Raw genomic sequence first — 72,089 nt, 5'->3', positions numbered from 1 at the left:
TACAATCCTTTAATCACTGTGAGTCATTATATACAGGTAAGTATTGGACAGGGAAGAAAGCCTACTTTGTAAAGGTCATGAAAACTGCTTATGCTTAGTTCGTGATGCTGAGTCTATCTAGAGTATCTGGAATAAATGAATAATAAGTGTAAATACAGTGAGCAGATGCTCATCTAAAGTCAATTAATCAAACTTTCATTGACTAGAAGCCCTTAAGATTAAACGGACAAAATAATATGGATGCCTGATAATGTGGAAGCACAGATTTGGTGGCCAAAGAGCATGTTTCTGTGCTGTATAGCTCCACCATTTTATGCATTAGCAACAAATTAGGAGGTTATCATGTGATGAGGAAGGAAAATAAAAATCAGCCAGAGTTGACACTTGTTATCATCGTCCAGTGATCTATGCGTGAGAATATCTGACGACACTCACTGTTTGACATATGAAAAGTGACATTTGCACAGGTTTACAAGGGAAATCCCTGAACCTCCAGCTAAAGTTTTATGTCGTTTCAAGTCAGTACACACTAAAAGTAGAGGTAATAAATTACAAAAATGACAAACTGGAGAATACCTGTCAGCTGAATCGCGACAAACCCCCAAGTTAATTCTTCACAAATGAAATATACCCATACATGATTCATTGTTAGCATATAAAATTGTGAAGAATGCCCACTTCATGTTTGTGTTGCAGCCTTCAATGCTGCCATTCAAAAATAATGAAATATAATGTAATACTATTTTGTATCTTTTCCTATAATATGTGCTTTTTTCTACTTTTAACTTGTCAAGCTTACTAAATTTAAACTTTTAGAGCAAACATTCACATCACCCCCGATAGTGAACTGCACTAGGTACTGTAGGTAAAAAAGTAAACTCATGTTGAACCTGTTCTACTTGAAAATGAAATCATGTACAGACTGGAATGATTTAATATTGTATGACATTAGGGGAGAAAGCAGGAGAATGAGGTTAGGAGAAAGAGATGGATCAGCCATGATTGAATGGCAGAGTAGACTTGATGGGCCGAATGGCCCAATTCTACTCCTATCATTTATGATCTACCCACCCACCTCTTCCAATATCTCGAAAGTAGACACAAAATGCTGGAGCAATTCAGGCAGCATCTCTGGAGAGAAAGAATGGGTGACATTTTGGGTTCATGCCTTCTTCAGACCTCTCCCCCCTCCTCTCAAGAGTCAAGAGTGTTTTATTGTCATGTGTCCCAGATAGAACAATTAAATTCTTACTTGCTGCAGCACAACAGAATATGTAAACATAGTACACTGTAAACAATATGATAAACGAGAGAGAAAAGTTCAGAGTGTGTATTTAAGCATACTCACAAGTTCACACATACATATAGACATATATATCCACACACATATACACACACACACACACACACACACACACACATACTGTGTATATATATACACCGATTAGCCAAAACATTATGACCACTGACAGGCAAAATGAATTACATTGATCATCTTGTTACAATGGCACCTGTCAAGGGGTGGGATATATTAGGCAGCAAATGAACAGTCAGTTCTTAAAGTTGGTGAGTTGGATGCAGGAGAAATGGGCAGGAGTAAAGACCTGAACGACTTTGACAAGGGCCAAATTGTTTTGGCCAAACGACTGGGTCAGAGAATCTCTGAAATGGCAAGGCTTGTGGGGTGCTCCCGGTCAGCAGTGGTGAGTACCTGCTGACAGTGGTCCGAGGAGGGACAAACCACAAACTGGTGGCAGGGTGTTGGGCGCCCAAGGCTCATCAATGCGCAAGGGCAACGAAGGCTCTCCCGTCTGGTCCGAACCGACAGGTCTACTGTGGCACAAGGCACAGAAAATTTTAATGGTGGTCACGGGAGGAATATGTCACAATACACAGTGCATCGCACCCTGCTGCGTATGGATCCGCACACCGAGGACCAACAGCATATTAGGCAGGTGGTCATAATGTTTATATATATATATAATTTACTTACACAAACATACTCAAAAATTGAACAATAGTAGAATAAGAATAAGAATAATAATAATAGTCTATTGAAGTTCAGAGCTTATTTGAGGTTGTATTGTTTAATAGCCTGATGGCTGTAGGGAAGAAGCTATTCCTGAACCTGGACATTAGAGTTTTCAAGGTCTTGTACCTTCTTCCCGATGGCAGGGGTGAAATGAGTGTGTGGCCAGGATCGTGTGGGTCTCTGATGATGCTGGCTGCCTTTTTGAGGCAGCGACTCTGATAAATCCCTGCGATGGTGGGGAGGTCAGAGCCGATGGTGGACGGGGCAGTGTTCACAACTTTTTGCAGTCTTTTCCGCTCCTGGACGTTCAAGTTACCGAACCAGGCCACGATGCAACCAGTCAATGTGCTCTCTACTGTACACCTGAAGAAGTTCAAGAGAATCCTCTCTGACATACCTAATCTCCATAATCTTCTCAGGAAGTAGAGGTGTTGATGTTCTTCATTTATAATTGCATCAGTGTGCTGGGTCCAGAAAAGATCTTTGGAAATATGCACACCCAGGAATTGAAGTCTTTGATTCTCTCCACCATTACCATTGAAATAAACAGGATTGTGGGTTCTTATCTTTCCTCTTCCAAAGTCCACAATCAGTTCATTGGTTTTATTGATATTGAGAGCCAGGTTGTTGTGCTGGCACCATCTGGTCAATTGGTCGATCTCACTTCTACACTCTGACTCATCACCATCTGTAATTCGTCCAACAACGGTGGTATCGTCGGCGAACATGAAGAAGTTGTTCGCACTGTGTCCGGCTAAACAATCATGAATATAGAGTGAGTAGAACAGGGGGCTGACCACGCAGCCTTGAGGTGCTCCAGTACTGATTATTATTGAGGAAGAAGTATTTCTGCCAATTCAAACACACTGTGGTCTGTGGATGAGGAAGTCAAGGATCCATTTGCAGAGGGATGCGCAGAGTCCCAGTTCCGTGAGCTTGGTAACCAGCTCGGAGGGGATGATGGCATAGAACACCGAGCTGTAGTCTATAAACAACAGTCTGACGTAAGTGTTTTTATTGTCCAAGTGGTCCAGTGCGGAGTGGAGAGCCAGTGAGATCCTCTCCTCTCCTCTTCAAATATCTCCTTCAATATCCACAGGGGGCTTTAAAGTTCCTATATCAGCCTCATCAGTCATCTGGTAACACAAAACTGGAGTGGAAGCAATTCATTCAATTCAAAATACCAAAGACAAGAACATTAAATTGAAAAAGTCAATTCTGACCTGCCCAAACATTTAGCAAAGAGTCAGAAAACCCAATTTGGAATAATCTTGCAAAGGTTCTGAATAAAACAAACTTGATACAAGTGGTCTTTTCCTGTTCTGGATATTTTTTTATTCTCCTTGACCTCCAGCACCAAATGGATTTTCTAGTAAGGATAGTTCATCACCACATTACATCCTCCCCCTTATTCATTCATAGTAAATTGCTGCCTGCCACTGGCTCTATCCCAACCCAAATAAACTCTATCCCAATTTCATCACTCAACAAAGCTCGCAGTTATTTCTGCTCACTAATCAATTCCCCAAATACTTAAGGGTCATTCACTTACGATCTGAACTCCCATTGCTCAGATATATTTGTCACAAGGGAATGAAGATACATTGGTGGACACAAAATGCTGGAGTAACTCAGCGGGACAGGCAGCTTCTCTGGAGAGGAGTGGGTGACGTTTCGGGTCGAGAACCTTCTTCAGACTCGAAACATCACCCATTCCTTCTCTCCAGAGTTGCTGCCTGTCCCCGCTGAGTTACTCCAGCATTTTGTGTCCACCTTCGATTTAAACCAGCATCTGCAGTTCTTTCCTACAGAATGAAGATACATTGTTTGCCATTCTAAAACCCTGCAATTTTATGCCATTGCCAAAGTTTCAACAATACACATGTACTCTTCTCGTTTTTCACTGATTTCACTCCCCACTCCACCTTGGCTTCTTTGTCTGGTAGAGCCACATTGATGGCAAACCAACGCCTCAAAATTAGATTACATAACACTGCATTTTTCAATGCTATGCACTTGAAAATTTATTTAGCCTGAAGCTAACCATGCTTACAGCCATTTCTGCCTTGAATCATGCCAATCTTGAAATTCGGTAGGACATTTGCTACCATGTCACCCTTACGACCCAATGCTAATGTCACTGATGACAATGTCATTTCCCCATGCAACACCACACTTGGTCTTCAAAACATAGCTTCGAACAGGAAAGCCTCAAATACAATACTCAGCAACATCATCCAGCCGGTCCCACCTCCCCAAAGTCCTTCCCCACATTGAAACAAAGCACTCAACACCTCATTCCACTGCAGCCTGTCCCATTCCTCCCTTCTGTGCCATCCCCAGCCCTGCAAATACCACCTACTCTCCATGCTGCAGCACCACCACAACCCTTCCAATGCCCACATTCTAACCCTACGCTCAGTCCTGTTGCTGTGTTCATCACCAACCACATCAACCCAAACCATCCCTTTTTTTTTCTCCTAAATTCCTTGCTCAACTTTTTAATCTCAAAAATTCCCCTTTAAAATCTGAATACAGTAAACCCTCACTATAACGGACAATGGCAAGGGGGGGGGGGTGTCTGTTATTGCCGATTGTCTGCTATAACAGGTAAGGGGTTTTCCCCCCATTGACATCTCCGCCAGGGCATCGGGTCAGAATCCTGGAGCCCTGTCACAGAGCCCAGTAGGACCTCCCTCACCGCACAGAGCACAGCGGCCCACGACAGACAGCCGGCACCACCTTGTCCAGTGCAGCTGGAGAACGGCAATAACCGCTGCCCCTGATGATTCCAGCATTCGGAGATTGAGAGCAAAATGGGAAGTCTGGGGCATTTTGGTGGCATTGTGGGGTGGGGGTGAGGAAACCTTATCCCGCTCCAAGTGAGATTTCCATGACCAACTGACAGAGTACAATTTCAATAACTTGTCAATTTCAATGACCTCTGCAGCGTAACCAGCAGCCCGTGCTCTTAAAGACACAGTGGCATCTGATTACTGTGGGGCCACTCCTGCCGCTACAACCAAAAACTCTTATAAAGAGGTCCGTAATAACATGATTTACTGCACACATGACTTTTAAACCAATCATTCTGATCAATACCTAATCTCATTTCAAACTTATAGTGATCTGTCATATATTGTGGAACCATATTATTCCAAGTTAAAAAGAACTGCATAATTTAGTTTGTGGACCAAACATTGCTAAAAAATGTACCCAGATAAGAAATCCAAATCTGGGGTCATGTGGTCTGTGCAACAAAAGTGCACACTTCAAAGAACTGTTGTGGCTTTGTTGTACATCAAATTAAATTAAAAAGAATTGAAAGCAACTGAAAAAATGTTGTGTGAACTATATGATGGCAGAGATTGTGGAATAACTCCAGTGACATCATTTGAACAACTTTCTTCGCACTGTTCCATCTGTTCTCAATTATGACAACATTTCATGCAATATGAAACATGGTTTCATCTCCATGAAATCACGTAGTATAAAACAAAAATAACCTTGTTTATTTTTACTCATTTTTATGTTATTAAATTCGAAAAGTGCATAACAGAGTCGCACATAAAACGATATCCGACACTCAATGTGGAAAAAAGTTTTGCATGCAACTTGTTGGAACATGAAACACAAGACTTTTGCCCACAGAAGAACATTTGCTTCGTATTCACAAGCTAATATATATAAACTCATTTTCAAATGACAAGAATATTTGGAACTCAATTTAAATGCTTCTCATTGGATTTGCAATTCACAAAGCTATGAAAAAACAAATCCCAATTCACATGCCAGTACACTTAACAATGCTTTGACATTTCAGGCAAAACAACTCTTTTTAAGTTTATATTGGCAAATCACAAATAAATTATGCCTGTCCTTTCCCCATATTTATCCTTCAAAGTAGTAAAAGTCCAAGAACATTGATAAAAAATCAGAATTTTTTCATTGGTTAAGTCGCATCTAAACCCTTGTGGAATTGAGATAACTGGTCAATGTATTAAGATTTCAACCAAGATTGTCAACATTGGACCATCAGAGCTGAATAACAAAAACACAAACTGTTGGACCATTTCTTGATAAGTTTTATTACTGCAGCAGCCCTTTAAACATTCGGTCCCCATGATTTCATACAAAAACAAAATATGGCACGGTGGCGCAGCGGTAGAGTTACTGCCGTACAGGGCTTGCAGCGCGAGAGACCCGGGTTTGATCTCGAATACGGGTGCTGTCTATACGGAGTTTCTACGTTCTCCCTGTGACCTGCATGGGTTTTCTTTTTTTCAATCTCCTACCTTGCCAGAGATGTAATTGTTTTTCGAATCTTATCTCCAGTCACTCTGCGGCCCAACATCATGAAGCTGGCGGCCTTGCTTGGGACTGACTTTGAGCCCCACCGCGGGGATGTGGACATCAGAGCCTGTGACCCCTTGCCTGGATCGACACTCCAACCGCGGCCTGCGGACTTTAACATTGAGGAGCTCGCAGTCTCGGATAAAGACTGATGGCGGGAAGCTCCAATGACACAGAAGGTTCAACCAGCCCCGACCCGGGTCAGATCGCTTGGCGCTGGGAAGTTGAGATTCCCCCCCCCCCCCCCCCCCCCGATACAGGAGCTTGATCGCCACGACAAGAGGGCCCGATCGCCAGCTATGGGAGTCAAGATGGTCCCGTCAACGGAAGGCTCAAGGCCCCTGACCACGGTAGAATAAAGAAGGGAAGAGATTGAACTTTTTTTCGCCTTCCATCACAGTGAGGAATGTGGAGGAGTCACTGTGGTGGATGTTCATGTTAAAATGTATTTTGTGTGTTCTGTTGCTTTTTATTGGTATGATTGTATGGCAAATGAAATTCCTCATATACTGCAAAACATACTTGGCTAATAAAGTATGATTGTGATTATGATGATTATGATTATGATGATGTGCAGGGATCACTGTTCAGTACGGACTCAGTGGACCAAAGGGCCTGTTTCTCTACTGTACCTCTAAACTAAACTAAACTAAACTAAAAAAGATAAAATTAAAATATACAAGACCAAAAGGTAACACCTTGAAATAGGTTGCAAGGAACTCACTGTTAAGTCAATTCATCATACCAATTTACAAATTATCTTATGGAGCTCCCTCTAATTCAACTATTGCCTTGAGAAGGTTGTATGAATTACTGCAGGCGAAACCTTGTAGAACCATTTGCTCTATAAATTTGCATGTGCCCTAGACAAGTGTTGCAGCAGGTCATGGTTGTACCATGGTTGCACCATTACAAACATCAGTGGCTCATTTTAATTAACAAAACTCTGCAAGGCTACTGGACACCCACAACCAAAGTGAAACTTGTGAAGCTGGAAGTATCACAGATACACTGATATAATTTTTTTCACATGAATATTGTCTTTAATTTATTGAACTTTTTTAAACAATATATTCTCTATAAATACTGTGTCTATAAATTTATAATGCTGCTGCAAGTAAGGATTTAATTGTTCCATTTTCCGTAGATATGACAATTAAACACACTAAGCTTCCAACTCTGTAGAGGTAAAGAGGTGGGGGAGAAGGAGAGAGATGGAACGATGCAAAAGAAAACATCTTAGTTAATTATCTGCCTGCCCAAGGATTTGGATGTGAGGGTTGAAGTTCAAAGTCTTCATCTGGAGCCTTGATATTTCACAAATGACAAGCAATGTTGGAAGATGTAGTAGTTTGGTGCACTGGGTTACTTGGAAATGATGGGTGACGTGGAGTCTTCCAAAAAAGATAAAGGTAAGAATGTATCTGACAGGGACCCTGGTCCAGCATTGCGTCAAAACTAAAAGATGCCGGTAGAAGAACACAGTTTCAGTCAAACAGCACCTGTGGATGGAAATGGACAGACAACGTTCCTATCAAAACATTGTCTCTCCATTTCCCTCCACAGATACTTCCTGACTCATTGAGTCTCTCTAGAAGTTTGTTGCTTGCTCAGGATTCCAGCCCTCTGTATCTTCTCCTTTGCTCTACCTATTGTACTTGAGTTTGACTTGACTGTAGTTACGTATAGCATTATCTGGTCTGACTGGATAGCATGCAAAACAAAGCTTGTCACTGTGCCTCTGTAAGTGGGACAATAATAAATCTAAACCCATCACCTGCAGTAGCTTGTGTCGCTTGTCTTCCATCAAAAAGACCAATTTGTCCCAAAGGGCAATTTAGTCCATGTTCACTGATAATGTTGCAAAGGCGGAGCTCCATGGGGAATGAAGGGGAGCCACATCATAGAACAGAAACCATGACGGTAGCACAAGAGTAACTTGTGGCCTGAACTACCTGGACCAAAACAAGGCACAAAATGCTGGAGTAACTCAGCTGGCGAGGCTGGATCTCTGGAGAATTTAGGTAGGTGACCTTTCAGTTTGGAACCCTACATCAGCCTGATTGTGATTGGGGGGGGGGAGGGAGGGGAGGGGAGGAGAGGGGAGGAACAGCGCCTCAAATTCCCCTTTGGTAGGCAGAAGGCAGTGGAGGCCAGTTCGTTGGATGCTTTCAAGAGAGAGCTGGATAGAGCTCTTAAGGATAGCGGCGTGAGGGGGTACGGGGAGAAGGCAGGAACGGGGTACTGATTGAGAGTGATCAGCCATGATCGCATTGAATGGCGGTGCTGGCTCGAAGGGCTGAATGGCCTACTCCTGCACCTATTGTCTATTGTCTATTGTCTATTGTTATAACCTACCAGTATGAACATTAAATTCTCTAATTTTAGGCAACTACCTCTCCCCCCCCCCCCCCACCATCTCTCACATTTGGTCTATCACCCCCTCCCCCCATCGCTCTACAGTTCCGCAGCTGGAATCAAACCTATTTCTCCCCTCCCCTACCACCTACATTCCTTCCTCTAGCTTCACAATCTTCAATCCTTTTGTCTCGCACCCTTCCGTCTTTTCATCTCCGGCTTATTTGTGTCTTATTTGTAAACGAGCGTCTGCATTTCCTTGCTGCTACTATCTGTTCCAAGTTCTGGATTGACACAAAGGAGCTCACAAAATGATCACCAACATTACACTCTCAAAATAAAATCAATTTACAACTGCAATACTATGGATAAATTGTTATGAGATTGAACGTTTAATTGATTATATCTGTGCACCATCTCTGACTTTAAAAGTTAAATGAGCAAAAGGTACATCAATTCATCGCTTCAATCTACATCATTCAATACATTCTAAATGCTGACGTGTTCACTGCATTGTTCTCTGTTTAAAATGCAACGAAAGTTGTAAAATAGCAGACAACAGGAGCATTGAACTTGGCCAAGACTGTGACCAATAAAAAATAATGGGATTTTTTTTTATTGGTGATCCACACATAGGACTGTATCTTGATTCCCCCCAAAAAACTGGTGGGTTGGCGTCATATCAGACGTTACATCGCTTAACAGTCAATATTTAGCAAAAGTACTGTCCCAGAGACTCCCCACCGAATGATTTGACTACCTGTGGACATGAGCACAATTTAGAGCTTTACAGGAAAATTCTGCGTGAATATTTATGAAAATCTGAATGAAACAGAAATTACTCAGCAGGGCAGGCAGCATCTGCGGACAGGGAAAAGAAAGGCTCAAGGCCAACAATCTTTCATCAGAAATTGGGAAAGTTAGAAATCACACATCAGTGAGGTTGCAGAAAAGGGCAAGGGACAGAGAGAAGAACAAGGAATGTTTGTAATATGTTGGACACATGGAGAGGCTGAATGACAGAGACAATGTTGTAAAACTTGTTGATTTCATTAAATTTACCATTAACTTCCACCCTGCCCTTAAATTCACCTGGACTATCTCCAACACCTCTCTCCCCTTTCTTGATATCATAAGACCATAAGAACTTAAGCGATGGGAGAAGAATTAGGCCATTCAGCCCATCAAGTCCACTCTGCAATTCAATCATGGCTGATCTATCGCTCCCTCCCCATTCTCCTGCCTTCTCCCCTTAACCTCTGACACCCGTACTAATCAAGAATCCATCTCGCTTGACCTTAAATATATCCACTGACTTTGCCTCCACAGTCTAGTGCAGCAAAGAATTCCACAGATTCACCACCCTCTGACTAAAGAAATTCCTCCTCATCTCCTTCCTAAAAGAACGTCCTTTAATTCTGTGGTTATGACCTCTAGTCCTAGACTTTCCCACATGGAAACATCCTCTCCGCATCCACTCTAGCCAAGCCTTTCACTATTCTGTACGTTTAAATGAGGTCCTCCCTCATTCTTCTAATCTCCAGGTAGTACAGTGTCGTCAAATGCTTTGTCTCCATCACAGGGGACAGACTATTGACTGACGCCTACTACAAACCTACCGACTCCCACAGTTATCCAGGCTGAACTAGATTTTGTTACCAAAAATCAAAGAGGCAGGAATGGCAAAGTCACTTCAAGCCTTAGAAGCTGATTACATTCCGATACTAAAAGGTAGAAATTGTCAGAATTTTATCTCATCAACTTTATAAAAACAGCCTTTCAGTTTTCTTCCTGCACCAATGACATGCAGTTAATGTTATTCAACTACAATATTTGTGTCTGAATACACCTTAGAAAGTACAGTTTTGTCATTTTTGTTCAGTTTTGGAACCTGGTTCCAAGGTTGGCTGTGGGGTTATGGGGAGAAGGCAGAAGAATGGGGTTAGGAGGGAGAGACAGATCAGCCATGATTGAATGGCGAAGTACACTTGATGGGCCGAATGGCCAAATTCTAATCCTTTATGACCTTATGATATACTTGGTCAAGCCCTAGGGATTTATCCCCCTTAATGTACTTTAAATCCACCAATACTTCCTCTTTGGGAAATTGGCAAAAGTCAAAAGAACGATAGTGCTGGAAATTAGGAAGGGAAACAAAACAGATCAGGGATCATCTATGGAGGCAGACATTAGATTGAAGGCCCAGATCCTCCTGCATCTGCTACTCACAAACAGAAGAGAAAAACTAAATCATGCCTTCCATCTGTGTATGTCGCTAGCCATCCTTTTCCAAATTGAGACCATCAACTTCAGAAGCAAGTCATAGAGTCACACAACTTGGAAACAGGCCCTTCGGCCCTACTTGCCCATGTCAACCAACATGCACCAAGTATACTCATCACACCTGCCTATATTTGGGCCATCTCCCTCTAAACCTATCCTACCATTGTACCTATTCAAATCATTTTTAAATGTTGTGATAGTACCTGCCTCAACGACCTCGTCCAGAAGCTCGTTCCATATATCTACCACCCTTTGTGCAAAACGTTTGCCCCTCAGGTTCCTATTAAACCTTTCCAGCCCCCTCACCTTTAACCTTGTCCTCTGGTTCTTTATTCCCCTACTCTTGGTCAAAGACTCCGTGCATTTACCCTATCTATTCCCTTCATGATCGTTTACACCTCTTGAAGATCACTCTCATTCTCCTGCCCTCCAAAGAATAAAGTCCTAGCCCACTCAACATCTCCCCACAGCACAGGCACTCGAATATCAACACTTCATTCAATTAGTAGCAACTAGCCTTTCAACCTCACTGAAATCAATCGAGGAGATTTTACTGCATCTATGCCAGCAAGATCAGAATTCCCATGTTTATATTTTGCACACCTGCAAATCACAATCCTGCTGACATGTAGGTTGAGAAGTGTACAGAGGCTGTGGGAGGTGAGGTCATGGGTTGATGTGTTCGTGGAGTGGACCACTGGAGGCCCTGCAGCAGCCAGGGGTCGATTGGATCAGGTGCTGAAGGTGGCTCCATAGAGGAGCGGGTCAGACGCGGTCTACAGCAACACAGAGCGATGGTCTGAGTGAGTATTCCTTTAACCAGTCAGATTGATGGATGGCGAAGGAAATACAATTTAAAACGGATGAATTTAATGGGCTGGATCTTTAGTTCGCTTTTTCGCAATAAATGCTGGTATTTACCAGCTTTACGTACTTTTTAAAAAATGCAAACAGATCAGAGAGCCTGAAACAAAAACAGAAAACGTAAAAGAATTCAACAAAGCAGGAAGCATTAAGTGGGGAGAAAAACAGAATAGGAATGTCAAGATTTCTTCATCAGAACTGGAACAGTGACAAAACAAGCATGTTTAAAGTTTAAGTTGCGGGGGTAGGGTGGGGTGTGAGGGGGTTTGTGGTTGGGAGAGGAGTGGAAAGACCAGAGGAAATGTCTGTGATCGAGTGCAGACTGAAATTATCAGGGTAGCATTACTTTTAAAAAAGTAGGGGGTAGCAGATAAGTTTGAAGGTTTAAATCATAATATTAAAGATAATGTTTTATTCAAATTTACTGAAATCTGCTTCAAACTGGCTTTCTTTATTCACATTAATGTTGGCTACTGCAAATGAATATCATTATGGATTGTTATTAATCACAAAATTAACAGTGATAGTATTAATGATCTGACTAAAAATATTAAAACCACAAGATATATTTTCGGAAAACAGTGATTTGAGTGAATTGAATCTACCTGTAACATCTGCATCTGCCCATGACAGTAGTGATTGGAGAAATTACTGATCAATCATTATGGACTCAATTACAGGCTTCATAATGAGGATCCTCTCTGCTGCATGTTGTACAACCACTACACATTTAACATGGCTAACGCTTTCAAGGTGAAAATCAGCTTTTCCACTTCCAAAATATCCAATTTACTTGGATAGTTTGAAGATTCAAGCATCTTTCCAACAAACTATTAACTCCTCTCCATCAGCAGAGAAATGCTAAAATACCATTTAAAAGTCAATAGGCCTCTGCAAAATGGAGCTCAAAATGCGGCAGCAATATTTCTGACTTTTCAAACGTTTTTTTCCTTTGGGGGAATTTTGTACAGTCTCTGGAAAATCACAATTGTCGATTGTAACATTGCAGATTTGTATTTTTATCATATATTACTTCTGCTGTGTTCATTTATTTCAAGGACTTTATCCCATACAAAATGTAACATCATGCCTTGTCAACATATCATACTGCTCCTTACTGAATACAGGTAACATTTTTCTTACTTTAATTAACCTAAACCAATGTTATTGCCTCTCATTACACTTATTTCCTTTCTTCTGCTTCCTTCCCCGGCCCCATAGCAGAAGTGTCTACGTCGCGGGGCTGGAAACTGGAAATGTCCTGAGCTAATTCTGCTACAACCATCGTCTACTGTACAAGTGAGGCTCCCACTGATTGCGCCCTTTTCAGGACGGACGATGACAGTGGTGTAACATTTGAATGATGGACACGAAAGAAGAAGAAGAAGCTTCCTTCCCCACCTCAAAAAGATATTATTGCAATTCGGCAAGGTGCAAAGCTTTGAGGAAAGTTAGAAAGATTTAAATATTGTGAAAGCAACCAAAGAATGTAACACTACCAAAAGCAAAAGTAAGAAAGATGAAAAAAGGAAAAAGTAGGACAAAGAGTTGGAGTGGAGAAATATGCAGCACAAATCAGAAAGTACATGGAATGGTTAATATATAAGAAACAGAGCAGCAGATGGACAGACACTAAATGAATCAAAGACAAATGAAAATCAGAGATAAATAGGGCAAAATAAGAATGCAAGGGAAAGCAAGAACTGGAAGGGACACATGCATGAGATGGAATTTTAATATTAAAAGATTCTGAAGCTGCTCAGCAATGAGATGGTCTCACAGGACCGCACATGTTTTTATGATACGATACGATACGATACGATATGATAGAACTTTAGAACTCCCGGAGGGAAATTGGTCTGCCAACAGTAAGGTACATGAAAACTTGAAATTAAAATTAAATTAAAAGTGAAAAAAAGAAAAAGACAAGCGACTGTTGGCTGGCTGGCTGCTGCACCGCGACAACCGCAACGAACGATCAAACAAGTGCAGGCTTCTGCAGGTTTATCAGTAATGCTGCATAATGACTAAAGCAGAGGCTCTTTGTGCTCCCATCAAAAATACAAATATCTGACAAACATTTTAATCCCTTAAATACAGGAAAGAGACGAGAAATTAATTCTTAAAATACCAAAAATCAGTTGCTTTCTATTACATTATTGCTTTCAATGACGTATACAAGCTAAATCTTCCATTCCCATAAGATCGAATAACTCCAAGGGTGAAGTAATAACACCACAACATAAATGACAATTCAACATTAAAATACTGTGCTGCAAATCTAGCATTAACTTCCCTTTTAAATGCATGCTGATTTCAACTCTGCGCTTCAATTTCTAATTTTACATCCCTAGTTTAAAGAAACACCATCTCAATAATTGTGTGTAACAGTTTAAGGATGAATGGTGAATGATTCTTATCAGGGAATAAAATATACTTACTATTTGCCCTCATGTAAATATTGCAGTGAATCTGATATGTTTATCAATCTCACAGAACGTAAATACAATGCAAGAGTTGCGTTATGAAATTGAATGTTAGGAAATTATTGGTAATTTCATACAAATTAGCAAATATTCAGTTTTCCCTTCTTTATCACAATTGAAAGTGTTGCATTGTTATTTGCAAATCTTTAAGTTGCATCTAATTTGAAAAAAATGGGGCAACTATACTGTTAGCTTGATCGAAGAAAAAACCCATTTAATGCAATATTTATACTTCAACGCCTCATTAACAAAGAAAACACTCTGCTGCACTGATGATTGGTATATCCACATGCAATTTGTAAGATTTGCCATGTACACCTCGGAATATCTTCCCAAATGTTATACAACTATCACTTCCCTTTTTTTTTCTGTGAAAATCATAGTTTAGTTTATTATTGTCATTTGTCCCGAGGTACAGTGAAAAGTTTATTGTTGCATGATATCCAGTCAGCGAAAAGACTTTACATACATATAATTAAGCCGTCCTGAGTGCACAGATACAGGATGAAGGGTATAACGTTTAATGCAAGATAAAGTCCAGTAAAGTTCAATTGAAGATAGTCCGAAGGTCTCCAGTTTGGTAGTGGGAGGACAGGACTGCACTTTAGCTGGTGAGACGATTGTCCAGTTGCCTGATAACAGCTGGGAGAAAACTGTCCCTGAATCTGAAAGTATGCGCTTCACACTTCTGCACCTCATGCCTGATGGGAGAGGGGAGAAGCAGGAGTGACCGGGATGGGATTTATCCTTGATTATGCTGTTGGCCTTAATGAGGCAGCATGAAATGTAGATGGAGTCAATGGAAGGGAAGTTGGTTTGTGTGATGGTCTGAGCTGTGTCCACAATTCTCTGCAATTTCTTGTGATCTTGGATGGAGTTTGTTCCCAAACCATGCTGTGATGCATCCTGATAAAATGTGTTCTACGGAGCATCTGTGAAAGTTTGTGAGGTAGTTAGGGACATGCCTAACTTCCAAAGACTAAGGAAGTAGAGACATTGGTGTGCTTTCTTGGCCTTTGGTTTGATAAGGCTAGTCCAGGATAAATTGCTGGTGATATTTATTCCTAAGAACTTAAAGCTTTCAACCATCTCTACTTTGGCTCCATCAATGTATACCATGGTGTGTGTACAACTTAACTTCCTGAAGTCGACCATTATCTCCTTTGTCTTGCTGACATTGAGGGAGAAGTTGTTGTCTTGTTACCAGGTCGCAAGGTCCTCCATCTCCTTCCTGTACTAAGTGTCATCATTATTTGATATCCGGCCCATGGTGGTGTCATCTGCAAACTTGTACATTGAGTTGGATTGGTATTTTGCTGAACAGTCATGAGTGTACAAGGAGTATAGTAGGGGGCTGCAAACGTATCCTTGCGGGGCACCAGTGTTGAGGATATCATAGAGCATGATTTATCATCTATCCTCACTGATTGTGGTCTGTTGGTCAAGTTGCAGAGATGAGTGCTGACTCCAAGGTCCACGAGTTTGGAGATGAGCTTAGATGGGATAACAGTATTGAAGGCAGAGCTTTAGTCTATGTAGTCTAGGAATGTGGTATAGGTGTTTGTCTTATCCAGGTGATCCAGGGATGAGTGGATATAGGGGGTATGGGGAGAAGGCAGAAACGGGGTACTGATTGAGAATGATCAGCCATGATCACATTGAATGGCGGCGCTGGCTCGAAGGGCCGAATGGCCTTCTCCTGCACCTATTTTCTATTGTCTATTGTCTATTGAGTGTGATCCAGGCATCAGCCATGGACCTGTTGTGGCGGTAGACAAAGTGCAGTGCATCGAGGCTGTTTGGTAGGATTTTGGTGGGATTTTATGTGTGTCATAACCAGCCGCTGGAAGCACTTCATAATGGTGGATGTCAAGGCCACTGGAGAGTAGTGGTGAAGCATGAGATCTAGCTTTTATTTGGCACCAGGATGATAGTGATTTTCTTGAAGCAGGTGGGTACCTCAGAACCGAGTAGAGATGGAATAAAGATGTCCCTGAACATTCCCTCCAGTTCATCCACGCAGTTCCTAGGGATGCAGCCAGGGACTCTGTTCAGGCCAGTTACTTCCCATGGGTTCACCCTCAGAAAGACCAATCAAAATTCTGCAATAGTGTCCCTGGGATAAGCCACACTCGAGTCTGAGGGGACAGAAGTCATCGCCCTTCTGATCAAAGCAACCATAGACTCTTAAGGAAACCACTGTGTATCATTTTCACTTTCACTAAGGGAGAATGCTATCTGCACATTGGCTCCACCAATGTCTCCCATGTGTTGCTTCTTCAAAGTTTGCCAAACAGTGATTTATCACATTTACTTTTTTTTTCAATCCTTACTGCAGTAAGTTGAGAAGATGGTCAAACATGCGATGGGGGAAAGGGGGGGTGGGGGGTGGCAAGCATTTAAGGTAGAAGCCAAAGGGAAATTGTTGAGACAGAAATATTGTGGTGCCTGAAAACAATGGTTAAATGCCCTCTGACAAGGTGGACCGTGGAAGGTGGTGGTGGGTGTGCTTTGAAGAAGAGACCACATAGAACAAAGTTATACAATGACTTGAAGTCAATTACAAAGAGAAATACATTTATTTGTCATTGATTTAGAAAGGGGAAGGTGCCTGCCAGCTTTGATCGAGATGGCCCACGCAGTTTACAACCTATAATTCTGATTATAAAGTACACGCTGTCGAATCACTGCCCGTCGAAAGGGCATAATTTTCCCTTTCACTTGGAGTCATGGAGTCGTGGGGTGGGTGATACAGCGTGGGAACAGGCCCTTCGGCCCAACTTGCCCACACCGGCCAACACGTCCCAGATACACTAGTCCCACACCTGCCTGCGCTTGGTCCATATCCCTCCAAACTTGTCCTATCGATCTACAACCTCCCCAAAACAAAACAAAAAATAGGTAGTGGTTTAAAACAGAAGTAAAACACGGTAGTGGTTTCAATCGGCCGTGCCCACGATAATACTCAGGCGAGAAGTGTAGCTGCCGCAAAGCCCAACTTTCCCGGGGCAAAGGTAGTCGCCCCACCGCGCAACACTTGACAGCCCAGGCGTGCGGCTACCTTTCAATGCCAAGCGGAGGAGGTGGCACCAGGGAATGGATCTACTGCCCGGCGATCCACTCGATCTCCGCCACTGCCTCGCCAATCACCGGCCAGCTCCGCTGCTGAAGAGCTTTAGAGACCTAAAGTTACATCGCCGAGAGAACCTTCCATGGTCGCGTGTTCCTACTTTGACGATGTTCCGCAAACTTGCATCCTGTTTTTCCATGAACAGGATTTATTTTAAATCCCCCCCCCCCGGGGTAACCTTGCTCCGTTCCTATATTTCTTATCTCTTGGCGTGATTATTCCAATGATTAGGTCTCAGGAACTGATCCTGAGGTCAACTGCGGCTCTGATGCTCAACACGTTGATTTTAACATTCCCAGATCACTCCCAGAACGTTCCCATCTTTCCTCCCTACCTCTCCAATCTCCACCTATCAACTTGTCAGCTCCCTGCACTCATTGTGATTATGCTCACAATCAGCAGCGGAAGCTCGAAACTGAAATTCCTTCCCAAGCTTCTGCTTCCTTCCCTCTTATTCTGCTCCTTCATAACGTTTAATAAAGCCTATCCCAAGCAGAGCTCCTGTACATCTGCCCTCTGGACCCTTTGTGCGTATCAGCATTACATCGTTTGATAATGTTCCTGTGAAACACTTTTAGAAGACTTTGCGTGTAAAAGATGCTATATAATCTGGAGGTTTGTTGGCAGAATTTTGAATATCAGTAACTTTGTTCAATGTAAAAACAAAGAACAGCAGATACTGGTTTATACCAAAGATATACACAAAGTGCTGGAGTACCATTTTACTCCAGTAAAGCTGGTTACTCCTGCACTTGGTGTATAACACTGTTATACATGCTCTATTTACTTTCTAGGCCTTCAAGAATTGGGCCTACCTAATGAGGAAAGATAGTGTCATATTGGATTGCATATCATGTTGCGTAATAGCAGTGTCTACAGCAGGGTCCCAACCCGAAACTTCACCTATCCATGTTGTCCTTAAATGTGCCTGCTTAACTACTCCAACACTCTGTGTCTTCTTTTGTAAACCAGCATCTGCAGTTCCTTGTTTCTAAATAACAACTTCAAGTTCTTTTAATGAGATAACTATAGCTTCTTCCATTTTCCCCAAATCATAAATTGCTTTACCGATTCATATATTAAGATAGTTCTCTTGACGTGCACAAACAGGCCGACAGAGTCATTTACTTCCAGATAATCCAGGGACCAATCAATGCTCCCTTCGTAACATAGTTATTATAAAGACCATTCATAGGTCAGCAGTAAGAACAGAAAGATTTATTATTGTTGAACAATCTCATTGCTCCTTTTCTGGTGACAGTTAAACATTCTTGAATCTTCATATTGTTTGCATGCATACAAAGTGGGAAATGCAGAAGAATTCTAGAAATGTTGCCACTATAAATGAAGAGGCTAATGCATCTTTACGTTGTTAAAACTCCCTTTGTGAATAAGAACCAAAACTGGCCTTTTTATGTAGCTGATTTGTGCATTTACAAGAGAATCAAGGTTAGAATAGTGTCTGATACAAGTGGAGCAATTATCATTATTTGAAAAGTTCCATATATAACCTTCTCACTGAAGTGAAATGAGATGAAATGGTTCCGATTCCTTGCATGCAAACAGTAAAATATGTTAATCAATACTGTCATGTACTATCAGTATCCAAGCAAATTTGACTGCATCTAATATTAAACATTGCTGAATATTTTCACTGAATCATGGAATACTTACATCGCACAAGGATGTTATTCCACCTACTCAGTCAGCACTGAATCAGCGATGTAATGCAGTAAGTGCCAAATAGCTCTACAAATGCTTTACTTTCAGATATTTAACCAGCTCCATTTAGATATCACCCTGCGTCTCCTGACAGTGGATTTTAAAACCTTATAATGAGAAAAATATAATGATTTTATCATGTCCCTTTTGATTCTTTTCCCAATCCACTTAATTCTGCGCCACCAATAGGAACAGTTTCTCGGTACCTATGCTGTCTATATCCTACTCAATTCCAATAAAAACAACACTACCTTCTCCAGACTATCCACAACTGAAGTTCTTCATCCCTAGAATCATTTTGATACATTTCATTTGAACCATGCGCATACATCCATGTTTTTCTACATTTTACAGAATTGTGCCTTCTAGTTTATAATGGCTCTCCTGTCCTTCCCAAATGTACCATTTTGCTTCCAACAGTTTTACATTTCAACTGTCCATTCAACCCATTCAATCTATCCATTCAACCCATTTATACCTCCATGAACTTTCCTCTTGGTTCAAGTTTAGTTTCATCTGCAGATTTGGAAAGTGTGCTTAGTGTATCCAAGTCCAAGTTATTAATGTGTATTAAGAAAGTGAATGGTCCTAGTGCTGACACACACCAGGAAGCATCCATTTACACTTTTCTCCAGTTGGAAAAACAACCTTCACTGCTACAATTTGTTTCCTGCTATTTTCAGCAGATTTTCTGTTATTTAACCAGTATACTGTCACAATCCATTTTATTGAATGTCCTTAATTGTTATTGACAAGTCTATTACACAGCACCTTCACAAATGCCTTCTAGAAGTCCACATTCACCACATCAACTGCAATTCCCTTATAATCCAATAAATCCACATCACCTTTTCTATTCAGTAAACATTAGGATGGCACAAAGGCATAGCTGGCACAAACACATGGTTGCTGTCTGTGTGAAGTTTTGCACATTCCCCGTGTGATGAGTTCGGTTTCCTCTGAGTGTTCCAGTTCCCTCCCACATCCCAAAGTGTGTCGGTTTGAAGGTTAATTGCCCTCTGTAAATAGATCTATCAAGTATGAATGGGGGATCGACGGTCAGCGTAGATTTGACAGGCCGAACGGCCTGTTTCCAGGCTGTATCTTTCAATCAATCAATTTGTCCAATTGATTGGTAACTTTGAGTTATTAGACATTTTCCCACCACTGTGGTTGGCCTGACTTCTTGAGCAGGAAACATAGTGCTGGAGGAATTCAAATGTCAGACACCATTTGTGGAGGGAAATGGACAGACGATGTTTCAGGTTGAAACCATTCTTCAGGCTAATGGAGTCGTTTAGTTTTAGTTCAGTGTAGAGATGCAGTGCAGAAACAGACCCTTCGGCTCACCATGCCCACGCCGACTGGCAATCACCCCATTACGTAACACAGTCCTAGACACTAGGGACACTTTACAATTTATTTTAACTAAAGCCAATTAACCTACGAACATGTACATCTTTGGAGTGTGGGAGGAAACCAGAGCACCCGGGGAAAACCCATGCAGTCGCAGGGAGAATGTACAAACTCTGTACAGACATCACCCATTGTCGGTATCGAGCCCAGGTCTCTGACGCTATAAGGCAGCAACTCAATCCCTGCACCACCCATGCTGCCCCAGGGTAGTGTAGCGAAAAGAGGGTCAGGGATGGGGTAAAGCCTGGCAAGTGATAGGTGGATACACGTGAGGAAAGGTGATTGGCAAATGGTAGATACTGAGAAAGGTGAGAGATGAAATGAGGCCAAAAGGATGTTAGACATGGAAGGAAGAGGAGGACTGAAAGGTAAAGCCAGAGGGAGGGATATGGATGGAAGATAATGGGTGATGGGGAAAAAGGTGGATCAAAGGAAAATGCGTCTCAGAGTACGTAGGTGAGTGGAAGGAGGTGGAAAGAAAGTAAATGACATGGTGTTGGGGTTGGTGGGGGAAAGCTGTGCACATGAGGAGAGGGGAATTGAGAAATGAGGGTCTGGAGGTTTACTGAAAAGTGAAGAATACAATGTGGGTGCCAATGGGTTGTAGGCTACCCAAGAGGGATATGAGGTGCTGCTCTTCCATGTTGTGTGTGACCTCAATCCAGCAGCGGAGGAGGCTCTGTTACTTTCCCCTCCTCCTTCTGCTCATCTCTTACCATCCCTACACTGTCCCCATTTCCCTTTTTATCCCCATCCTTCCAATCCCCCATGCTCTTCCACCCATATCCCACCCTGCAGCTTTACATTCCACCCCTCCCCTGCCATCCTTATCTGGTGCCCTTGTGTCTACATTTCACCTCTCGCCTTTGTCACTACAGCCATCCATCTGCCTATCATCCATCCTCACTTATATCCACCTATGAATGGCCTGGCTTTGGCCCACCTCTACCTCTCTTTTCTAGCTCCCTCCACTCCGTCATGTCTGAAGAAGGATGTCCATTCCCTCCGAAGATGCTGCCTGACCCGTTGAGTTCATCCAGCACTCTCTCTCTCTCTCTCTCTCTCTCTCTCTCTCTCTCTCTCTCTCTCTCTCTCTCTCTCTCTCTCTCTCTCTCTCTCTCTCGCTCTCTCTGTGTCTCTCTATCTTACCTTTCCCCCACCCCCACCCCACACCTCATCCCTATTTTGTTTTATGCACAACTGAACTCACTTGAACCATACTGGGAGTTACTCTTTGAAGGCCTACCATTGTTCAAATGTAATCTTGCATGTCCAACTTTGATTCCTAATTAGCCAGGCTAGATCTATTCTCCTATTGCAAATGGCCCATCTCCACTTGACTATTTTTGCCTTGGTGTTGCTCAGATCGGTTCTCATAACTATGTCAAATCTTACGATATTATCATTGCTGTTGCCTAGAGGTTGCCATCTGATACTTGCATTACTTGGCTTAGAGACACAAGCAACTGCAGATACTGGGATCTTAAGCATAACACAAACGCTGGAGTAACTCAGCAGGTCAGGCAGCACCTGTGGAGGAAATAGATAAGTGTCAGGACCTGACGTTTCGGGTCAGGACCCTTCTTCAGAATAATGGAGTAGTGGAGGGAGAGGGGGGGGGGGCGGGGAGACATGCTTTTCGAGAGGTTGGGGTGCAGCCATCAGTTTGAAGAAGGGTCCTGCCCCTGAAATGTTGGTCAAGAAACTTTTCCATAACATCATATTTAGATGATGGTCCCCATTATTGCTGTTTACACATCTCGCCAGTTTTCCTGGAATTCTGTACTTCTTGATTGCCAGCAGCGTTTTGAGTAGCCCCAGCCATGTACTTGCAACTATCTAGTTTCTTAATCCGAACAGATAGATTATATCATCGATCATTCCAGTATATTCTCTTCCTCTGATGCTGCAACACTGGCCTTAATTGTTGCGCAAGAAATAATGCAGAGATGCCACCTTTGATTTCCATCTCCCGAAAACCGCTATATCCACAAAACACAGCCAGTGGACAGACTACGATGACATGAGTTGTGGCTCAAGTTCCAAAACTGACTGTTAGAGCTCCTGCACTTCTTACGTCTTTGGTTGTCCAGGACTCAGAAAGCGACCTCGAGTTTCCATATGGCACAGAGTAGACATTCTACTGGTACACACACCAGTATATATACCAGTATATAAGTGAGGACATAAGGTCGTCAGTGATATGTGCAGAATTAGGCCATTCGGCCCATCAAGTCTACTCCGCCATTCATTCATGGCTGATCTATCTCTCCTAATCCCATTATCCTGCCTTCTTCCCATAACCCCTGACAGTCCCACGTATCAAGTATATAAACCAGTATTAATGCCTATTCTGCGCCACATGGAAACTCTAGATCGTATATGTGTGTACGATTCTATTCATATTAAATTGGTTACTGCTTTACTTACCTAGAAGGAACTTTTAAAAAGACGCTGGGCTCTGTGCTTCTGCCAAATGTTTCCTTACACTCACCAGGATGGTCTTTTTCCGCGCTCCCTTTTAACTCTGCGCCTCTCCTTCCCGCGCTACTTTTTAATTCAATTGAGCTGTTTCCCGCGCCCCCCTTCCGACATTTCAACATTTGACAAATTTACGTTTCTACTGACTGCTTCAATTATATATCTCGCCTCATTGCAAAGGGATTGCATTTAATTCCCTACTTTTTTTTCCATTTCTGGCAAAAATATTATTGGTCATTACTTAAGATGCGTTGTGGTTAAAAAAAAACAAAATAGAGACTAGCTGAGGTCATAATACGAGAATGTCCAGGAAATTAAGTTTCCTCGGTGCTCGGTGATATTTTCAGACACTGAATTCCTCCCCTCTTCAATACAAAGTGAAACGTTAACGTCAGTGGAAACGCCTGCATACCTTTGAGCAAAGCCACGCGGCCCCGTAGAATGATAGTGGACAACTGGAGCAGTTAAAAGTGCTACTCACCTATTTCCCTTACTGAAGGTGAAAATAGAGGACTCGAGGATGGGAACATAGGCACGAATTTCGCAGCCGAGAAAATAAACAAAGCAAGTGCATGTGTAGAAAGGAACTGCATATGCTGGTATATATCGAAGGTAGACACAAAGTACTGGAGTAACTCCGTGGGTCAGGCAGCATTTCTGCAGAAAAAGGATAGGTGACGTTGCAGGTCGGGACCCTTCTTCACACTCAATTATCGGACTCGATTTCTAAATTTCTAATTGATCAATAATATTATGGAGCAGACTTTGTACCATGCGGTCTCACCCTGCTCATTTAGCTGTTCATATAATTACAGTGGCCACACAGTATTCGATGTAAGTCTCATCTAATGAGACATAAAGATACTAACAAAACATGACTGACAAAATGTGTAATATCCGATATTGCAAAGTCTGGGAAAACTGTTCCTCGAGTGTTTTCTTCATCTGAAATACCTGGCGACTCGCTATGTTGTGAATCTACTAAGTACGAACTCATAAAAGAGGCAGATAGCAACTTTACCCTGCCCCATTTTGAATTAAAGATTTGAAATTAAAGTTATTTTTATTGACTCCGACGATTAAAAAATGCGTTACTTTAAACACGTGTCTGTGCAGTCAACTCTTAATTCCAGCAATTAATTGGCATTCGGGTTGCTCCCAGGCATGTCTAGAAAACTGTACAATAGATGGTAGCAAATATGAAGGATCGTGTTAGTGTTTAAAGTAATGTATATTACTCGATATATGAACTGTAGACATCAACAGTCAATCCTAATTAATACGGTCGGTATCACAGATATTTTCGAGCGATAAATTAAACAATGCCCATATGTTATTAATTTCTGATGTAAGCACAAACTATTTACCCAATAATCACTGACGCGTTTTCAGAAGTTTTGTTTTAATTTTGCTTTCAATTAAATTAAAATCACGCTGAAAGTGGCTTACCCAGTCTCCTGATCTATACAAATGCAAACGGAGGAGCATCCGAAGAGTTAGATGATAAATGTTTAATTCCACGCTTCAGAGATTGTTGCCTTCTAAGTGTTGTTGGAAAGGTCCCCTACAGTGCAAAGATCGTTTGGGATGAATGACTTGCAAACTGAAGACTGAGGATTGAAATTACCGTCCTCGTAGCAGTCTCAGTTTTATTGAATTGCTTCTCCTAACATCATTCAATGTATTGAAATACCTTTGCGAGACCAAGACCATCAAAATGCTCTCCACAGTTTATGTGACCATGAAATAAGGTGAGTAGCTCGTCTCATTAGCGTCAATTACTGTTATTGCCTTTCCATGCTTAAACCATCAAATAGAAACCATGCACATGTATTTGAGCATATTTCGTGTTGTTAGTTGGAAGTATTTCGCGTTTGTTTAAAAGAAAACGATCGAATAATTGCGTGTTGGGAAAGGCCAAAAAAAATCAATCAAAGATGACAGCGATACTGGTGGAATGGGAGCAATATTCCGACTAGTCCATAAAAGTTACTCTGTAGAATTTAAACCGGTGCAACTCGCTGAACTTGCGGTTGTAAACGTTCAGCTGAAACCTATTTCACTTTAACAAGAAATAGAGCACAACGCACGTAAACAATCATTTGTTCTGGTGCAAAGGAATTACCGTTACCTAATATTCCAAAACGGAGCAGCTGCAAGATATAATCTTCCTGTGATCGTTATTGTATTGCTCCCTTAGTTGTAAATTGAACCTTTTAATCAATTAAAGCTTCGAATCTTCTAAATTCAGATACCAACAGTGCCAACAGACTGTTACTTTAAATGTGATAACCTACAATGCGTTATAAAATTATCCCTTTCTTTGCCTGTACATCATGCTACACTTATTTTGCATGTACGATAGCGTAGCGAGCATTGAACTGAGGTATATTTTTATATTCCAATATCATAATCCTATTCTTCGCCAACAAGACTGTAACTCGCGAAGAGCCCGATGTATGTCTTTCGTGTTATTAAGTATGAAGTGCAAATTAGATTTCCTTGATTATTCTGCATGCACCAGAAATAATGTCCTCGGCTTCTATATTCACAGACGTTTCTTATTTTGTTGGCATGTCCGGGCAAGGGTTCATTCATAAATAGGGTATATAGCTACTAATGACAGGCTTCTCTGAAAATGTACACGAGCCTCAATTAAACATTTAAGTTAATAACCTATCCCCCATTCCATCAGTCATGAGAAAATCAGCAATAGTGCGATTACAGACGCTGGCGCACACGGGGAGTTAGATTGCCTACGTGTGTTGACACATACACATCTGCTAAAATCTGTCAGATGCCATGTAATATAAAGTTTCAGTTCTCCGAGAGTATTGCTGGCATCCAGCGCCGTCCCTGTTAAAAGATGCACGTTTAGAGTAGTCGGTGTGGTGATTAAGATTTTCGCGAGATGGTCGGGTCAACGCATTTCTCCGAGAGTCCTATCAGAAATTCTTTTCAAGTATCGTCTGCGTCGCCAAAGATGACAACACAGCAAATCGATAACTCCTTCAAATGAAAGAGTCTGGTCGCTACCCCCGAGGCTACATATCTCACTTCGCAGCCAGTTGTGAACTTAGTGGATTCCACTGCATCTTCTCCCTGAGAAAGAAGAGCTCTGATGAAGGTAATTCCTCATTTCGCAGAAAAAAACGAGTATTATGTGCGGTTCTCGGGAGATTTTTAAATATATAAATTAGAATTTAGATCCGATCCCATGATGTTGAGCACCCTTGAAAGGTGTAAAAGGTGATAGGTACTAAACAGACTAATCTATACGTATACCAGTTTAAAAGATAAATGTATTAGGCTGTATACGGATGTACTTCAGAGGCTCGGGTTTCCGTTATGTAAACAGTGGGCGTTCCGGAAGAATAATTTTGAACCTGAGCTTTATTATCCCGTTTGAAATGATTTACTATAATTCAGCAGCAACTGTGTATGTAAGCGAACTTCTTTTTTTGTTTCCTCGATTTAAACACGGAGCATTCGGAGATAAATCAAAAGCACCATTTAGGTAGCCTGCTGCAGAAGTCAGGTTTTTTTTTTTGCTCGGTGATTTATACCAACGCAAAGAGCAGGTTTGGCGGGGTTATGGAAGTGCACTTGGGCAGACTGCAAGAATTATTATTTGGATTTTAATGGAATTTAGAGTTCACCAACGTAAAAAACCATGAGATCCGTGAACATGCGGGCAGAATTGACTTAATCCCCCAAAAGTTACTATTTTCCGCAGTTTGTATTGAACAAGACATAGGGCTGTTGCAGGTGCACTTAATACTAGCTAAACTCTACGTGGCGAAACCCTATGAGGCTAAAATGTAAAACACCTTGGGTTACTGCTATTTCTAGACACATGTCCAAAGGTCTTTTGTATCAGCTTTTGTTTTAAACATCTAACAAAGATGCAGTAACGCACATCTGAAAAGGGTGCATAAAGCACCACTCCTTTCCTTCGTCTAATTATGTTAGGATGTCCAGGTTTACCAGAAATCCCCTTTTCTCCAGCGGCCTGTCTAATGTTTTATCCCTTGGTGATTAACGGCATTAATTTGTTGTTTAATGGGGGTATGACTAAAAATGTGAAAGAAGGATTAAGGGGGTGAAACGTATGTACGGCTCCTTCGACATACTCGAGATCCGATTGAGAAGCATTCTGTATCTTATGTTTCTCTGTGGAATATTTGCATTTTACACCAGATGCTCATTTAAGCTTCCTGCACAGGCGAATCGAATTAAACACGTATGACAGAATGGCGGGATAGCTGGTCAGTGAGAAAATAAGAAAGGAAGATTACCAAAATTGTTCGTTTTTGTTGCCGGTGTCCGTCTTGATTTACTGACTATTGGTAAATAAACTAATTCATTGAATGGACGACGCGGCTCCTTCTGTTTTTTATACCAAAATGTTTCAAACTTGTCCATCATCGGCATTTTACATTTTTAAACCATTGCAAACATACCCAATATAATTGCTTCTGTACTATTCCCGGAAAGATGGTATAACCTTCACCTTACCTGGGTTCTCCCTACCCCACATCCCGATAACTGTGCCCAAGAATAGAGGATAAATAAATTCATCCAAACTTTTCCCTGAATTCATTAATTAGACGCACGCTGAAAATAAATTGTAATAACCCCTCTTTAAATTTATTTAACAAGATATTGCACTGACAATGTCCAACGCACGGCAATGAATCGTCTCATCCATCACCACGCGGATACAACGTCAAACCTGGGCAATGGTATACTTTACTGGAATTCTGATCTTGGAATTGTCAGTCATTGTACCTGCTACTAGACTAAATCAATATGCATAACGCTGTGGTTGAAAAATCTTCGTGGCAGTTGAGTTACGCCGGAAGTTCGCTCGATTCTTAAATAGTAGCTTTCCCGAAAGAAAACGTTTTCTGGTTTCAGGCTAGTACTTTTTAAAATAACCTACTATTTCACAATAAACACAACCACATACTTTTTTGATCTAGTCTAATAATCACAAAAATGCATAACATAGTGTATATATTAAGTATTTTTCCCATCTGTCACAGTAATAGGGGAAGTATAGGGAAATGGGCAAAAGCAAACTCATTTACAGGTAAATTTTGTTATCGACTTAAATGTATTACTCGAAGAAACGCGAGTCTTTTTATCATTAAATTACGACCACGATTGAAATATTTAGAAGCTTTCCCTGCAATTTTGCAATAAAGCTCGTGTCTACAAACGAGTTTGCAGATTTGACTTAAACCTGTACTGTACGCCAACATTTAGAGGACGTGTTTTGTTTTGTGCATCGCTCCTGTAGTTGAAAATTTGAATCTTATGACAACATTTGGGGAATCTGTATCCTAAATCCCAAAGGCCCGGTTCCTCTAGAAAAAAAAACTGTTTTATTCCTCTCTCCGACTTATTGCTATATGTTGGAATCTACCCTGACGTCACGGCTTTCCAAAATAGACCGGGAAAACAGATCGTAAAGAATTGAGTGGTGGGGGTTGTGGTGAGGGGTTGGGGTGGCGGGCGAGGGGTAGAGCGAAATAAGGGGGGGGGGGAGGGAGGGGGAGGGCGAAAGAAACGCAAGGCGCCCAAGCGGAAGCTTTAGTTGATTTCAGTTTGTATAACCTTTCAAACTTGCATCTGCTGTCGGTAGAAACCCAACGAAAACCACACAACCCCCTCCCCAAAAAAAAACCTCCGAGCTTCTGTCTGGTAAGTGTAGGCGCCCTTCTTCAGCTGTGAGATAATGCAAGTCTGAGAATTCGTTCCACTTCCCCAATTCCCCGCGTGTGTGATTTGTAACTCGGATCACCATTTTTTTTTTTTTTTACTGCTCTTTACATTTCCCCGCACAATCAAATATGTGATTAGTTCTACGGTTTCACTTTGCTGCAGACCCTGTGTCTGTACAGTTACAGTAAAGGGGAGGGAGGAAGAGGAGAGAGAGTGTAGAGTCTGAAAAAAATGCTATTTGCTTCTAACTACCACTCCGTCCCCCAGTGGCAGTTCTCGGTAAGTTCCATTGGCTCTTTATGCGTATTTTATTTATATCTGTATGTCTATATATCAGTTTAAAAGGTCTGAAAGTTTTTGAGAAACTAGTTTAGTGCTGTTGAAATCTCATCAAACAGGAACAGCTACACCATAGTTTTGTGAGGGTCAAGGTGCTTAAATCCGCGACGATTATTGCGCATAGTGTAAGGTGGGCCTTGTTATTTCGGCAGAGACGGAACTAAGAACTTTGGCTGTGCTCCGTTGTGGAGCATGTTCGTTTTGGTGAGGAAGAATTACCAGCTTACAAGGTATGCGCGATGTAGGCGAAAGACGTTGGAATAAGAAACTATTTGTCCATTGCTACGTCGGTGAGGTTGATTAGTTGGTAGCTATGCGTGATCATTCTTAACCATCAGTGTGTCTAGTCCGTCTGCTTCTAAATGATGTTACGAGCCGAAGTTTCTTTTTTCAAGTCTGGTAGTATTTGGTCTTCACTCTCACCTGATTTCAGTTTTGCGTTTTGATTCGGATAAATCCATATGGGACCGATTGTTCGATCTGTTATTTGCAACCGCGCAAAACAAGAACTTCGTTACTTGGAATTCGGTCAAATTTCAGATATAAGGCCCGGACATAATGTGAATTTCTCTGCATTCGGAAATATAGAAACACGATACGATGTAAACAGAAATGCACCACGCCAACTTCGCCCCGTTTACTGAAGCTTGTTCGGATTAATACGGTATTGAGAAAGACAGATTTTAGTTAACGTACAGGAAGAATGTTGGTGACTATTTGATGATGAAGCGTTGCGACAATTTCACATAAATTGTTTAATTAACGAAGTGTATGGCCTGTACGGTGTGATTTTGACAATGATTAACAAGCATAAGGGTTGTTGTTCTATTCTTTACCTTATTTGCGAAAAACTTAGGAAAAATTAACGCAAATGAAAGCAGCGAGGAAGTAAACAGGACAAGATCAAGTTGTTTTGATGAGCAGAACAATTAGATTTGAAGCTACTCGGGTTCCTAAGATAATTTAGAAGTAAATATACATTGTCATATAGAATTCCGCGAGTTAAAATGTGGCTATCGTTAACTGCGAATCGTGGCGTTATCATCTTAATGATATTTTATTACCTCAGCGATTTATCTTTAGTGTGGAATGTAGCTTGTGCGGACAATACGAATTTTTGAAGATACTTGGGCGCAAAATGTGGGTGGATTTTATTAAGGTTGTAAACAACTTGTTGAACCCAAACACGAATTGCAGAGAATTGCGCAAAATCGCATTGGAAATATCGGTGGTCTGATTTTAGCTTTCTTTTTCTTGCACTTGTCATTTTATTTGGCTAATTATTCTTGCTGCCGAGCGCAGCAACCCCGGCACTGTTGCAAGGCGACAGTTTAGTTCCAGATAGATTTGAAAAGCTGCGAAAAAAAACGATTACCATGATGATGACATGCAAATTTTTTTAGAATTATCATAAGCAAACATTTGAAGCCTGGACTAATAAAATCCCATCTGTGTTACTTCATATCGAGTTAGTTCACCGCTCTGATAATGAATTTTGTAATATCCCACCGACAGACATCTCAATCAGACGCTAATCCTGTGATTTTACTGCGGAATCACTAAATATCCAACAGGCAAACTGCCGTACTTTGGCACTTGTGGTCGTGTCTGTGCCTATAGTCTAGAAAACAAGAAACAGATTAAATCGTGTGAAATCGCTCGGATTTGGGATGAGATTGATTGCAAAAAAATGACAGCCGAGAAACCTCTATTCTTGTTGGAAGTACGGTAAAATACTGCTTGCCGGTCGAGTTTGAGCCCAGCTTGTAAGGAAGCATGGAACAGCAAGATTAATTCACAGTGCAAAATTGGCTCTTTAATTTATATTTTCAATATATCGATAAAGAAGTACAATCTATTAAGCATTTTTCAAAAAAAATCTAAACAAAACAGAAAAATGCTCAAAATCAGCACTTGATTTTGATTGCTTTCTATTTTGTTTCTCGTTGTAATCAAATAGACAATTAACAAAGTTTGATGAACCGAGACACCGTATAATTAGCATCTGATTTTGTTTACGTAAATAATTGCCTTTATTAAGAGCCAGCCGCTGATAAAACGGGAAATTTATTTTTTTGTAGGGCAGAATATCAACTATAAATTTCTGTTCGTAGTTTCCAACATTGTTTGTTAGTGTACACTTTTCCACCAGGTTGAATCATTCCTTATTCTGACTGCGTTTTTATGTTCTGCGATTTATAAATAGCACACATTTTTTTACCCCAATGTCTATAGGTGCTATTTAGATTCTGACAATAAATCTTATGCAATTTTCTCCCTAGACAAGTAACTGACTGGGTTTTAGTATGGATTCCAACTGCCGCAAGCATTGCGTCGAATTATGTGAGTAATTATGTTATTTTTTAAAAGATACACCAATATAAATCGGTTCCTGCTAATGTAGAATGTTGAATCTATAGAGGTCTTACACGTTTCAAGGCTTAATTGGGGCATAGTTAATAAAGTGTTGAGCCACGAAAGCTTATTTCTCCTTGAGGAACGATTTAATGGCAACGCCCTGAGCGGATATTTCACTTTGTTTCTGACCGTCTAAGTAATATTTGAAGAGCTAAATAACGACTTTATCTTCGCTAAGCACACAAAACAAAACGATCGACTGCTTAACGGGAGAAACATTATATAAACATTGGTACAAACACACATTAATAAAGTTAACTTAAAAAATTGAAATCTATCTTTTTGAAACGAACAGAACAAAATATTTCGAAGTACATTGCAACTTCAATATTTTTTAAAATGCAAAGAAATCGGTGTGCCAAATGGTGGTCTGATATCCAGTGAAGGATGAGGATAATTTTCCTTCAACTAAATATTGGCAAGACTGGAGCTTTCACCTTTGTACTTTTCTTTTGACTACCTCATGACATCATCCTTCTCCAGAAGGACTGGCTGAAACAGAACGGGCAAAGCTTGCAGACTTGGTGTCATAAATGACCGAGAGATGGGCTTTTGAACAGATATCTGACCCATTACTAACGCCGACCATTCCCACTTCTGTACCAGTTCCTGTTCCAGCGCCTGCAACCGAAGCCCTGCGCCGGTGCCTTTGCCATCTCGAAACTTGACTAATCCAGCGATTGCCTTCAAGAATCTTATTTTTCCATTAACAGAGTCATCCACAATTCTGCTGCTTACATGATAACTTCCATCTTTTCCATTTCAGCCAACATACCCTACTTAGAAACAAAATTCTGGAGCAACTCAGCGGGACAGGCAGTATCTCTGGAGAGAAGGAATGAGCGACGTTCCGGGTCGAGACCCTTCTGAACGTCACCCATTCATTCTCTCCAAAGATGTTGCCTATCCCGCTGAGTTACTCCAGCATTTTGTGTCTATTTTCGGTTTAAACTAGTATCTGCAGTTCCTTCCTAGACATTACATATTTGCCGACCTACATTGCCGCCCGTATGAGAAACGCCATTATTTTAAAATGCTTTCCCTTATCTCCAAACCCTTCCATGGTCTCATTCTGTCCAATCCTTCTCATCTTCTCCAGCCACCCTAACTCTCCAAGGCTATTCAATTTTGACTTATTGGTCAGTTTTGAATACAATTGCTCCACCATCGGCTACCAAAAAAGTAGGCTTGTAAATTATTCCCGACGACTATTTTCCTACTGAAGCCAGGGATCGTCTAAAGTGTAAACCGAAAGGCAGAATGCACTGTGAGGTGCTTGCAAAGTTGTCTTCACCTTTGGAGCGTTCAGGGCAGAAGCTCCAATTGCCTATGTGAACCAATTGGAGCTTCTGCCCTGGACGCTCCAAAGGTGAAGACACGTTTGCAAGCCCAACAATAGGTTTTCATGGAAGATAGACACAAAATGCTGGAGTAACTCAGCTGGTCTGGCATCTTCTCTGGAGAAAAGAAACAGGTGACGTTTCGGGTCGAGACCCTTGCGATTCAGGGATGTACCTAGAGTTCACTCAAAATCAGCTGGATCATCGGTGATTTTCATGTCAAGATTATGCAACAAAGTGTTCCGGCAAACATGGAACCCTCTCCCCAAATCGCATTGTCTCTTTCCCTCTTCCTTTACGATGTTCTTTAAAACCAAGACCTTGGGCATGGCCTTTGGTCACCTATGCACGCGCCCACGCTGAGGCCGCAAGGGTGCTATGTAAATGGAAGTTGACGTTGCTGTAGTATCGCATGTGATGATGTTCTAGCTGACATTAATTATGCAGACGGGAAAGGAGAGAGCTCCATGTGCCATAAGGAGCGTTTAATTAACTATGATACTGGGACGTGGCTATCCAGCCTTTTCTATTTTTTTCCTTGCAAATACATTGTCCACGTTGTACTCCAGCACATTGAAAACATTTCAAGAAAAGGACTGGAAGCTGGTAGTGAAAACACCCACTCCAGAATGTACATGAGACTATTAGAGAAAGTAAGGAGATAAATACTCCAGATGAATCAAACGTTTGCGTGAAGGGTCTTGCGAAAGTAATTGGACGAAAGGTTTTTTAAAAAATATGTAATTTCTAAAGCCTATGCAGAATATTTATCGAAAATAAAGTTTAAACACGGCGGGCAATATAATTTGGTACTCTGGGATCTTTGTCTCCTCGCTAAAAGGTTAGTCAGAATCGTTCTTTTGGAATAACCTTACGCTAATTGCACACGTTGGGGTTTTGTTTTTGTTTTTTGCTAAACCGCCTTCAGGCGATTTCTGCAAACAGTAAATATAAATTTATTAAAGGAGGTTGTTGGGAATACGCAACAAGTCTGAAGAAGGGTCTCGACCCGAAACGTCACCCATTCCTTCTCTCCTGAGATGCTGCCTGACCTGCTGAGTTACTCCAGCATTTTGTGAATAAATACCTTCGATTTGTACCAGCATCTGCAGTTATTTTCTTATAAATAAAGAGAAACTATTTCAACCAAAACAAAAATGCAACTGTCAAAAATTTAGTGGTCTGGATTTCCGATTACGTTAAATTTTCATTCCTACTAATTCTGAGGTCGGTGTGAATTTTATTTCTGTTTCCGTCTCTCAGCGTCGCAGTCCGCTGCAGTGGAATGTTTATTTACGAAAGAAACAGAAGTACGAAAAACAGAAATAAGCCCGGCAGTGGAAGCTGGAAACAGCAGAAAAGACAGTAAATTCATCAGGCACCCCTTCGACTCGAATGGTAAGCAACACAAAATAGTTCCCTGTATAAATATAATCTCTGAGCATAAAACCGTGGGTTTATTTTACATTATCAAGGTTAATACACAATACTGCGCGTAACGCCATTCATCAAATGAAAGCAAAAAACTGAATTCCTTTACATCCTTCGACTTAAACTGAAAGGGATTTTACACGTACAATCATCACTTTAAAATTTGTGTTAGAGCGACCTCTGCTGCAAAGGCGACAAATGAATTATTTACTTAGGCGTTCTATGATCATTATTCCTCGTAAGCGTGAGGCGCAAATTTAATGTAAAATCAAAATCTGCTTCAATAACATATTTTTCCTGGAGTCGTTTGAATGATTTCTATTTGACGAAATTGTAGACCCAAATAATCCAGACAACAAAGTGGTGAACATTGTCGCCCTTTTTGATTCTACAATCCGTTTTTTGGGTTTGTGTTCCTTTTTAAGAAGCATTTGCATATTTTGAGGACGATAAAAAACATGACCCGTGCGGTATAACTTTTGATATTTTTTAAAATGTACACTTCCATCAGAGTACAATCCAACGATACTATTCTGAAAGAAAGTATGTATCTGATGAAAGTATGCCATTGCCAGAGCCGATTTTTGTACCATTTTTTTTGTGTTTCTTTGCCTCTGTGCTGCGGATTTCCTGCTCTACATTGCTAGATATAGTCTCTATCAAGTTTTTTTTTACAAAACTATGTCAGCCAGCATTACCTTTTCATTTTCAGATCTCAAGTTGCGGGGAAAAAAATCGTTTTTGCTTTTTATTAAATAACTTTTAAATATGATTTGTGTTCAGAGTTGTATGTATTCGTTGGTGCTAATAGATACATGACTTGCATTTACTAATTAATTTGGCCCATGTCTACCTGTACATATTTGGCTTAATGTTTGCAACCATATGAATGACCACATAAAAATATGCCGTTAATTACTTTAACAAAAAAGAATGAAATACCGGGCAGTCACGTTTATATTGAAACAGAATTTAAGAATAATTGATTGTTATCTACAGAGTTTATTCAACAGCAAATTTTGAAAGCACTTGTTTAATTATGTTGCCGGGCTCTTAAAATTATAGAAATAAGTTAGCGGTTATCTTTGATGATTTATTATAGTTTTAATTTGATCACAAAAGTTTATGGTTACATTTAAGAATCCATTCGAATTATTTCATCATATAAGACAGATAGATAGATAGATAGATAGATAGATAGGTAAGTAGGTAGGTAGGTAGATAGATAGATAGATAGATAGATAGATAGATAGATAGATAGATAGATAGATAGATAGATAGATAGATAGATAGATAGATAGATAGATAGATAGATAGATAGATAGATAGATAGATAGATAAGAAACAAAGCGGGTCAGGCAGCATTTCTGGAGAACACAGATAGGTGACGTCAGACACACACACACACACACACACACACACACACACACACACACACACACACACATAGAGTGTGTGTTTATGTGCACGTAATATTGTCTGCATTTTGTCAGTGCATTGTGGTCTCTTTTTTTGCATCTAAGTTTTATATTTACACATACAATCGCGTGCAAATATTAGTCACTAGCTCATGATGATTTGATGTACTACGCAGGCGGTCTGGCAAATTTACACTGGGACTGCTAGCCAGTATCTGGGATCCCATATGTTACGTGTTATATAACATTATATAACCTCCAAGCCAGTGAACAACAGTACCAATAGAGATTTAAAGGTGTTCCCCTTATAATCGAATAATAGACATGAGTTTCGAATAACGTGAGTATTTTGTTTATTGATAAAGGAATCATACAGCAATTTCTGTTCTAAATCTCAAACATTGGTTCCCCTGGGTTATCCATTCCCTGGACTAATATTGTAAAACGTTACGTATAAAATGTGATTGAAGAGTCTGAAAAACTTCCAGCTAAAGTTCTTGGAAATTATTGGACGAGAATAGTGAGATAATGCTTGGGAATACGTAAGTGCATGTCTGCGCTGTTAATTCACTTGTGTATCAGAAAAAGCGAAGAGAGGAGGAGAAAGCAACCATACATTGTCAATTATCAATGACAGACATTTGTTTTCCTTATAAGGTATTTTGATTGTCGATCTGTGTTGTACAGTCTGCTTAATATATGCAGCAGTTGTTGGATTGACTCGAGGGAAAACTAGATGTATAATGAAAGCTTATTCGTGAGTAGGAATATACTAATGGAACAATTTGATGTCTTCTTAATCCTTTGTAAAAAGCTTTGTCGTCTTCCTAATATTGACTGAATGGGTAATTAATGGCTCTTCATCTTGGAGAATACCCAGTAATCCAACATCGGAAAAAGACAACAAACCCAAGGTATAAGACAACAAAACAAGCACAAATCTACCCAAAGTGCCAAACCATCCACTTAACAGACTACAAGTTCTGGAAGTAATCTTCTAATGTATATGTACAAATACAACCAAAATCAGAGGCCATGTCACAACACTGCACACATTATAATTCGATCCCTACAACTCCTTGCGATAAATATAATCTTGATGGATCAGGCAATTTAACAACAATCTACGATTTTTTTTAAATCTGAGAACAATTTTGTCATCATTTATATATGTCAGCACAAAAAAATAATGCGTATCTGTTTTCCAATCAAGATTTTCTCATAAATTATCCTGAAATTGGTCTGCCGTCGTTTGCTAAGTTCTCGATTGTAAATATAACTAGACAAGAAAATAAATCTTTCACAGAAAGAGAAACAGAAGTCGATATTCTCCGACCATTAAAATGTGTTTCGCTTTCCACAGATGCTTCCTGACCTGCTGCGTAGATCCAGCATCTGCAAAGCTTTTGCCCTTAGTTCTCACTAACTCTTTTTGATGGTTTAGTATTAACTTTTTTAACGGTCTTAAACATAATTAATTAGAAAGTGGCCATAGATAGTATCCCGTAGAACACTGGTATGCTTTATAAGACATTTAAAGCTATACCAGAAACCCGTCTAAAACCAGAAACATCAAAGATGTTACAGGTGACATTTACACCGGCATACTTTAGGATAGACGCAAATGCTGAAGTAACTCAGCGGGACAGGCAGCATCTCTGGATAGGGTGACGTTTCGGGTCGAGACCCATCTTCGGACACGACTTCTCTCGACCCATCACGAAACGTCACCCAGCTCTTCTGTCCAGAGATGCTTTTATCCCGCTGAGTCACTCCAGCATTTTGTGTGTAAACCAACATCTGCAGTTCTTTCCTACACATGCTTTAGGATAGACTTGACAAAAAGGATACGAGCCGACCGCGTGATAAGGAAGGGCTGAATAAGGAGATTTATCTCAGATGGATCCATTCTAAGTCCAATCTTCGAATGTAATCGCTAGATTTTTTAACATAACGTGACAACAAAAATCAGAAAATCCCGACCAAACTGTTTTCAACGTAGGCAGCCCATGTTGTGGAGCACTCTGAAGTGTTGAAGCCACTCTTTGACGATGGATACAATTATGTTCAATAGACGCCATCCCTCTATCTTGTACACACACGAACCATGTAACATTTGCTCTTCTGACCACGCCAGAATTAAGGTTTTAGTTCTTGTATGTGTGTGTGTGTATATATATTATATATATATATATATATATATATATCAAACAAGACGTGTCCCCCAATGACACACTGAGCTTTATTATTATCATAGAGAAATCGTAAATGTTAAAGTTGTAACGTTAGTTTATATATATTTTCCTCGTCCGTTTGAGGACACGCGTTTTTTAAATGAAAACTCAATGAGCGCTATCTTCTTACCGATGGAAAATTAATAAGGTTGTTTTGTCAGCTGACAACCTTCTTAAATATTATTTCACCAGGGAAATTAAAGCTTCGGCTCAGATTATAGCTCGGTATTTTTTGGATTTATGTGGTTTACGGTAACCATGGCAACTAATGCTGAATGTTAGCTCCCCAATTCTCCGCCACGAAAACTCGCAAACCTTTAATCAAACGAATGGGGACATGCTTTTACCGTGCGGCTGATGCACGCTTTGCCGCTCTTCGGCTTTCTATTTGGGTCCAGGGAGCAGGGTGAGGGTGAGGATGGGGAGAGACAAAAAAGGCCGTTTAATGCAAAACATTTTTTTTTGTAATAAGGGGGTGACAGCTGTTTTGTTTTCTCTCTATCGCAGCTTTGTAAATTTCCCCGGTGTGGGACGAATAAAGGAATATATTATTATTTAACTGACCAACATCTCGCCCTACCTGCCCACGCCAGTCCATACAATGCCGACCAGGCGGCGGTGCACGCCACTCATGCCACCAACGTCACCATCCCGCTTTAAAGTGCTTTCTTACCATGGCCTTATTGCAAGCAATCCCACCTCAGTCTACTTTTTTTGTAACCCAACTGAAACACGAGCAGATCCGAACAGTCTTTGACAAATAAGCAGGACTCTAATCCGGGTTAAAAGTGGGTGATGTCCTTCAGACAATAGGGCTTGACCCAGGAATTACTAAATAGGAAAAAAGTCGGAGCGCAGCGTTTAACGCTGTGAACTTGATGTCTTAGTCGACTAACACATAGCCAACAGGTATAAACTGGTCTTTTCTCAAATTACACCACCGCTTGATTCCGCGAGTAACAGATGAACTATGTTTAAGATGAACGCGATTCTGCATCTAAAACATCACCTGAGATTAAATATGAAATCTTGCAAGTTAATAGGTATCTCAAGGAGTACAACTCCACGGGGTTTTAGGAGCTTAAATTGAACAATTACCTCTACATCTGTAGCCCTGTAAAAGTTTTTTTCCTTCCTGGTGTGTAAACCGGATTCGCGTGCTCTTACTCTAAAACTTCACATAAATGTTACTGAAAGACTAAGTGGCTCAGTGGATGTGATTGGAAGGACAGTGTGTAAATTGAACAAACTTTCAAAAATAGCGAGCATCACACGCTCGTCATCTTGATATTGACATGCTGTGACATGGTGGAGCAACCATTTCATGAAATATCTCGATTAACATCGAACCTACTGTTCGTCTGTCGCTAAATGTGTTTTTTAGATTAATGTTCATAGATAAAGTATATTGCATCCTACCTGTGCACGACGGAGTGCTATCCTGGCAGTAGATAACGAGTCTCGAATTGCACTGTTTCTAGTTCACCTCTTTTGCTGACAGCGTGCTGTGTTGACATTTGTGCGCTGGAGAAACAGAAGATTTGTGATCTACACTGCCCGGTTAAAATTATATGGGAAATGCTGGCGTCAACTTCCCAACGCCTGAAAGATTTGGTAAATTCCGTTAAGTCAAAATTAATTCCCCCATACTTTTTCATTGCCTTATTAATGGTAATGAACTGAAATATAGATATCAAAATGTAACTAAAGTCAATCGACTCTAGAGTTTCTTAATTGTATGTTTTGCACAAATGGACCAAACCGTTTGAGGTCAGGTTTTAGTTTAGTTTAGTTTAGAGATACGGCGCGGAAACAGTCCCTTCGGCCCACCGGGTCCGCGCCGACCAGCGATCCCCGCATATCAACACTATCCTACACACACTAAGGACTTTTTTAAACATTTACCAAGCCAATTAACCTGTACGTCTTTGGTCTTTCTTTTTGGTTCAAATGAGGGATACATTTTGGAATAAACAACACCTACGTCCTTTTTAAATCCAAACAATTAAAACGTGACAACGTTGGAATTAAATTTTATCTACTTTCTACCGCTCTCAAGCTGGACCGAAATGGTTTTATTAATTTTAATAGTCGTAGCCACTTCAATTCAAGAGGGCAGGGAGAATCCGAGATTGACGTGGCAAAGTCCCTTGCCATGTCAATAGAAAGGTTCCCGGCCTAAGGACTGCTTGATTTCCTTTTGGGTCATTTCAGAGACCAGAGAAAGGAAATGTTTACTTTACGTCAGTATTTTTTTGATCATCAGGGAATTAAAAGAAATTCAATAAGAAAACCGACAGAACCCATTTAAATCCTTTTTAGGAGATTTAAGCAAATTAGCGTCTTATCAGATTAAAAAAAACACTACAAATTTAAGAGCGTTTTCTACTCCAATACTCGCGCGGTTTTGCGGGAAGAATTTTTGCTAAATCTCAGGGATAGGCGCTTTTCAAACGCAGCTGATGAGCAGAATAACTGTTCATGAACGACTTTTAGACAGGGTGGATGGCGGGCTGGGGAAGGTGGAATGTTTATTGCTGGGTGTTTTGTGGTTGTTGTATTTGATGCAGGTTTGGTGAACTGGTGAACAGGTTTGTTGAGATGCTAAGAGCTGGGAAGTGTCAGTGCGCCCCTGACACTTGTCATGACAAATCCTTTATTATTATATCCTCTCCGATATTCTCGAGTAAGGTTAATCGGGTAGAAAGCTTTTCGACTTTGTTTTATAGCTGGCACAAAGTTGTTTTGCTTGTTGAATCAAAGGTACCCGACTAAACACATTAGAAGCGCGTTATTTTGCTCGCAGCTATTGACTCCTCAAATATTAAATAATTACAACAATGTTTAGGGTTACAACAATAATTACAACAATAATTAGGGTTCAGATGAAGAATTTAAATCAGAGGAAATTCTAGAAAGGATACACCATGTTAATTGTATGATATAGTTGTTTAAAAGCTTTAACTGCTTTATATGCAATAATTGGACTTCGTTTATTTAACGCGTTTTCTTTCCCGAATGAACATCTCAATTTAATCGGATTATACAGTATCGTAAATATCATTTAAGTCTGAATATCGCAAATTGAAACACAAACGGCAAATATATAGAACATTACGGCTCATCGACATTCAAATATTGCTGATGGCTCCACCCGAAACGCTCACATATCTTCATTTTCCTGATGCCAAATAATCTGTTGAACGTTTCCGATGTTCTTGTTACTTAACAGTAGCGCCCATGCATGATTTTCACACTGGGTCATGACAGTTATCAAAAGTAATCACACTACTTTAATGTCAATCTTAGATTTAATTTTGGCCAACCATAACACAGATACATAGAAATAAACTGCAATTTTAACGCTAACTGCGGAGTAAAAACAGCAATCAGAATTGTACCTATTCTGATATTTTCTTCGCAATAGAAATAGAAGGACTAGATGTGAATAATGCCCTGAGGTAGGATTAAATTTGCAACTGTAAAGCATTTCATTATTTTCCGTCCATAATACTATTTATAATCGAGAAATTAACTTAATTATTTCTAATGAAAATGCAAATCGGCACACATTTTAACAAGATGCGTGTTTTCCTAAACCAGAAAGGTAGTTTTATCTTTATTGATCTTGCCGATCTATTCAAGCCGCAAGCTAAATATAAATCGATACACTGGCAATAGGGCTACCGAAGCTTCCCGGCCCCCCTATATGAAGCATTTTGTGTGTGACCAAGCTCTCAAAGAGTAGATTATCCGCCAGGAAAATTTACCTGTATTCTAACATTGGAAATGTTCTACTGGTTGAAACGGCCAATTTATTGCAAACCATTTTAAAACCACAAAAAAAAAATCAAGCGACATAAACTATTTACAACGCGTTGTTTGAATAAAAACAGATAATTGATGACTTTGGAGGAAAGAATGTGATCATAACCTGCAATTTTAAACTCCAATTATCAGGATAAATTGAAGAGTAAATGAATGGCATTGCAATCATTAAATATTAAGCAGGTTTCTTCTAACTATTAATTTTAAAAAAAGGGCAAATGGCAACATGCACGATGTGGAATTGACGGTGAAAGTGTGCATTATTTTGCTGCTGTGCATCACCAGCGTGCAGTTATGCTGCTGTCGCTTGCTGAATGAGCGAGGGAGAGAGGGACATGTCTCAAGGTGCATTGTGGGCCTCCGCTCTCCTTCCCCTGGAGCGCCGGTGACGCCAGAGAGGAGAGAAAGGGGCGGGCCTTGGGCCAGCGCGGCTCTGATTGGCCGGATGACGTCCTGGCATTCCGAAGTAGCCCCGCCCACCCCGTCGCTGATGGGCCCGGGACGCTGTCAGTCGGCGTGAGTGACAGGAGGGCAGGCGGGGCCAGGGAGGTGGATCACTGTGAGTTTAGCGCAAGCGGCGCCGCTCTTAAAGCCACTGGCGAACTGAGAGCGCGTTTGCGGCAGCAGCAGCGGCAGCCCCGAGGATTCTTATCTGCATTTACCTGTCCCTGTCACTCGGACGCACACCACATACCACACTACCAGCCCGGAGCAATTCATTCATTGCAACTCATTGCTTTCTCTTCTGTGACATTTATTTTATTTTTTAATCAATCACTGCACTGGCTTAATGAAGACAGCAGCTGCTCGAACGTGAACTCAAAGCAAGAGCTGGAGGTTTGTGCACTGCAGTTCCTGGATCACCCCACCCCCAGATCGTCCATATCCCGTTCGACTTCCTTATTATAAGGTGGGCTGCGAGGAAAACTGAAACTTCTTTGGAAACGTCTCCGGTCGGGTTGCATTTATTTATAGATGAACAGTGCAAAAGATCCATTGACTTTGGACCACCTGAGAAATATCAACAGCGGCAATAAACTGGTGCGGGATCAAGCAGCTTTAACGATGGCTTCGGGCTTGCAAGCTGTGCGAACAAGCGAGCCCAAGCACCGGCTCGAGGTGCACACTTTATCGGACACCTCCAGTCCTGACACGGGAGGTAAGGCCTTTTGCATCCAAAAGACACCGCATCGATTTCGCTCCCGTCGGACATTGTGCCACTTCCTTATTTTATGCCACAACTTTATTGCGGCTCAGGAAATGAAACGCAAGACGCTCTGACATCAAGGATCATTGATTATAATCATATCATAAGGGATTCTACGTTTCGGACATATCTCTGTGGATTTGTGCAGTAAAATATTTTGTTATATTCTGTTTGCCAAATATTAAATAATAGTAGGTTTATTGGATAATACATTTATCAACCCATTCTATCTTGGGTCTACATGTACTTTTTCGTATAAGGAAACTTGTTTGACGTTAGACCACGTATTGAACATTTTGTTTTATAACAAATAATACGCAGATGCATATGTCATATGTCGCTTAATCACAAAGTATATTATTCTGCAAATGTGCAAATAAAATCCATGAAAAATGCGGACAACTAAGTTGTCGTTCAAAGTTTAAGTAAATCCGTAGGATACTGGTGATGATTAAACCCCGATATTGCTGGCTGTACGTAGCATTGAGATATGGTTTAATGTTTCTGCAGTTCGTAAAGGGGACGATTTGTTTGAAGGGGTTTGGGGAATCACTGCTCATTATATGGCTCTCATTGTCCTCAGAAAAAGATAAAATTCAACAAAGCAAAAACGACGACACGAATACAGACGACCCGTCAAAGAAAAAGAGACAAAGGCGCCAGAGGACCCATTTCACCAGTCAACAGCTACAAGAACTGGAAGCAACTTTTCAAAGAAATCGCTACCCAGATATGTCCACGAGGGAAGAGATTGCAGTTTGGACCAATTTAACTGAAGCTAGAGTTCGGGTATGTTAACATTCAAAACGTTCCCCATTCAATTCGCATACAAATAAGCGGAAACATATCAATAATTTTTAGATCCTCTGTGGATTTTGATGTCGAGGTCTGAACCAAATGCATTGAATTAATCCAGTATATTCCTATTAACGAAATTACCCGATTTAAAACGTACCGAGTATCTTAAAGTTAGGGAAATAGATTGCCAGCGACTTGTTAGATCACATTTTGATGGCATTTCTTGATGACATCCAATAATAAATCAAGCGAAACTCGCGCAGTGTAAAATGCCAACGTTCCGCCCTCCTAAATTAAAGTGCAATACCGATTTCACACTGGGATACTGTGCGACTTGCAACTGTGAGATACAGTTTAACATTAGGTTGCCAATGTAAAACACCAGTTGTGTAAACAATGCTGTGTAACAGGCCATTGTGAGAGTTGTCTGCGTTCACATCCCAATACACAAACGTCGCTGCATCCCGAGACGGAGACGTCTCCTTCTGCCCAATGTGGATTCGGAGAACCAAGGGAGGTGAAGAAGATTTTCCATAAGGTTGACACGGTTCATCAAGCTACACAACGCCTCCATTAACTGTCAATGTATCTAGATGGATAGTCTGAAAGTACGTGAAGGCTGTCTTTGGCATTTTTCAGAAACGTTCACAATTTACGTGCTTAATTGAGAAATATTTAATTATGTGAAATCTGCGTTCTTGTATGTTCGATTTAGGATAGAAGCAACATGTTGTGCGATTTTGGTGGTTATCTGATTATAATACATCTTGGTACTATTTGGACGACCGGTCTCCAATACATTTCGTCCGTTCAAATAGTCTTACTTATGTTTTGTATAAGCATATCACCAAACCGTAATGTTTTCCATTCGTCTTGTATTTCCGAACACTTTAAGGCATCCTTCAACACATGGCGAATGGAAACTGAACTTTTTGCTTTTATATTCTCCCCATCCTTAATGTGGTATGTCTGAATTATTAATTTACTAAACCTCCGGATAACAAACAATGTGATCTTGGCTTTGGATCACAATATTCCCACTCAGTTATTGGCGCAGTCACAGATTTTAGACATTTATGTAAACATATTCGTGTTATTGACTCGATGTTACATTCCAGTTGAGATACTTGCTTAATTTGCCCGCACACATTTTCACCGTGTTGCTTATCAGCTCCAAACAAATCAAGGTATAGTGCAGTAAATCATTTCCTTGCCAAAATATGGATTTGTAGCTTTTTCGCCGCCTTTAATTTTTCTTGGTGATGTGCACCTGTTTGGATTTATTATTAAATCCTAAGGTTGTCCACATGGTTCATAATTAAATGTCTGGAACAGATTCAAAACAGTTCGGAGAATTCGAAGCCTGAAAGTTTTGTTGAACGCTTTACTAAAGTCATTATTGTCATTTGTTTATTCGAAGCTTCGGCAATTACGTATTTCATTAATATTAACAGTAGGGTTTGTGATTTTGCAAATGCTGTCTTCAGGTTAATTTTTGGTGAACTTACCGAAAAATTACCAATCTTCTTTCCAAACAAAATATGTGATTTCCTCCGTGAATTAAATAAAAGCCCGAACCCACGTGACTAATTTATTTAATCCCCAAAGGATAAACTGGGACAAATTATGCCTGGGCCGTTTCGTGTGCATTTTAATCAGTTACTGTGAAATGTCGGCAGTATTTAGATGTATGCTGTTGAGTCCTTTGTTTTCGTACTGTGACGTGTTTCTAAAAACAAGACTTTTGTTGTTCCCACCCCATCCCCCATTTCTAGGTCTGGTTTAAAAACCGCAGGGCGAAGTGGAGGAAACGGGAGCGCAACCAGCAAGCGGAGCTGTGCAAAACTGGCTTTGGACCTCAGTTCAATGGACTGATGCAACCTTACGACGACATGTACCCGGGCTACTCCTACAACAACTGGGCTGCCAAGGGCTTGACATCTGCATCGCTCTCCACGAAGAGCTTCCCTTTCTTTAACTCTATGAACGTGAATCCTTTGTCCTCCCAGACTATGTTCTCCTCTCCCAATTCCATTTCATCCATGAGCATGTCATCCAGCATGGTGCCCTCTGCAGTGACCGGGGTACCAGGCTCCGGTCTCAACAGCCTCAATAACTTGAACAACCTAAGCAACCCATCTCTGAACTCCGCCGTACCAGCAGCGACATGCCCCTACGCTCCGCCGACCCCGCCGTACGTCTACCGGGACACTTGTAATTCAAGCTTGGCGAGCCTTAGACTCAAAGCCAAGCAACATTCAAGTTTTGGATACGCCAGTGTTCAGAACCCAGCGTCTAACTTGAGCGCCTGCCAATACGCTGTGGACAGGCCTGTGTGAGAAATAAGAGGAACCTTTTCAGACTGATGAACTCCAAGAAATAATTTAAAATATAATGGGCACTGTGACAACCACTGAACCTGTGTAGCTAAACTCCACAGAGCCGACTTTCTAATTTAAGAGAAAGGCGCAAGCGTTACCCCCACCCCCCCCCTCTTCCCTTAACACCCCGTTTGAACATACTTTCCATCAGATAAAGAAAACGTTTGACCATTAAAAGAAATACTCTGATTAGTTGACTGGATATCACCTTTATTAATACCATATAAGCTTGTTATTTTTAAGTTCGGCATTGTGATAATTAAAAAAAATGTTTGGCGGAAAGAATGTGTATATATCGAAATGTCAAATTAATTTTATAAAAGCAACTGTTAGTACTATCACGCCAGTGTTTTTTGAAGTTACATAACAATAAAGCATGTCAGTGGAAACTTGAAGGATTATTTCCGTTTAAGAGCAAGGGAATGTATATACTAACGGCAACACTTGTATGTTTCTAACACTGTCTATTATTACTAATTATTATAATTAAAGTCTGTGTGGATATCAGTTTTAAGACTAGTACCTCCGGTTGTAAGATTCAGTGCTGTTCCGGGGAGAAAAAAAAACCATGTACAAGCTATCCTGTATATAAAATTGGCTATGGTATTAAGTGTTTCTTTTCCAAGAAAAAAAAATGAAGCATTGTGCGTTACAGGGACGAAAAAATATACAGTAAAACCATTTTGTCTAATGGGATCGTTTTTGTATTGGAATGTGTTGTGAATATTAATATAACTTCGGAAAAAATATATACGGAACACAAAACAAAAGATGTTTCCACGCACCTCAGATTTCATACATTCATAGCATGAAACCCCTACGTTTTTCGCTTTCTCCAATAGTCCATACAACGTATAGCCATCACTGGGGTATTCGTGTGTTTTTAAAATTGATTGCGGTATGAACTCAGATTTCAGGGGACCTGCATTTTGTTTAAGCAAACAAAACGGTCGAGGAAACAATCTTTCCTGATCAAACTTCTGGCGGGAAATATTCTCACTTTATGCTTACGTGATTAAGCAAATGAAGTAAATCAATACCTACTGACATATGTTTGATATGAAATAACAGGTAAATTAGATTATCAGTGTGGTGTGGTCAGATAACCTCAAAGGTATACTTTCATAATTTCAGAGTGTGCTGGATGCGTATAGATCACAACGCCTTTTAAAATACAATTGTAGGCGAAAGGGTATTTTCCAGGATCACGGGTTCAAAGGCCATATTACATTTTCGATGACTTTATTAGGCCTATGTTACCTTATTAAAGGTCAGACGCTTTGTGTTTGGTTATTAATAATGTTGATCTAGCATTCTCCTGTGTGAGGCCTGTTTGCACATTAAATCATACCGGATTATGTCGTGTAGGGTCCATAATGAGAGTGCAAATGAAGATAAATTATACAGGAGGAGAGCAGTCACATGGTATGCTAGGAATGACGAGGTGCTGCATACCAAGCAAAAAAAAAAGATATGGTTCTTTTAAATAAAACACGAATTTCCAGAACACGAGTGGAAGCGCATCCAGTTAATTTCTAAACACCAGGTAGGAAAACATAAAACTTTATGAAAATGCAAAACATTGTTTCAGTTTCCATCAAAACAGAAATTTCACATGGGCGATATAAATTTTTATGACACCGATTATAACCAAAGTTGATGTTAACAATTCGTGAACGTTTTGATGTTAACTCTTAATAATGAGAGCAGCGAGCAGACCAGTTAAAAATAGCTTTCAGTTTACATTATATATGGTCCTCACATAATTCCGTTCAAAATCCAGAGGAAGACAATAAAAATATCAATGTGTGCTTTGTTATGAACCACCTTCAGTATTAAAGCCAAGGTACTAAGCAAATTCCGGATTGATTACGGATCTAGTCCAGCCTCACTCGTTTAGTAAGCATGTATGTATAAAACTCGGCAAGCAGACTAAAATGGCAGTTCAACGCAAGTTGCGTACTCCAGTGCTCCAAATCTAAATGCTCAAACTCTTCAAGGGAAGTTTAATTAGAGAAAAACGAGCAAACCGGGCAATATTCACCCTCCTCTTGGATTAATCGATTGTTTTCTTTTTTTTAAAATGCAACGAAATGGATTAGATAAAAGTTTGGAAAAACAGGCGAGGAAAGTTTGGAATATTGTTTCTATTTATGGCGCCACGTTGCCCTGGCATTTTTACGTCGCTCAGCGAAACGCGTGCGCTGGAAGTCGAGTGGTGATCGTTGCGGGACTTTTGACTGTTTAAGGCTTTCGTTGTAAGTAAACCCAATTCCGTTCGCAGATTTATATTTATCAGGAGCGATCTGGATTTTTGAAATGAAAACTGTTCAGTGTAAAACAACCCTGCAAATGCCCCCTCCCCCTCTCTCCCTCTCTCCCCCCTCTCCCCCGGGCATATAAAATACAAGCGGCTGCAGAAATGTGCAAGAATACAGAGGGTGCCCTGAACAACAGCAGGACGCGCTAAAGTGGTTAGCAATTTTGATTTAATAGGCTGCAAATCATTCATGCAAACATCACTCATGCCTGTGTAATGCATAAAGAGGTTCTTTTAATGCAGTATGACAGATCAAAAAAAAAAGTTTTTCCCTTTCGATTAATAACGTTTTCAAATTGAACGGCCTTTTCTTTTTCGAAACTATACAGTGAATCTTCGGTCGCATGTTTTGCTTTCCCCACGTTTACACTGGGCCTGGAATAGATTTCAAAGAGGAAGAAGCCAGAGATTACGGTACCGTGGTGTTTCACTTTTCCTTCCCGCTGGCGTCCGTCCATACATTTGATCAAACACGCAGCCTGCGATGTTCTCTCCCTTGCTCGGAGCACCTCACTTGCAATGTGGAATATCCCTGAAATGAGGTCTCTCTGGTGGAGGTGGCCGAGGGACCAGTTGGGAAAGCCACTTTCCAGTGAAGACTGTCTCAGTGGGGAGCGAACAATGGTGTCTGGCTTTGCGGGACCCAATCCACATCCGAATCCACATCGAGCCCATCTGGGTCTCCAGTCCCCGTCTAAATTAGCACGCTGCTGTCGACACGCCGTTTACAGTGCTGAGCAAACACCATTGAGAAGAGCTTAACACAAGTAAGTGTCTTCAGTATGGGTTACTTATATAAAAAGTATTAGGACTGAAAACTTTGATTAGTTGAAAATAATGAGATGCAAAAAGCTGGAGTAACTCAGCGTCTGAGATGTGTGTCTATCTTCGGTTTAAACCAGCATCTGTAGCTCCTTCCTACACAGTTTAAAATAAGGTTGGATTGGACCATTCGGTTTTTAATCAGCGCCGTGTTCTCGATAGTGGACTTAAATCTATCTATACGGGAAGGACTTCTATTTGCAAGTCTTCTACCTGTAGGTAAGACATGAGAGTTTTTGCAGCATGTTTGTGCTCCACCACGCAGTGCGTGCAGCCAGGACCCGATTTGTTGCGTTTGTGTTTGTTGATTATTATGTTGCTGCAATTGGTTTCTATAAATAGCGGAAAACCGCCACGGTGTGTAAACCCGGTTGCTCTGCCAATGTCGCATTTTCCCGGAAGAGTTGGACACTACAAAGGGTCGTGGTTGTATTTACAGACATTTTATGTAAGCTTTCAGCAATGGCCAGATGACCGATCGAGTCACTATCGCCACCTCACTAACTATAGGATAACCTTTAATTGTGCAGATAAAAAGGAACAAAGGGATTCTTTGAAATTATTTATAATTGTTCTTCGAGCGAGCTCAACATAGTTCTGGTGCACATTACATGAACTGTTCAACAAATATCCATGGGTGTGTTAGAATCCCGCTGGAGAAGTTATGTTTTAATCTATTTTTAGGAATAAATGCGGGGAACACGGTTAGCACGAAGGTCAACTTTGTTCTTGGCTCAAAAGGAAAGCCTGTGACCTCTGGAAACATTTGTTGGTGGGATCTAATTAGGAAATTTTGATTCAGGATATTTCGCTTGGGCAGCTTACAGCCCAGTTGTATGAATATTGATTTCTCTCACTTCAGGTAGCCACGGCATTCCCTCTCTCTCTTATCCCTCCCCCACCCGAGTCGCATTAGCTTCTCATTTTCACCCAATAAAACTGTTTTCTTTATCGTCGTTACTCTTTTGCATATGTTTTATTCATTGTTCTTTATCTCTCTGCATCATCGTCTATATCTCTCGTTTCCCTTATCCCTATCCCTGAAGAAAGGCCTCGACCCGAAACGTCACCCATTCCTTCTCTCCAGAGATGCTGCCTGGCCGGTTGAGTTGCTCCTGCTTTTTGTGTCTTTCTTCGGTTTAAACCAGCATCTGTAGTTCCTTCCTACACGTTTAATTTCTTGATATTCTTCCTGTATATCGAGCAAGCGGGAATGTACCAGCCAGCCGCTTTGGTTGTGGCTTCCCCCCCCATGACATTGTCGACAATATCCTGCGGAGAGAGAAGTCGCAGCTTTACAGAGTTTCCTCAGATAACATAATTGGACAAAGTGAAAGTAAGAATAACAAGTTAAAACGCGCGCACGAAACCTGCAGCCCGGCGACCATAATGAACAACATCTAAAAATCTTTCCACAAGCCTTGCTAAAAGCTCCAGGTTGCTGAAGGTGATGTACAGTGGCCTTCTTCACAGTTATAGTTGTCTTGCACTGCTCAGAAGAAAGTTGGGAGACGAACTTTGCATTTCCCCACTCTATTTACAACCAGCCCTGGGTTGGGTTAAATTGAAGTGCATGTGATTTTTGTTCCTGTGATAGGTGAATAGGTGAAGCCAGCGGAATAGGCTCGTAGAGTTTGCCAGTCAGGTCGGATTGCACACATACTGAGCAGTCGGGTGAAGGAGCCACAGCACTTGCAGCTGTTTGGCTGGAACCTCGCCTCTTTCATATTACATTTCACGGAAGCGTTGTTGGCGTGTGTCAGAACAACGAAGACTCGACGTTTGCATGTCTTCTTTATTGACTGCTTGTCTCGTAATTTAAAGGGTTGGGTTAAAAGGCTACGGTTGTTAATTAACACTGACCCGAGTCAGAGCAAACTCCCGAGGTCCCCTAACTGCACAAAGCAAGAGCTCACTCTTCAACAACAAGCCCACTTAGTGAGTAATTTAACCCTTATTTTGTGCAGGGAGGAACCCCAGATGCCGGTTTGCACCGAAGATCGACGCAAAAAGCTGGAGTAACTCAGCGGATCAGGCAGCGCCTCTGGAGAGAAGGGATAGATGACGTTTCGGGTCTAGACCCTTCTTCAGACTATATTTTGGTTTGCACAAGCATATGTTGACTTGGTGTTTGCAGAAATAAGCAGATGACATTCCCTTTGTTGGCTTTCCTTTGTTAACACATCTGTGTGTTTGAATTGCAGGCAGGCCGCCCGGCGCGGCACGTAGATTCAATGCTTTGGAGATACAGTAATATTCATTGAATGGCGTAGACTCAAAATAGTACTTGTACGGTTTACATTAATGATACATGAACATAAATATTTACAACCCTAATGCCCATGGTGTATGTTTGAAAACGTTAGCTCAAGTTTTCCTAATATAAATTCTGGTCTTTCTCGCTTTCAAGTAATGTATCCGGTTCTGGAAACTGAAGAAGGAAGACGTCCCTATTGATTCCATGTAGGACTAAAGCAGACCGATAATGCCCTGACCAAATTGAAGTAAATCGAAATATCATCTGGAATAATTGATGTGCAGCTTTTTTAAATCACAATAAAAGGCGTTCCCAATGAAGTCTGAATTAACGGAACATTTTAAAGAAGAAAGGTATTTGCCCATAAATCAAGTAGCTGAGTATTGGAGTAATATTGGAGAACTCATTTTAACATATAAGCGCGGATCACATTTGCAGCTTACTTTGGCCAACAAGCATTTAGTCGGATATTATTGAATGATTTGGCCTTCCAATATGTCGATCGGCAGTCCGTTTTGGAAAAGGAAACTTGACTGTTAGCGCTCATGGAAATCTGAGCCCAAAGTGCGAAACTGACGAGTGCCATTGTTGCTTTAAGCTACAGTTGCAACCTTTACGGGAGTGAAATGGTTAGGAGTCGAATTACAAACTCTAGCGCCGGTGGTCCACCATTGAAACTAAGTAACATACAGAGTTGACCCTTTGTGACCATACACTGCGATATTTGCTTTCCCACTAAAAAAACCCCAATGTGCACTCAAAAGAGGAGTCGAATAGACACCCCGAAAAATTAAAACCGAAATAACATCTATATATAATAACAACCAACTATTTGTAAGGACAGAACATATTAAAAGGTACTTGCCGGTGTAGTAAAAGATCCCAGAGTAGATAGGTGACAGCTTCGAGTCGCTGCCCGAGTTCACGGAGCGTTTTTTTATCACAAGTTATCAAACGACCTTAGTGCCGAGTTAGGGTATCGTGTGGGTGGAGTTAGCCATTGATGTAGGCGTTTCATTACTGTGGCCGGAGTAATAAAATACCATTTCAGATACAAATTGGGAGACAACTGCGCTAAATAAAAAAACGCTCTTAACTTGCAACTAAAACTGTTATCTGGTCGTCTGCTAAATTACACTCAACAAGTCCACTTTTATCAATTTCCCTTATGTCAAACGCACCTGAAGCACACAATGTACCTAAAATGCACTGTTCTGATCCAATTTCTGATTCGCCGATTGATGAATTGATCACGTTTGATCACGCGAGTTGATCATGCGACCTTTGGTAATTTGGGAGTGCCTGTGTGAAATAGAAAGATAAGTTAACCTTTGTGTTGATGATTTTTTTAACCCACTATTTTAAGATGGAGATGTACAGATATGTTATTTGATATGCCAGGATATATGGGAACATGGACTTTAACGGTATTTTTTGTTTTGTTTTAGCTAAGTAGGTGGGATTCAATTTATAGAGTTTGCAGCAAGAATACAACTCGGGATCCAGACGACCCTTCAAATCGGCATTATTCCTCTTTTTCAGCCTCACTTTTGGTACATGATTAAATGGTATTACACATAATCAATCGATTGTTTTGTGTGTGAGTGGCGTTTAGGAAGAACGAGTAAAAAGTAAGCAGGTTTTGCGGTACGCTGCCCGCCTTGATACAACTCAGCAATCCCACACTGTTCAAAAGGATGAAATAATTAGGCCTCACTTCATATTTTTACAATATTTAGTGTGGTAAATATTAGTTTTATGCGACGGGATTAAGTAGGATTAGGGGAACATTCATGAATGTGTACCATTAATAAGGGCATGATTATCGCATGCATTTGAGTAAATAATGTGACTGATAAATAACATATCAGACCAAAGATTTATATACAGCGTATTCATGATTAATAAATGCCATCTGCAAATGGAAAATAACGCGTTTTACTTATGAAGAAGAAATATTTAAGTTTAAAGTAAGTAATAACAGGAAAGTATATTAATGGCAGAACCGGCGCCGTGTTTTGCAGATTGAATATTTCAAATACTAATATGGTGTATGTGCGAGGACGATTCTATTTTTCTTCACGAAAGTTAAATGATACCTAATATTGGAGTCACAGAGTGCTGGAATAACTCCGGCGGTCAGGTGGTATTTCTGGAAAACATTGATAAGCGATGTTTCGGGCCGGGACCCGACACGTCACCCGTTCCTTCTCTCCAGCGATGCTGCCTGTCCCACTGAGTTACTCCAGCGTTTTGTGTTTTAACTTCGGTTTAAACCAGCATCTGCAGTTCCTTACTACACATTTCGTCTGCTCCACCACGAAATCTGAAGTTATGCCTACTTTGAAGAAGTTCCCCTTTCTCCGCGAGAGTTCTGCGGCATCCCGTCTCGCTGCTCCTCCGTGATTCCCCCTGCTCTACGACCCAGTCTGAAGAAGGGTCTCGACCCGAAACTTCACCCATACCCTTCTCTCCAGTGATGCTGCCCGACCCGCTGAGTTAGTTACTCCAGTATTTTGTGCCTGGCCAACATTGGAGCTCAGCTTACTGATGTTCAGCGATGCAACAAGAATTTGATTTACTGCTTGGTTGAAAATAATTGTTTAAGGTGAAGGGGGAAGTTTAAGGTGAAGGGGAAAAGATTTAATAGGAATCTGAGGGGTAACTTTAACACACAAAGGGTGGTGGGTGTATGGAACAAGCTGCCAGATGAGGTAGTTGAGGCTGGGACCATCCGAACGTTTCAGAAGCAGTCAGATCATTCCTTCTCTCCCGAGATGCTGCCTGACCTGCTGAGTTACTCCAGCATTTTGTGAATAGACAGATACATGAATAGGACTCATTTGGAGGTATAGGGACCAAACAGGGCAGGTGGAACTAGTGTAGCTGGGACATGTTGGCCGGCGTGGGCAAGTTGGGCGGAAGGGCCTGTTTCCACACTAGCACTCTATGTTCGAAATGAAATGAGACTATTGGAAGTGTTTGCAAACAAAATCCTTTCTGGATAACATTCAATAGGGGGGGGGGGGGTCATTAGGGAGGATTTGACATATTAACAATTTGCGATTACATCAGTGTTACCTCATCTGCTATAAAATCTGAGTGAACCCAGGATTCAATCATCTTCATTGAACACCCCCCCCCAACTCCCCGGAGCGTCCACAATGATGTCACTGAAAACTAGGTTGGTGATTTTTTTTTTAAAACAACGTGCTGGAGCAACTCAGCAGGTCAGGCAGCATCTGTGGCAGGAGATAGGTTACCGACGTTTTGCAATGGCGACCCTTCAGATTAACTGAGTGGAAGAGAGAAGGCTGGAGACGAAAGGTAGGGGGTAGGGCAACACCTGGCAGGTGATAGGTGAACCAAATGCGTAGGCAGGAACTGCAGATGCTGGTTTACACCGAAGATAGACACAGAGCGTTGGAGTAACTCAGCGGGTCAGGCAGCATCACTGGAGAAAAAGAGGACGGCTGACATATCTAGTCGGAGCCCAAAGTAGAGGGGGAGGGACTGTGGTTAAGAAAAAGCCAGAAGAAAGCAGGACCAGCAAAGGAAGAGCAAGTAAGTGTGGAGCCCAAAAGGGCCCATTGTTGGCTGGGGAAGAGGTGATAACGAGAGGGATACAGGGATGTCGGGGGACTGGGGTGGGGAGGGTGAAAGGCAGAGTAACCCGTCTATTGTGTCTCCTACCAGTCATCCTACCAGTTCCACTGTTATCACCATATTGTGGGCTCCACCCTATGGTCATCTATTGCTGGCCCTGATTTGGTCTGTCCTTTTCCTACCTCCAGTCCCCCCTTCTACTGTCAGTGTGATGAAGGCTTCCAACCCAAAACGCCATCTTTCTTTGATAGATTTGTCACCTATCCTCACTGATTGTGGGCTGTTGGACAGAATGCTGAAGATCCAGTTGTAGAAATGAGTGCTAACTTTCCTGTCGAGTTCCACGAGTTTGGAGATGACCTTGGATGGGACAATGGTATTGAAAGCAGAGCTGTAGACTATGAATAGACGTTTGGTGTAGGTCTCTCTCTTACCCAGGTATTCCAGGGATGAATTTAGGGCTAGGGAGATGGCATCAGCTGTGGACCTGTGGTGGCAGTAGGTGAACTGCAGTGGATCAAGGCTACTTGGTAGACTGGATTTAACTGTTCCTTAACCAGCCTCTCAAAGCACTTCATGATGGTGGATGTCAAGGGCACTGGAGGGTAGTTGGTAAAGCATGAGATCTTGTTTTTTTTAGGTGTGGGGATGATAGTGGTCTTCTTGAAACAGGTGGGTACCTCTGAACGGAATAGGGAGAGATCAAAGCTGAGTCTCCCAAATCAGTCCAAGCATCCAATTATTGGTAGATCTTGTCCCTCAGAACCCTCTCTTGACAACTTTCATACCAGTGATGTCAGACTCACTGACCTTAGTTCCCTGCTTGCCTTGCTTTCTTTCTTAAATAACCAACCTCCAGTCTTCTGGAATTTAACCTGTGGCTAAAGGTGATACAAACATCTTTGCAAGGGCCTCTATAATTTCTTCTTTTGCTTCCCACGAGATTCAAGGATGGTGTTTACAGCTGAGCAGAACTAATGATTAATATTGCAGGTGTAAATGGCATATTTACAGTATGTGTATGCCTTTATGTGCATGGACACCTAATACGTGCTCACTTAAATACAACACTAAAATGTCAGAAGCTGAAAACATGTGAGATCAAATATTGAATTTAAGTTTCCACAGGGGCAGATTTTCAATTATGCATCATGTTTGAAATGGTAGAGAATTCAATGGAATTGCAGGAATAAATTCTGCAAGAATGCTTCCCATTCTGTTTTCAGACTGAGTCTATTCTATTTCCAAATCAATCCTAGCACAGTCCTAAGACATGAATTGATAAATTTACTCAATTTACTTTGGCTATTAAGAAGTCTGGCTGCTGATGGAACTCTGCTCAGTCAATTTGTGCAGTATTTATTTTTCAGTCCTCTGAAGATTGCCTTAATCTTGGTAGGAACATCATATCAGCCACTCAGTACATCTCTTCACTGTTGTTCACATTCTATTATGTTTTATTTTAACATATGTTTTGAGGTGAGGCCTTGGAAGTCATTTTTAAAATATGTATATTTTTTCGTTGATCAGGTGTGGGTAAACCAGAATGAAATTGGAAATATCAATACTGAAGATTATAGTAGCTTTTATTTATTCAAATCCAACTTTTTTTTCATTAGCGGCGGTTAATCATGATTATTTCCATTCAGTGATTCTAGTGTACAACACCAAAGATCTATATTTTAGGAAAATTCGAACTAAAATTTGGTTGGCATCAACACCAAAATGATTTGGGTCAAAAGGTCATAAGGTCAAAGGTGATAGGAGCAGAATTAGGCTATTAAGCCCATCAAGTCTACTCCGCCATTCAATCTTGGCTGATCTATCTCTCCCTCCTAACCCCATTCTCCTGCTTTCTCCCCATAACTCCTGACGCCCATCCTCAACAAATAAGATGCGTCCTCAACAAAGATTTGCCAGAGCAAATGTATCGCTGTATAGGGATGCTAAACATCCTTTGTCGCAAGTTGCAGACCTCCAGTTATCAGTTTAGTGAATTTATAAGAGATTAATTCCATGTATTTCTATTTCATATATATATATATATATATATATATATATATATATATATATACACACACACACACACACACACATATATATATATATATATATATATAAAATCGTTCATGTGTTTCTATTTCACGCTTCTATTTCAGTGAATGGTCACAACAGTGAATGGTATTTCTATTTCAGTGAATGGTCACAACCTTTACTGACCTGGTGGACTAAGTGACTTAATTCATTCTTTTATTCTTTACAATACGCATGAAATGTTAAAATGATCAACTTGTCAATGAATCCATGACCAAATCAGGACATTCGCATGGATTGGATACATTTTTCACTATGTATATTTTGCCAAAGATTTAAGAGATTGCATAAATCTGCATATTTCTGCTCTGTAATGATGTGGTTGAAACATGATACTAATGAGCACATTGCTAAAGTTGCTTTTGATTCCCAGCACTTCCCTATTTATTAAAATTTGTCTTAAGATACAGCTCATAAGATCCAAGTAAGCCAGAATGATTAATACAATTTTGGGGCATTGACTCGTTATAAATATTTAAATGTATCTAAAATAAATAGGGCGACATTAAAAAAAACTGATGGGGAAATGTCATATTCACACCAGAAATTAACCTGATATCACGGAAAATAATACCACAGAATATGAATGAAAAACTATTTCAAAAGGCTAATGTTTCAAATTAAATACGACCCTATTAAGTACGACTCCATGGACCAAAAGCAGCAGGAAGTTTGACAGATACAGAAGAACAAATGGTCTCTTCTGAGTTATACATTTTCTATCATTTATGGCTTACCAACATTTCTGACATTAGATATGATTAGATAGGTGCCGCACGGTGAAGCAGTAGTAGAGTTGCTGCCTTACAGCACTAGAGACGTGTGTTTGATTCTGACTACGGCAGCTGTCTGTACAGAGTATGTACGTTCTCCCTGTGACTATGTGGGTTTTCCCCGGGTGCTCCGGATTCCTCCCAGACTCAAAAGACGTACAGGTTTGTGGGTTCATTGGCTTTAGTGAACATCGTAAATTGTCCCTTGTGTGAAACATATTGTTAGCGTATGGGAACAGTGCTGGTCGGCGCGAATGTGATACTCCTAAGAGTCTGTTTCCAAGCTGTATCTAAATTAAACTAATATATGACTTATTACAACTGCCGGTTGAATGCTTTTAATTATTAGTAAAATTGTGATCGCAAGTATTCACATTCAATAAAATGTTCATCAAATATGTAACTAGTTAGGATTAACTCCTAGTATAGATGTAAGGTGTTTACATTGGTTAGCCATGTTCCATCAGAAGAAAAGATGAAACTCCATTTTGATATTGTCTTTCGAATTCCTTTATCGCGTAGTGATTTTGAAGTGTACATTCCAAGTCCTTAAAGCATTTATCCATTTCCCTTCTGTGACTTCTACAAGCTTCTTTTTAAGTGAGATTGTATGAAAGCTTAACATACAATAAAGATGACCAGTTCTATCTCAATCCCCCTCTCATCCATCATCAGTCTTAAATTGCCTGAAATATATTCCAATTGCCAGATATTTGGAGTGGAAATTGTCTGTTCTTGCTTGTGCTAAATGTGGAAATTAATAATACTTTTTGTTTTACTTAGATCTGTAATTTGGGAGTAAAATTTAGTCATTGAGCATAATGCACATTTATTAATAATTTAAAGTCCAAATATCAATGGCTGTCATCATTTTGTCTCTTTCTACATTTTTAAGCACCTTCAGTCCAACAGGTATTCTCCAACTGCATTCTTTTTGAATTCCTCTCTTTCAATTATTCCATACAGTGCGTTCAACTCCCTAGGCTTGTCATTCCCCACTAAACCCCTCTGTTATCCTTCCATTCTTTAAAGCTTTCTTTGAAACCATCTACCCTGAGCAATTCACTCACCCTACCCTTATAACTCAATAGTTTCCAATACTTTGCTGAAATAGAAAGAGAAAGAGAAGTCATTGATGCAAGCCCAATTTAACACACTATTACTTTAAATATATGTATATGACTGATGCTTACCTACCAATATAAAGATCATGTGTAGAAAGAAACTGCAGATGCTGGTTTAAACTGAAGATGGACACAAAATGCTGGAGTAACTTAGCAGGACTGGCAGCATCTCTGGAGAGAGGGAATGGTTGATGTTTTGGGTTGAGACCCTTCTTCAGACTGAAGATCTGATAAATAATCGATAATGATAAAGCTCGTTATATTTTCTGGTTTAGGTTGTTAATTGATTTTATTACTTTGAACAACAAACAATAGTTAATTTAAGTCTTCCAAATGTTCCAAACACTATTGCAAAGCAGAAGGAATGAGTGATGACCTGATTTGATCGAATCAAAATTGATTGATTGAAAGGTACAGAATGGAAACAGGCTCTTTGGCCCATTGAGTCCACACAGACCATTGATCACTCGTTAACATTGGTTCTATGTTCTTCCACTTTCGTATCCACACCCTAAACACTGGGGGCAATTTACAGAAGCCAATTCATCTATGAACCTGCATACCATTGGGATGTGGGAGGAAACTGGAGCACCCGGAGGAAACCCATGCGGTTACAGGTCAATCTCGGTACAGAAAGCACCGAGGTCAGGATTGAACCTAGGTCTCTGGCACTGTGAGGCAGCAGCTCTACCAGCTGCACCACTGAACCACCCAGATCAGAATTTAAAGTTGCTCAATTGGTAGTAGCGTGATATGTTCAATCGTCTATTATAAAACAAACTAACAGCCTCGATATCCATTCTGCAAGGTTAATAATTCTCACGATTCTTTATACATAATTGGTTCAGTAGCCAAAGAAGATGAGCAGTTACACATTGTAATTCATACATTCAGAAGGAACTGTCTAAATGTACCGCCCTGCTAATAACCTCTTTCTATTTGACTCATCATTGGATTGCATTGAAAGGTATGAAACTATTAAATTTGCCACAAAGAAACTAAATGGAGTTAATGCAAGTTTAAATATCCTCACACCAAGGCAATAACTGCATATGGTTCTGGTCACTGCTTTGCAGGAAAGATGTGGATACACTGGAGAAGGTAAAAAGGAGACTTAGCAGAATGTTGTGAGCATTGAAAAAGTTTAACAATGAGGAAAGTTTGGATAAGTTAAGGTTGTTTTCTTTGGAATAATTAGGTGAAGCATACAAAATAATGGGATGCCGAGAATGAGGACATAAATACACCTTTGAAGAGTGATCAACAAGAGTGATCAGTAGACAGCACACTGGCGCAGCTGTAAGCATTTGCTTTAGGGCCGGATTCGATCCTGACCTGGGTTCGATCCTGACTACGAGTGCTATCTGTACAGAGTTTGTACGTTCTCGCTGTGACCAAGTGAGTTTTCCCCAGGTCCAGGTATGTGGGTTAATTGGCTTCTGTAAATCGGCCCTAATGTGTACTAGTGTGTGGGTGATCGCTGGTCGGCGTGGACTCGGTGGGCCAAAGAGTCTGTTTCCACACTGTATCTCTCAACTAAAATAAACTAAGGAACATAAGTTTGAAGGAATTAGTAGAAATATTAGAGGTGAAATGAGAAACCACTTTTTTACCCATGGGATGGTTATGATCTGAAACATACTGCCTTAAAGATTTCTAGAAGAAAGAACCCTCATATTTTTAAGCAGTAATTGGATGTGCCCTTGATGGGCTGCAAGTCCAGGGACCAAAAACTGGAAGATGGTTTGACTGACTCTGAGAACCAAGTGGCCTTTCCTGAGTCACATATTCTTCATAATTCTTTCTTACCAATATTTCTGACATCAGAAATGACTTACCACAACTGTGTTGGTTGAATGATTTGTAATTACCGGGAGTTTATTTTCCTATCTCCTTTCTGCCTCTTACTCCATTGTTCTCTTCCTGCTTTATATTTCTTTTGCCACCCGATTTGATATTTAATTCAAAAGGACACAAAGCGCTTGAGTGTCTCTGCTGGTCAGGCAGCATCTTGGGAGAACGTTGACAAGTGATGTTTCGGGTCAAGACCCTTCATCAGACCCATTTAATTCACTTGTCAAATTTACACTTCCATCTCAGACCTGGAATTGTTTACTTCTCAATATCATCATCATCATCATATATATACAGCCGGAAACAGGCCTTTTCGGCCCTCCAAGTCCGTGCCGCCCAGTGATCCCCGCACATTAACACTATCCTACACCCACTAGGGACAATTTTTACATTTACCCAGCCAATTAACCTACATACCTGTACGTCTTTGGAGTGTGGGAGGAAACCGAAGATCTCGGAGAAAACCCACGCAGGTCACGGGGAGAACGTACAAACTCCTTACAGTGCAGCACCCGTAGTCAGGATCGAACCTGAGTCTCCGGCGCTGCATTCGCTGTAAAGCAGCAACTCTACCGCTGCGCTACCGTGCCGCCCGTAAGGCATGTTAAGGCATTTGGTTAAAGAGATGCATTGTTGCTTAGCCAGTTCACTTAGGTACCAGATGTGCTGTCTCCTTGATGCTATACTCTCAGCTAGTAGTTTCAACAATTCACCACAGACAAAAATTAACGTGTAGGTAAATGTGTTGGGGAAAGTGTGGAGGGTACAGTTAGATGCTCTTTGCAACAAACCATAGGCTGTACTTACATTCTAACAAATTAGCGATGTTTACATGTAAAAAAAGACAAACAAGTTCCACTTAGCATGTACAAAACTGGCCTGTCATAAAGATTCTCAAATCTTCTCTGTGATCACATATAATAAGTAGATATGAGAAGGATGTATATTTGTCAACACTCAGACAAACAGAACTATTTGAAGCATGTGTTGTTTCAAGGCTGGAAACACGTGTTTTTACAGTATTTCTACCCAGTCGTGTAGTTGCAACCACATCAGGAGGAATAACAATGCATATAATCCCAGATTAATTTTCTCCACTTAAAAGGGAAAGTTCATAAATTTAAAAATAAAATCTTAATTGATGCTGCTGTTTTGTTTAAAATACATTCAACATCCTGAGTCCCAAACAACTATGGACCACCTCCAAAGTGTTATGTGCAATCTCTTTGCAAAAAATAGAGACGTGTGCAAATTGATTAGAACAATGCTTCTCCAGAAATAAAACCAGCCTAAACATGGAGTATTTGTATTGCAAAACCATGATATATCTTGAATAAAGGGTGATGGGTGAACTGGGCTTGGTGTCAAGTTTTCGGGTGTAATGTTTCTAGTGAGCTACAGTGCAGAATGGACAGATACTTCATGAGCATAATTGCCTGTGTTAGTTATAAAGATTTGGGATGAGATCTCAAATGAGATAGGGCTGGTTTATGTTAGTGAGTTCAAGATTGTTGGCCACTGTAAAGGTGAGAATTGAGGAATCCAGCTCACAGTCCATGAAGTCATTGAGATCGCAATCTGAATGAATCTTAGATAACTGCTGGGCGATGAAATTTCAAGACAATCACCGGCATACTCTTTCTCATTCTGTTTTAGCCAAACTTCCAGGGTGAAGGATGAGCTGATTCTGTGAGCTTGGAGAAGAAGTATCCAGAGGCAGGCAGAAGTGCAACAATGCAATGAAGGCAAGCTTCTTCATGTGCTCTGGTTTCTGCTAGAAAATGACAACAGCAACTGAAACTCTTTGGTTAAAATCAAGAGATGGTTAATAAAGCTCTGGGCACTGACTAGCACAATGTGAGATTCCATTAGTTGCTCAACTCTGAAAGTATGTGTACGAAGGAACTGCAGATGCTGGTTTAAGCTGAAGATGGACAAAAAAGGCTGGGGTAACTCAGTGGGACCGACAGCATCTCTGGAGAGAAGGAATGGATGACGTTTTGGGTCGAAGAAGGGTCTCGACCCAAAACATCACCTATTCCTTCTCTCCAGAGATGCTGCCTGTTCCGCTGAGTTACTCCAGCATTTTGTGTCTTTCGTCAGCTCTGAAGGTAGGTATCTTGTGGTTCTGCTACATAATGTGATACATTTTTTGTGCAAAATATGCTATAGATTGGGAATCAGATGTCCCGGTCTGTGCAGCATTTCTCTTTAAGGATGTGGACATTTTCTATTTGTTCTTAACATTCATTGCAATCACTGTACTAATCTGCTGCTTGTTCTGAATGAATACAAGCTCACTGATTGATGATGGGTGAGTGCTGTTCATTGTCCATCATCGCCCAATTCCAGCTTCAGTTCTAAAAAATTACGTTTGTGGATTCTAACTCTCCCTGTTACAAATAGAACAATGCAAACCAAGTGAATTAAATTGGTTTGAAAGTCAATACAATAACATTTTGGTTCACATCTCTTTAACGCATAAACTACAGGAATATGGCCCTTGTGTAAACATTTTGAATTTTATAATGATGAAATTACCTTTTCAAAGAACATCTTTTATGGAACGCAAACAGTGACACATATTATTTGAGTCATGGAAACAAAAGAGATGTCAGCGTTTTGCAATGGATAAAAGCTGATGTTTTATTGCACAAGCACCAATAGCAGTAATTGCAGTTGTCCCCAGCAAGATCAAACACATCAGAAGAAATTAGAAATAAACAGGAAATACTGAGAACACTCAGCAGTTCAGGCAGCAAATGTGAGTAGAGAAACGGAGCTGATATCTCAGGTCAAATACTCTTCATCATAACTGGAAACACGAGAAATGAATACAGCACAAAGTGGTGGAGTAACTCAGCCGGTCAGGCAGCATCTCTGGAGGACACAGATAGGTGATGTTAGTTTGAAGAAGGGTCTCGAACCGAGACATCACCTATCCATGGTCTCCAGAGATGCTGCCTGACCTGCTGAGGTACTCCAGCACTTTGTTATCTTGTGTATTAGCCAGCATTTGCCGTTCTTTGTTTGTCCTCGCTTCAAGTTGTCAGTGAAGGTGGGGAAGATTTGTACAGGAAAAAGGGAATATATGTGATAACACAAGATTAGGATTTATTGGGGATAAATTGCACAGGACATGTGGAGGGTGGGTTAATGGGGAAGTGAGAGAGAGAGAGAAAATGAACAAAAGCTATGAGATGAGGTGAGTTAGAGTGAGAAAAACAAAAGAATAACTTGAAAATGCCAAGTTGTAAATAACAACAAGCGACTCAGGTTGTACAAATAGAGAGGGAAAAACAGAGCCAATCTTGCAGATGGATGACCTACAGCAGAAATGCACACTGATACAGACAGAGAAAGCGAGTTAGCTGAAGTTGTAGAATTAATTGTTAAGCGTGAAGGATTGCAAATGTCCAAACTGAAGAGAATATACCATTCTTCAAGCTTTACTTGGGCATCATTATAACAGAGCAATAAATCACAGCCAGGCAAGAATGGTATTGGGATGCAGAGTTAAAGTAGAGGCAATAGGGAACTCGGAGTCATCCCATTGGACTGAACATAGATGCTTTGCACGTTTTGTGTTTAATTACATCAATATAGACAAGACACATTGTGAACACTAAGTGCAACACACTAGACTGAAAGAAATGCTAATGAATTGCTGCTTTGCTTGGAAGGACTGGTTGGGTCCCTTTGTTGGTGGGAAGAGAAGAGGTGAGAGGACAGGAGTTGCATTTCCTGCAGATGAATGGAAAAGTGCAGGAGGAAGGGAAGTTTTTGGTGGAGATAGAAGGGGCAACCGGGAAGTTCACAAACAGGAATGCTGAAAACAGAGTTAAGGATGTAGCTGCATGTGGATCTTTCCTCAAGCTGGTGGAAATTTTAAATGACGATTCATTGAAATGGGTGGAAGGTGAGGAAAAGGGCAACTCTATCCTATTTTGTTAACAATGCAGCATTGAAGCAGGCCCTTCAGCCCACCAATTCAACGCCGACCATCGATAACTCATTCACACCAGTTCTATAATCCCACTTTCTCATCCACACCCTACACACTAGGGACAATTCACAACAGCCTATTAACCAAAAAACCCCAAAGTTCTTTTGAATGTGAGAAGCAACCGGAGCATCTACAGGAAACCCACAAGGTAACGGGGAGAACGTACAATCTCCACACAGACAGCACCCAAGGTCAGGATTGAACCCGGGTCTCTGATGCTTGGTGAAACAGCAGCTCAACCAGTTGTGCTACTGTGTCACCTGTTTTTTTGCTCTGAAGCTTTGTCCAGAAGGAGACAAGGTGAGAGCAGTGGTGCAGGAAATAGATGAGATGCAATCAAGATCCAGTTCACTACAATAGAGACGAAGGTGCAATTCATAAAAAGGGAGACATTTCAGAGGCATCAGCAAAGGAAGTCTCATCTTTGAAGTATACAGATCAGAGGCACAAGAATTGGAAAGCTGAAGTGGTGTCTTTTCAGCAAGCAAGATGGGAAGAAGTATGGACCAGATAGTTACAGACTTTTTAGGGATGATTGTTGTAAGTCTCTCCCCTGAGATGGCTGCAGACAGATCCAGAAGGGGAAGGGAAGAATCAAAGATGGACAAAGTAAAAATAAGAGAAAGGTGGAAATTACTGGTAAAAGTGATGAAATCTTGGAGTTCAGTATGTGCAGGAAACAATATGAATGCAATCATCGATCCACTGAAAAAAAGAGGACGTTCAAATTTGGGGGAAGCACGGGGAATTCTAAGTCTAACATGGCGTTTGAACGATCATCGGTTCCTCTGCCTCTGCATTGTTTTAATTGAACCCATGTAAGTGTCCATATCCTTGATCTGGAGAAAGAAATTCAAGATTTCAAGATCAATTTATTGTCACATGTACCAATTAAAGTACAGTGAAATTTGAGTTACCATACAGCCATACTAAGTAAAAAGCAACAAGACACACAGCCACATAAAATAAAATTTAACACAAACATCCACAACTGCGGATTCCATATTCCTCACTGTCTTGGGAAATTGGAGTTGAAGGAGAAGTTGTTGAATGAGAGAAGAAGTTTGCTTGGGTGACTGAGTGTGTTAGTAGATGAGAAATGGTTGGGCTTGTATTGATCTAAGAAGTGGAGGCCACTCACATCATCCTGATGTGGGATGGGAGTGTGGAGGGATTGTATGTCCATGGTGGAGAGATGAACCGACTGGGGCCAGAGAACTGGGAACTGTCAAAGTGGCAGAGGGCAACAGAGATGTCACAAATGTTAGTGGGAAAAGCATGGAGCAGACAAAAGGATGGAGTCAAGGATAGAAGAATTATAATTCGTGGAACAAGAGCAGATTAAAACAATTGGTGAGCCAGAATGGCCCTGCGTGTTGAGTTTGGGGAGATGGCAGAAGAATGTGATACAAACCAGAGGGACGACAGGCTGGGAGCTGTGAAGGAGTGAGGTTGGGAAGGTAGGAGGATGTGGTAACCAGCTGACATTTGGGCTCTGTGAGCTAGAGGTACCTTTGCCAGACCACTAGAGCACCACTCTTGACGATAATATATGGGGGTTGGCTCTCAGTGAATGGAGTGCAGCAAGTTCGGAGGTTGAGTAAATAAATCCAGGCAGTCAGTGTTCTCTCAGATATGAACAGCAGATATATCTAGAGAGGTTAAGAGAGAGGAAACCAGATGGATCAGGACTATGAAGGTAGGAAGGAAGTGTTGTACTCAGGGGTGAAGACTCCAAGGCAGATAAATGGGCACAGAGGCAGAAGTACAAAGACGGTTCAAATGCAATGGTAATCTTAGAATATCCTGTGGTAAGGTTGTAGGAGAATGAAGAAAAGACTTCTGCTGAGGATTGAGTCTTTGGTAACAGCGGAGAAGGTCAAGTGGGAAGGTGAAATCATGGTGGGGGTGGGTCTGGGGGAGAGATGGGAGTCAGAGGAAAGTACAGCAAGAGGAAGATCAGGAGTGGTATTGAACTCAGAAGCTGTTGGACTTTGCAATCGTTAACGCCTGAAAGGATGAAAGAAAATCAGCCATTGCTGCACCAACTGAGGCATAGTTTGGCAAAGGAGCCATTTAAAATAATAAAATGTGCATTCATTAACATGTGCCTAATAATGTCTTGATATAATTTGTCAGCATACATAATTTAAGTGAATCCCAACTGGCTTGTTCAAATTACTTGCTCTATTTTTGTACCTGCCAACTAAACAAAAGCTTTAAAAGGTTCAGGTGATCAGGAGCAAATTGAATTCTATAACAGCGTGGTGCTGTGAGATCTGTTTTAAGCAAAATAATTTAATGGTGAAAATATGCATAAGTACTAGACTCTCATAACAACCTGCAACATATTTTCCAAAGGTAAAAAAATCATTATTTACTGTTTACAATGAAAGCTGGATATCTGAGGAAAAAATGGGTAAGTTTTGATTTACATTGCTATTAATTCTGTCTCACAGTTAACTAAGGAGCAGGGTGTCATTTTGATCTTCTGGATTGCCGCTCTGATCTGCTTGCACCCATGAGGTACACAGACACCTTTCCTTTGCCCTTTCATTTGTCGAGACTCCAGTATCTTTTTTTATCCAATGTGACTCAAAAACATAAATAAATGAGTTATATTTTCCTTTTTCTTGCTGTTCTATGAAGGACATGGAGGCCAAGTTAATGGATGTTTTTAAGGCAGAGATCGATAGATTCTTGGTTAGTGTGGGTGTCAGAGGTTATGGGGAGAAGGCAGGAGAATGGGGTTAGGAGGGAAAGATAGATCAGGCATGATTGAATGGTGGAGCAGAGTTGATGGGCCGAATGGCCTAATTCAGCTGCTATCACATATGACCTTATGGAGGCCAGATGGGTACCTCTTTTACCCCTCTTGCCTTTACTTTTTTTTGGTCGCTTCCTGTCCTTATCTTTGTTTGCATCTTGGTGTAAGATATATGCTAGAGTTTGATGATTCCTTGCTGTTATTCCGATGAAAATGGGTAAATAACAAGAGAATAGCTATTCTTCCCTTTTCCCCATTTTACAAAACGATATTGGTAGTTTGCTAAATAGTTCCCTCACCCTGAAATTCTTCACTTCATTTTTAATCCCTGGAAGACCTGAGCAAATCCTTGGGGTATGCTCTTGGTTTATATCAATAATTAAGTTCAGCACAAGCACCTGCAATAGGGCAAAGTGCATCTGTGAATTGGATGCTTGGGTATCAGCTTCATGCTTGTAAACCGGGCTCATCATTAACACATTTCAACAATCAGGTACAATCCTTGAATTCATTGGGGTTTTTTTGGCTCGTCAAAATGGCACTGTGTTTTTGGCACTTGGTACTCCAGTGCTTTGAGAAGTTTAGGTAAATCCCAAGAGCCCTCCCAATAAGTATATTTTAATGATGAATGTGCTGTGGCACAGAGCCAACCCTGAGTGAAATTCAATACAAAACCCATCACTGGCATGGATCCTGTGCATGGATTTTGCATGTTCTCTGGTAATGCCTAAGGTTTAATTTCAGGCCTTTTGTGATGAGTGGATCAGACTTTAGAGACAATTTGCCTATGGACACTTGCCCACCCCTGATGGGATGAGCTCGGCCAGTTTCGTTATATGCATGGTTGTTATAGCATTTAAATCAGAATAGAATCACACACCTCATTAATTTCACAGCAACCTCCTTCCCTGGTTCCTAGATCATTAAACAGACGGTCGCATTGTGCAATGGTCGAAGGTCCCTCTTCTACCACGTGATCTAAATCAGACACAAGCTAATTAGGCCAACTTGCCCTTAATTCAAACCATAATGCAGACGCCAAAAGCTTTGCACTGCAAATGTCAGTATTTAAAGGGACAAACATTGTGAAAGAAAATCAACATGCACAAAAGTATAAACAGTTCTCCTCATTTTTTTTTAACTGATTTCCAATGCTTTGTCTTTCCATATCTGGAGTGCTTAGAATTATATTGGAGGGCATTTGAAATTCTACATGAAAAGAACATCTTGGACTTAAAACAGAACATATACTGCAGTGAAATATCATGTTTTGCTTGAGAAGAGCATTATTGAAATGATGCCGCCTTGAGTTGTACAGGAGGATGTAAGAGCAAATCACTAAAAGTTAAGATTTAATGAATGTCTTTACCCCAGCAGAGAGCTAAAGGACCATAATTTGGGATCTTACGCCTTTGGCAACTTATAAACTCAGCCTTCAATGGTGGGATAAATAAAATATGAGATGTTTACAAGTCGAACAGCAGTGTGATGCTCCGATTTTGAGGAGTTGTTAGGTGGAAGGAGTGAGGATAAGGATTTTTTTTTAAATTACGATTTTAAAATAGAGTTATGCCCAATGCTGGGAGCGATAGCATGGTGCTAACAGGTGAATGGGACTTCTGGCAACTTCTCCAATGGAGAGCATACAGTGCATTCAGAAAGTATTCAGACCCCTTCACCTTTTCCACATTTTGTTATGTTACAGCCTTATTTTAAATTGGATTAAATTGGGTTTTTTTAAAAATCATCAATCTACACACAATACTCCAGAATGAAGTATCGAAAACAGGTGTTTAGAAATTTTTGTAAAGTAATTAAAAATAAATAACTGAAATATCACATTTTACATAAGTATTCAGACCCTTTGCTATGACACTCAAAATCGAGCTTATGTTCATCCTGTTTCCATTGATTATCCTTGAGATGTTTCTACAACTTGATTGGAGTCCACCAGTGGTAAATTAAATTGATTTGGACATGATTTGGAAAGGCACACACCTGTCTATATAAGGTCTCACAGTTGTCAGTGCATGTCGGAGCAAAAACCAAGCCATGAAGACGAAGGAATTGTCCGTAGACCTCCGAGACAGGATTGTGTCGAGACACAGATCTGGAGAAGGGTACGAAACAATTTCTGCAGCATTCCAGGTCCTGAAGAGCACAGTGGCCTCCATCATTCTTAAATAGAAGAACTTTGGAACTGCCAGGACTCTTCATAGAGCTGGCTGCCTGGCCAAACTGAGCAATCGGGGGAGAAGGGCCTTGGTCAGGGAGATGACCAAGAACCCGATGGTCACTCTGACAAAGCTCCAGTTCCTCTGTGAAGATGGGAGAACTTTCCAGAAGGACAACTATATCTGCAGCACTCCACCAATCAGGCCTTTATGGTAGAGTGGCCAGACGGAAGCCACTCCTCAGTACAAGGCACATGACAGGTCGCTTGGAGTTTGCCAAAAGGCACCTAAAGGACTCTCAGACCATGAGATATAAGATTCTCTGGTCTGATGAAACCAAGATTGAACTCTTTGGCCTGAATGCCAAGCATCACGTCTGGAGGAAACCAGGCACCGCTCATCACCTGGCCAATACCATACCTACGGTGAAGCATGGTGGTGGCAGCATCATGCTGTGGGGATGTTTTTCAGCGGCAGGAACTGGGAGACTAGTTAGGATCGAGGGAAAGATTAACGGAGCAAAGTAAAGAGAGATCCTTGATGAAAACCTACTCCAGAGCATTCTGGACATCAGACTGGGGCGGAGGTTCACCTTCCAACAGGACAATGATCCTCAGCACACAGCCAAGACCACGCAGGAGTGGCTTTGTGACAAGTCTGTGAATGTCCTTGAGTGGCCCAGCCAGAGCCCGGACTTGAACCCAATAGAACATCTCTGGAGGGATCTGAAAAAAGCTGTGCATCGATGCTCCTCATCTAACCTGACAAAGCTTGAGAGGATCTGCAGAGAAAAATGGGAGAAATTACCCAAATACAGGTGTGCCAAGCTTGTAGCGTCATGCCCAAGAAGACTTGAGGTTGTAATCGCTGCCAAAGGTGCCTCAACAAAGTACTGAGTAAAGGGTCTGAATACTTATGTAAATGTGATATTTGAGTTATTTCTTTTTAATTACGTTGCAAAAAATTCTAAACACCTATTTTCACTTTTTTATTATGAGGTATTGTGTGTAGATTGATGATAAAAAAAAGAATTTATTCCATTTTAAAATAAGGATGTAATGTAACAAAATATGGAAAAAGTGAAGGGGTCTGAATACTTTCTGAATGCACTGTAGTTTTGAATGAGACAATTGTTCACAGCAGAGACAACAGCATTGCAATGGCAATGCCTAGAGTTAATGGAGGCAGTTTCAATAGTCAATAGTCAATAGTCAATAGTCAATAGTCAATAGTCAATAGTCAATAGTCAATTTATTTGTCACATACACATAAATATGCAGTGAAATGAAAAATTACCCGCAGTTCAACAATAAGACCAATACAAAATAAGCAATAAAAATATGCAATAATACATACAATCATAAACCAACACCAAACAAAAGAAACATCCATCACAGTGAGTCTCCTCCAGTCACCTCCTCACTGTGATGGAAGGCCAGAATGTCTTTTTCTCTTCCCCTGCCGTCTTCTCCCGTGGCCAGGCTGTTGGAGTTGCCACATTGGGGCGGTCGGGGCTCCCGACATTGAAGCGCTGCGCCGGACGGTGAAAGGTCCGCGGCGGGCCGACCCAAGCCCCGCGATTCGGGGCGGGCGAAGACGCTGCCGCTGCTGCTGCCGCTGCCGCTGTCGCTGCCGGAGCTCCCGATGTCGGCCCCCACCCAGGGACCTGCGGGCTTCCGACGTCCACGCGGCCCACGCCGAAGCCTCCGGAGACGAGTCGCAGCCGCTCCCGCAGCATCCGAAGGCAGCCAGCGCCGCAGGCGGTGAGACCGGGCCGCCACCTCCAGGTGCATGGCCGATGGTAGGCCGCAGCGGGAACGGAGACACGACACAGAAAACAAAGGTCGGGTCTCCGTTCGAGAGAGACACTTTTACAGTTCCCCCCCCCCCCACATAACACACAACCACAAACACTACATCATATCTAAACTACAATTAAGACCAAAACAACAAAAAACACAAAAGACAAACGGACTGCAGGCAAGCCGCAGCTGCGAGGGCAGCGCTGGCTCCTCCTATGGGAATGTTATACAGGTAGAAACC

General features: G+C 41.0%; 1 protein-coding gene across 6 annotated transcripts; it reads left to right on the top strand.

Annotated features, from left to right (window-relative positions):
• Positions 1 to 26,230: 26,230 nt before the first annotated feature.
• Positions 26,231 to 46,935, top strand: pitx2 (paired-like homeodomain 2). Of its 6 annotated transcripts, none has more exons than XM_078406346.1 (5): positions 26,231 to 26,252; positions 31,477 to 31,537; positions 34,216 to 34,350; positions 43,654 to 43,859; positions 45,644 to 46,935. In XM_078406346.1, the coding sequence occupies exons 2-5, from the start codon at positions 31,501 to 31,503 to the stop codon at positions 46,205 to 46,207; spliced, it is 942 nt and encodes a 313-aa protein (XP_078262472.1). In that variant the 5' UTR covers positions 26,231 to 26,252; positions 31,477 to 31,500; the 3' UTR covers positions 46,208 to 46,935. The 6 variants fall into 6 exon arrangements, with proteins under 6 accessions (XP_078262472.1, XP_078262452.1, XP_078262463.1 ...); XM_078406326.1 differs by lacking the exon at positions 26,231 to 26,252 and adding an exon at positions 28,799 to 28,834; XM_078406337.1 differs by lacking the exon at positions 26,231 to 26,252 and adding an exon at positions 29,015 to 29,134.
• The last annotated feature ends 25,154 nt before the right edge of the window (positions 46,936 to 72,089 follow it).

Source organism: Rhinoraja longicauda, chromosome 1 (assembly GCF_053455715.1).
Source record: "Rhinoraja longicauda isolate Sanriku21f chromosome 1, sRhiLon1.1, whole genome shotgun sequence".
In the NCBI taxonomy this organism is placed as follows: Eukaryota; Metazoa; Chordata; class Chondrichthyes; order Rajiformes; family Arhynchobatidae; genus Rhinoraja; species Rhinoraja longicauda.
Note: the sequence above shows the minus strand (reverse complement) of the source record. Positions and strands in the feature narration are given on the sequence as shown.

Bases quoted from the DNA above. Each gene is read 5' to 3' on its own strand.
- pitx2 (XM_078406307.1), top strand. From the start codon at position 42,839: ATGAACAGTGCAAAAGATCCATTGACTTTGGACCACCTGAGAAATATC. The intron at 43,023-43,653 runs GTAAGGCCTTTT...CATTGTCCTCAG, and splicing joins CTCCAGTCCTGACACGGGAG to AAAAAGATAAAATTCAACAA. The intron at 43,860-45,643 runs GTATGTTAACAT...CCCCATTTCTAG, and splicing joins TAACTGAAGCTAGAGTTCGG to GTCTGGTTTAAAAACCGCAG.